The following is a 72,089-nucleotide window of genomic DNA, read 5'->3' as shown; positions in this document are numbered from 1 at the left end:
CTATTTCATAGACAAGCAAAACTCTCACAAAGTACATTGTGTGTTTTCTAATTTAAGATATTAATTCTAGTATTTGGTGAAAGTGAATGGGTTGTTAATATTCCCTATGAAACCAGATTATGAAGTGTACCTCAGATTTTGTGTGCAGTTTTCTCAGGCTGAGCATGAATGACCTCCACAGCCATGGTGACAATGCATTATGGCACAGGTATTTTACGAAGTTAGATTGCCTATGCTATCTGTGCCAAGCTGGGACTCCAGATGAGAAGGTTTTCTTGCTAGAGTTAGAGGAACTACAACCTAGAGACCTCCATGGCTGGTAAAAGTACTGTCCCCAGGAAGGAAACCTGTTATTAAAAACCTTAGCTCTTTCTGGGCCAGTGGAACACATTGACTAAGTCACAGTAGCCTCTTTCCTTCCAGGAACAAGAAGGAAGATGGGTCCTCTCTCATCTGTTCCTCCCTGTGGGGATTGTCTCCTGGGGAAGAGTTACCTATGCCAGCAATATACTAGCAATGTGTGAATGTTTAGCCTATGAATGAGGCTGTGGAAGGTGTGTGTGTGTGTGTGTGTGTGTGTGTGTGTGTGTGTGTGTGTGTGCGTGTGGTGAGTGTTTCTATTTCTTTCAAATTTCCCCATAACTTAAGAGCAACAGTAGAAAAAAATAAACTCAAATCCACAAGTGTTAGAAGAATGACAATCATCTAAGAAGTCAGATAGACAAATACTTCCAGAAGTCTGGTCAGAAAGAAAGAGACACATCAAAAACAAAGATCAGGAACTCATGCTGGCTTTCAGTTTCCTGTGGTAATTTACAGAGCCCAGCATGTGTAAAATCCAAGGACACTCTATTGCCTAGAGCAACCTGGCTTTCTTGTCAGTGATATAATACAGCAGGATTCTTTACTTGTCTACACTGACAGAATTCAACTCCCATAGTTGAAGAACATCAAAAATCACTTGAATTACTAAACTCATATTCTTGTTTAAGAATGTTAATAGGTTAGGTAGGATATGGGTCAGTGCTTAAAAGCACACAAATAGGAAGCCCTGAGGTCAGATTTCCAGAGCTCGTGAATGACTGTGCATGGCAGCATATGTCCACAAACCCGTTTCCTCTAGAGCAGCACTTCTAAATCTGTGGGTCAAGACCATTAGGTGGATGGATCAAAGGGCCCTTTCACAGGAATCCCCTAAGATTATCAGATGTTTCAGATACTTACATCACAGTTCAGAACAGCAGCAAAACTGCAATTATATAGTAACAATGAAAATGATTTTATGGTTGAGGGTGGTCACAACATAGGAAATGTATTAAAGGGTGGCAACATTGGGAAAGTTGAGAACTGATCCAGAGCGAGATGTGAGGTAAAGACAGAATATCCTCCCAGGAAGCACTTGGGAGCACCAAACCTGGAGTGCTGAAGACGAGACCCTGTCTCAAACAAGGTAGAATGTGAAAATATGTAAATATATTTTTATTTATAATATTGTAATATATGATATACTTCAGATTGTCCTCTGACCAACATACATGCACCAAGGCACATGAATGCCTCAGTTACACAGATGAGCATACATAAACACTATACTCAAACATCTCACACACACAATTACACACACACCATACACAGCACTGACACCTATTGAATATATGCCACACACATACATATACATCACAAACATCACACAGACACAAACACATCACATGCACACAAACAAATATTAACATACATATCACACACAACATGGACACCCACACACACAGTGCCACAAGCACACAGAAACAATCTATGTGATAAATATATATTATATATCATTTTAACTTTAAAAGTTTGATGCCTATTTATAATATCCAGTGTCTCTTTAAAAGTACAGTTTTTTTTGTATTTTAATATTATGTTATTTAATTTATTTTGTTCATTATTCTCTTTATTTCCATATCAAATGTTATTCCCTTTCCCAGGTTGCCTTCTGGCAACCACCTACCCCATCCACCCTCCCCCTGCTTCTCTGACAGTGTTCCCTACCCACTCTCTCCTTCTTCCCCGCCCTAGTATTCCCCTACACTGGGGCATCCAGCAGTCACAGGAACAAGGTTCTCTCCTCTCATTGATACCCAACAAGGCCACCCTCTACTACATATGCAGCTGGAGCCATGGGTACCTCTATGCATACACTTTTGTTGGTGGTTTATTCCCTATGAGCTCTGCGGTGTCTGATTGGTTGATTGATTCAAAAGCACAGTTTTTAATTGATGTCTCATATAAAAATTTTATCATTTATAACATATATATAATGTTATTATATAATGTGATATATTTATATTATAATGTCAACACCTATAATATAATATATGATATAAAATAGCATTATATAATATTACTACATTGTTATATATAATATAATGTGTTTAAATTATAATATGTAATGATATATATACACATATAATTTTTATAGGAGCAATTGAAAATTGGATATTGAAAGAGACATTTTAAATAAGGTTGAACTTTTAAAGTTATACTATATTTTAATTGCAGTATTAGCATTACATCTTTGGGAACAAACAAGAAACGGAAGGTTATGGATTTACTACTGGTGTTTATGTGGTGAGAAGTAAAGGGATCAACTTGTACTAGTTTTTGTCAACTTGACACAAACAATAGTCATCTAGAAAGAAGGAACCGATACTGGATAAAATGCATTTCCACTGGCATGTAAGCAAATCTATGGAGCATTTTCTTGGTTAATGATCAAAGTGAAAGTACCAAGCTCACTGTGGGTGATGGGACTCCCATTCTTTTAGTGCTGTGTTGTTTCAAAATAAAAATTCTCCTGAAACCGAGGACCAAAGAGGATCACCTCGGTTAGCAGCATGGGTTCTATTTCAGTTCCTGACTCTGGGTTCTTCCTTGACTTCCTGCCTTGGCTTCCTATGATGATGGTCTGTAACCTGTGAGCCAAATTAACCCTTCACTCTCCAATCTGCTTTTGGTCGGATTTTATTTCAGTAATAGAAAGAAAACTAGGACAGCATGTAAACTCCGCTGTCTAAAGACAGACTTTCAGGAAGGACAGAAGCTTTGGTGTAGTGAGCAGGCTGTGAAAGCCCCAGGCAGGAGGTGGTGAGTGTCCCAGTCCAGATGACAGGATCGAAATGAGCAGGGTCTTAAGAGGCTTGGAGGGAGAACTTTGATTTCACTTTCAAGCTGTCTACTCTTAATCTTTTTCGGTTTGTTATAGCTTTGTATTGTGAATATTCTATTGAACGACCATTCATACACTGTAGTGTAGTCTATGATTATTGTTTTACACACAGAACCATCTCAACATCATCAAATAAATTTTAACAAAGTTCCTCACCACAAAAATCAACTTCATACCTAGCAATAGTTATGCCTATCTTTTTCCCTCTAATTCTGTCACTGATAAAATCTTGTCAATCGGTTAATAGCTATTACATATGTGGTCTGTTGCAGTTGGTTCCTATCATGTGCTTTTTTAAGTATTTCACACTTCATTTTTTAGCAGAGGTCAATATGTCATTTTTTTCCATTGCTGTGACATTGCTTTCCATGGGTTGGCTACATATTTTCTAGTCATCTACTGGCAGCCACTGGGTTATTCCCACTTTGTGAAGTTATGGGTACACAGACATGAGCACTTGTATATATACTACTTCTTATGTAATACACACTCTCACTTCTCTTTAATACATTACTAGGAAATTAATTACTATTTTCCAGAGCAGCTTCAATTTTTTCCTTCCCATAAAGAGTGCATGCTGATTTCAAATTCTCCAGACTTTAGACAAAACTTGTTCTATTGTCTCTGTTTTATATTTTCAGTTTTAGTGGGAGTGAGTGGTGTTGTCTTATGATATTATTGCTGTGAAAAGGCAGTGTGACCAAGACAACTGTTTGTATAAAAACATTTAATTGGGGCTAGCTTATAGTTAATGGACATTACAGATAACAGACAGGTGTAGCTCATTATTATCATGGTGGGAATCCTGGTAATGCTCAGTCATGGTGCTGAAGGAGATGAAAGTTCTGCCTCTTGAACCTCAGGCAATGAACACAGACTGGATGCACCTAAGACCTCAAAGCCCTGTTTCCACAGTGCAATACTTCCACTAACAAGGCCACACTTCCTCCAATAAAGCCATACTTACTAATAGTGCCGCTCCATATTCAAACACAGGAATCTTTTGGGGTGGGTGTACCTATTCAAACCACCACCTGTACAGTATACTCTTAGAATTTTGTCCTTCTCTAAAAATTCACAGTGTTCAACATTCTTCCATGTGTTTATCAAGCATTTCCATAAAATCATTAGAAGACCACCTATGCAACTTTTTGCTCATTTTTAAACCTATGTTATTACTTTGTTTATTGCTAAAGTATGCAGAGGATTATGAATTGTGGTTTGAAGTATGCTATCAGATAAATGAATTGTAAATACTTTGTTCCCATTGTGGGGCCATTCTCATGTTATTGTTAAAGTACTTTGAACCATAAAGATCATTTTATTTGTTTTCATTTTTCCTTCCTATTCCAGTAAAATACTTAAGACTTGCCTCGACCATTCACAAGAATCTACACCATGTTTGTTAACATATGCTTTATAGCTTTGCTCTTTTATTTTTAATCTAGGATCCATTTAGATTTAGGTTTTATGTATTGAATAAAATAGAGGTATCTTCATACTTTCACACAGGAACATCGAAATTTGTTCCCAAATTCTCAGCCTCATATAGAAAAAAGAAACAGGATAGCTTAAACTTACCTTCAAAATGAAAAAAAAAAAACACAAAATTCTGGAGATATAACTATCCCTGACTTCCAGCTGTACTACAGAGAAATAGTAATAAAAACTGCTTGGTTTGGGTATGTAAACAAACAGGTTGATCAATGGAATCAGATAGAACACCCAGAACACCCAGAAACAAACCCCCACATATGTGGTCACTTGATTTTTTGAAATAGAAACCAAACTGATACAATGGAAAACTAGAGCATCTTGAACAAAAAGTGCTTATCTAACTGGATGTTCTCATGTAGAAGAGTGCAAATAATTCCTATTTATCACCCTGCACAAACCTCAAATCACAGTTGATCAAAGACCACAACATAAAATCAGATAAACTAAATCTAATAGAACAGAAAGTAGAGAATAGCCTTAAACCTCTTGGTAAAGAGACAACTTCCTGAACACATCACCAATAGCTCGGGCACTAAGATCAATAACTAAAAAATGGGACCTCATAAATCTGAAAACCTTCAGTAGGTCAAAGGACTCCTTCAATGACACCCTACATATTGGGAAAATACTTTCACCTACCCACATCTGACAAAGGATTAATATCTAAAATATAGAAGGAACTCAAGGAGGTAGACACCAACACAAATAACCCAATTTAAAAAATAAGGTCCAGAGCTAACAGAACAGAGAAATCTCCTACAAATCAAAGCAACCTTGACATTCCACCTTATCCAGTGTCTGGATGTGCATGGATGGGGGGTGTTGGGGAGAGTATATACTCATAGTCTCCTCCTTCTCAGGGGAAAAAGTAAGAAGAGAATGGAGGTAAAATCTGTGTGAAAGGGTATTGTTAGAAGGAGAACTGATATTGGGATGCAAAGTGAATAAGTAAATCCATTAATAATAATAATAATAGCCCAGACCCGGTGAGAGAGAGACCCAACCGCCTGGTCAGGTGGGCACTCCTGAGGCTGCAGAGCGGAAGAGACCACCAACTCTGCTCACCCCTGCCCACATCCCTGGCCCAAGAGGAAACTGTATAAGGCCTCTGGGCTCCCGTGGGGGAGGGCCCAGGAGCGGCAGGACCCCTGTGCCTGAGACACCGCCGGAACCTGAAAGAAACAGACCAGATAAACAGTTCTCTGAACCCAAATCCCGTGGGAGAGAGAGCTAAACCTTCAGAGAGGCAGACAAGCCTGGGAAACCAGAAGTGACTGCTCCCTGCACACACATCTCTGACGCCAGAGGAAAAAGCCAAAGACCATCTGGAACCCTGGTGCACTGAAGCTCCCGGAAGGGGCGGCACAGGTCTTCCTGGTTGCTGCCGCTGCAGAGAGCCCCTGGGCAGCACCCCACGAGCGAACCTGAGCCTCGGGACCACAGGTAAGACCAAATTTTCTGCTGCAAGAAAGCTGCCTCGTGAACTCAAGACACAGGCCCACAGGAACAGCTGAAGACCTGTAGAGAGGAAAAACTACACGCCAGAAAGCAGAACACTCTGTCCCCATAACTGACTGAAAGAGAGGAAAACAGGTCTACAGCACTCCTGACACACAGGCTTATAGGACAGTCTAGCCACTGTCAGAAATAGCAGAACAAAGTAACACTAGAGATAATCTGATGGCGAGAGGCAAGCGCAGGAACCCAAGCAACAGAAACCAAGACTACATGCCATCATCGGAGCCCACTTCTCCCACCAAAACAAACATGGAATATCCAAACACACCAGAAAAGCAAGATCTAGTTTCAAAATCATATTTGATCATGATGCTGGAGGACTTCAAGAAAGACATGAACACACTTAGGGAAACACAGGAAAATATTAATAAACAAGTAGAAGCCTACAGAGAGGAATCGCAAAAATCCCTGAAAGAATTCCAGGAAAACACAATCAAACAGTTGAAGGAATTAAAAATGGAAATAGAAGCAATCAAGAAAGAACACATGGAAACAACCCTGGATATAGAAAACCAAAAGAAGAGACAAGGAGCTGTAGATACAAGCCTCACCAACAGAATTCAAGAGATGGAAGAGAGAATCTCAGGAGCAGAAGATTCCATAGAAATCATTGACTCAACTGTCAAAGATAATGTAAAGCGGAAAAAGCTACTGGTCCAAAACATACAGGAAATCCAGGACTCAATGAGAAGATCAAACCTAAGGATAATAGGTATAGAAGAGAGTGAAGACTCCCAGCTCAAAGGACCAGTAAATATCTTCAACAAAATCATAGAAGAAAACTTCCCTAACCTAAAAAAAGAGATACCCATAGACATACAAGAAGCCTACAGAACTCCAAATAGATTGGACCAGAAAAGAAACACCTCCCGTCACATAATTGTCAAAACACCAAATGCACAAAATAAAGAAAGAATATTAAAAGCAGTAAGGGAAAAAGGTCAAGTAACATATAAAGGGAGACCTATCAGAATCACACCAGACTTCTCACCAGAAACTATGAAGGCCAGAAGATCCTGGACTGATGTCATACAGACCCTAAGAGAACACAAATGCCAGCCCAGGTTACTGTATCCAGAAAAACTCTCAATTAACATTGATGGAGAAACCAAGATATTCCATGACAAAACCAAATTTACACAATATGTTTCTACAAATCCAGCACTACAAAGGATAATAAATGGTAAAGCCCAACATAAGGAGGCAAGCTATACCCTAGAAGAAGCAAGAAACTAATCGTCTTGGCAACAAAACAAAGAGAATGAAAGCACACAAACATAACCTCACATCCAAATATGAATATAAAGGGAAGCAATAATCACTATTCTTTAATATCTCTCAATATCAATGGCCTCAACTCCCCAATAAAAAGACATAGATTAACAAACTGGATACGCAATGAGGACCCTGCATTCTGCTGCCTACAGGAAACACACCTCAGAGACAAAGACAGACACTACCTCAGAGTGAAAGGCTGGAAAACAACTTTCCAAGCAAATGGTCAGAAGAAGCAAGCTGGAGTAGCCATTCTAATATCAAATGAAATCAATTTCCAACTAAAAGTCATCAAAAAAGATAAGGAAGGACACTTCATATTCATCAAAGGAAAAATCCACCAAGATGAACTCTCAATCCTAAATATCTATGCCCCAAATACAAGGGCACCTACATACGTAAAAGAAACCTTACTAAAGCTCAAAACACACATTGCACCTCACACAATAATAGTGGGAGATTTCAACACACCACTCTCATCAATGGACAGATCATGGAAACAGAAATTAAACAGTGATGTCGACAGACTAAGAGAAGTCATGAGCCAAATGGACTTAACGGATATTTATAGAACATTCTATCCTAAAGCAAAAGGATATACCTTCTTCTCAGCTCCTCATGGTACTTTCTCCAAAATTGACCATATAATTGGTCAAAAAACGGGCCTCAACAGGTACAGAAAGATAGAGATAATCCCATGCATGCTATCGGACCACCACGGTCTAAAACTGGTCTTCAATAACAATAAGGGAATAATGCCCACATATACGTGGAAATTGAACAATGCTCTACTCAATGATAACCTGGTCAAGGAAGAAATAAAGAAAGAAATTAAAAACTTTTTAGAATTTAATGAAAATGAAGATACAACATACCGAAACTTATGGGACACAATGAAAGCTGTGCTAAGAGGAAAACTCATAGCGCTGAGTGCCTGCAGAAAGAAACAGGAAAGAGCATATGTCAGCAGCTTGACAGCACACCTAAAAGCTCTAGAACAAAAAGAAGCAAATACACCCAGGAGGAGTAGAAGGCAGGAAATAATCAAACTCAGAGCTGAAATCAACCAAGTAGAAACAAAAAGGACCATAGAAAGAATCAACAGAACCAAAAGTTGGTTCTTTCAGAAAATCAACAAGATAGATAAACCCTTAGCCAGACTAACGAGAGGACACAGAGAGTGCGTCCAAATTAACAAAATCAGAAATGAAAAGGGAGACATAACTACAGATTCAGAGGAAATTCAAAAAATCATCAGATCTTACTATAAAAACCTATATTCAACAAAATTTGAAAATCTTCAGGAAATGGACAATTTCCTAGACAGATACCAGGTATCGAAGTTAAATCAGGAACAGATAAACCAGTTAAACAACCCCATAACTCCTAAGGAAATAGAAGCAGTCATTAAAGGTCTCCCAACCAAAAAGAGCCCAGGTCCAGACGGGTTTAGTGCAGAATTCTATCAAACCTTCATAGAAGACCTCATACCAATATTATCCAAACTATTCCACAAAATTGAAACAGATGGAGCACTACCGAATTCCTTCTACGAAGCCACAATTACTCTTATACCTAAATCACACAAAGACACAACAAAGAAAGAGAACTTCAGACCAATTTCCCTTATGAATATCGACGCAAAAATACCCAATAAAATTCTGGGAAACCGAATTCAAGAGCTCATCAAAACAATCATCCACCATGATCAAGTAGGCTTCATCCCAGGCATGCAGGGATGGTTTAATATACGGAAAACCATCAACGTGATCCATCATATAAACAAACTGAAAGAACAAAACCACATGATCATTTCATTAGATGCTGAGAAAGCATTTGACAAAATTCAACACCCCTTCATGATAAAAGTCCTGGAAAGAATAGGAATTCAAGGCCCATACCTAAACATAGTAAAAGCCATATACAGCAAACCAGTTGCTAACATTAAACTAAATGGAGAGAAACTTGAAGCAATCCCACTAAAATCAGGGACTAGACAAGGCTGCCCACTCTCTCCCTACTTATTCAATATAGTTCTTGAAGTTCTAGCCAGAGCAATCAGACAACAAAAGGAGATCAAGGGGATACAGATCGGAAAAGAAGAGGTCAAAATATCACTATTTGCAGATGACATGATAGTATATTTAAGTGATCCCAAAAGTTCCACCAGAGAACTACTAAAGCTGATAAACAACTTCAGCAAAGTGGCTGGGTATAAAATTAACTCAAATAAATCAGTTGCCTTCCTCTATACAAAAGAGAAACAAGCCGAGAAAGAAATTAGGGAAACGACACCCTTCATAATAGACCCAAATAATATAAAGTACCTCGGTGTGACTTTAACCAAGCAAGTAAAAGATCTGTACAATAAGAACTTCAAGACACTGAGGAAAGAAATTGAAGAAGACCTCAGAAGATGGAAAGATCTCCCATGGCTCATGGATTGGCAGGATTAATATAGTAAAAATGGCCATTTTACCAAAAGCAATCTACAGATTCAATGCAATCCCCATCAAAATACCAATCCAATTCTTCAAAGAGTTAGACAGAACAATTTGCAAATTCATCTGGAATAACAAAAAACCCAGGATAGCTAAAGCTATCCTCAACAATAAAAGGACTTCAGGGGGAATCACTATCCCTGAACTCAAGCAGTATTACAGAGCAATAGTGATAAAAACTGCATGGTATTGGTACAGAGACAGACAGATAGACCAATGGAATAGAATTGAAGACCCAGAAATGAACCCACACACCTATGGTCACTTGATTTTTGACAAAGGAGCCAAAACCATCCAATGGAAAAAAGATAGCATTTTCAGCAAGTGGTGCTGGTTCAACTGGAGGGCAACATGTAGAAGAATGCAGATCGATCCATGCTTATCACCCTGTACAAAACTTAAGTCCAAGTGGATCAAGGACCTCCACATCAAACCAGACACACTCAAACTAATAGAAGAAAAACTAGGGAAGCATCTGGAACACATGGGCACTGGAAAAAATTTCCTGAACAAAACACCAATGGCTTATGCTCTAAGATCAAGAATCGACAAATGGGATCTCATAAAACTGCAAAGCTTCTGTAAGGCAAAGGACACGGTGGCTAGGACAAAACGGCAACCAACAGATTGGGAAAAGATCTTTACCAATCCTACAACAGATAGAGGCCTTATATCCAAAATATACAAAGAACTCAAGAAGTTAGACCGCAGGGAAACAAATAACCCTATTAAAAAATGGGGTTCAGAGCTAAACAAAGAATTCACAGCTGAGGAATGCCGAATGGCTGAGAAACACCTAAAGAAATGTTCAACATCTTTAGTCATAAGGGAAATGCAAATCAAAACAACCCTGAGATTTCACCTCACACCAGTGAGAATGGCTAAGATCAAAAACTCAGGTGACAGCAGATGCTGGCGAGGATGTGGAGAAAGAGGAACACTCCTCCATTGTTGGTGGGATTGCAGACTGGTAAAACCATTCTGGAAATCAGTCTGGAGGTTCCTCAGAAAATTGGACATTGAACTGCCTGAGGATCCAGCTATACCTCTCTTGGGCATATAACCAAAAGATGCCTCAACATATAAAAGAGACACGTGCTCCACTATGTTCATCGCAGCCTTATTTATAATAGCCAGAAACTGGAAAGAACCCAGATGCCCTTCAACAGAGGAATGGATACAGAAAATGTGGTACATCTACACAATGGAATATTACTCAGCTATCAAAAACAACGAGTTTATGAAATTCGTAGGCAAATGGTTGGAACTGGAAAATATCATCCTGAGTGAGCTAACCCAATCACAGAAAGACATACATGGTATGCACTCATTGATAAGTGGCTATTAGCCCAAATGCTTGAATTACCCTAGTTCCCTAGAACAAACGAAACTCAAGACGGATGATCAAAATGTGAATGCTTCACTCCTTCTTTAAATGAAGAAAAAGAATACCCTTGGCAGGGAAGGGAGAGGCAAAGATTAAAACAGAGACTGAAGGAACACCCATTCAGAGCCTGCCCCACATGTGGCCCATACATATACAGCCACCCAATTAGACAAGATGGATGAAGCAAAGAAGTGCAGACCGACAGGAGCCGGATGTAGATCGCTCCTGAGAGACACAGCCAGAATACAGCAAATACAGAGGCGAATGCCAGCAGCAAACCACTGAACTGAGAATAGGTCCCCCGTTGAAGGAATCAGAGAAAGAACTGGAAGAGCTTGAAGGGGCTCGAGACCCCAAAAGTACAACAATGTCAAGCAACCAGAGCTTCCAGGGACTAAGCCACTACCTAAAGACTATACATGGACTGACCCTGGTCTCTGACCCCATAGGTAGCAATGAATATCCTAGTAAGAGCACCAGTGGAAGGGGAAGCCCTGGGTCCTGCTAAGACTGAACCCCCGGTGAACTAGACTATGGGGGGAGGGCGGCAATGGGGGGAGGGTTGGGAGGGGAACACCCATAAGGAAGGGGAGGGGGGAGGGGGATTTTGCCCGGAAACCGGGAAAGGGAATAACACTTGAAATGTATATAAGAAATACTCAAGTTAATTAAAAAAAATACAAAAGAAAAAAAAAATAATAATAATAAAATATTTCTGGTTTTAGTCTTGTTCAGTTCACAAGGCACACTTTGCTCTATTGTTCAGGAAGTTAAAACTGTTTGGGGAAGATCAAATCCTTTATTATCATACCTGGAAATAACTAGCAACACTAGGAACACATTTACACATTTCAGTAGAAATTGCCCACACTTGAATGGGGCTCTGGCCACGGTCATGTGTGTGTGTGTGTGTGTGTGTGTGTGTGTGTGTGTGTGCGCGCGCGCGCGTGCACATGTGTGTATAATCATGCCATAAGGATCACAAAACTAACTCGCCATGGCATATAAAATAATATGATAGTAGCATTAAAAACATGGACCAATGAAATGAAAACAAAGACCCAAACACTAGTGCATAAAAGTTCTGCCATCTCCTATTTTGACTATGGTGCTGAAAACCAGGACCTTCCCCAGACAATGTGGAAAAATTTGATGCCCACTTGTAGAAAAATGAACTTACTTATCTATCACCTTGCACAAAGCCTAAACCCAAGTAGATCAAAGTTCCCATTGTGAATGTGAAACACTGAAACTGATAGAAGAAAACATAGATAGTACCTTAGATCATGTAGATGTAGGGAAAGAGTTTCTTAAGAGGTTTCATTTTGTCCAAAAATTAAGGACAAAATCTGACCTGTAGGATGGGGGGAGCATAATTGATTGCCCAGGGTTATGGAGGAAGGGCTAAGGGAGATTCAATCCTGAATACCTCAAACAGGAGGATGGCAGAAGTTGGCTTCCTCCTTCCTCCCAGTCTGGCACCATCAAGCTGACTCTCCCACCATCCACACTATGAAGAACTTACTTCACTGCTTGTTTCACCTCATGAGTCCCCGCCCTGGTTCAGCCCCTGAGTATGCAGATGAAGTCTCTTCAAACGCCTCTGCCCTAGCCAAGGGTACACAACCACACAAATCTTGTCCCAGAGACCCTGGCCACCTCCCCAGGGGCATAAATGCAACCTTTGCCCTAAAAAATCCAAACCAGTTCTTTGAAGCTGGGCCCAAGTGTGTTCCCAAGTGTGATGCTACACTGCACTCACACACATCCAGTTAAGCTTCCCTCCATCAAGTTCAGCCTGGGGAAAAATGGGCCTGGCTACCAAATGAGGTAAGTGGACGCAGGGAAGCATGTGACTTCATAGAACTATAAAGTTTCTACACAGTAAAGAAACAAGCCAATTAAGAGGAAGCTCACAAAATGAGAGAGAATTATAGCCAGTTAGATACATGACCAAGGACTACTATGTATATAAAAGAATTTTTAAATTGTCAGAACCAAACTACTCAGTTACAAAATGGGCTATGGTTTAGGATAGAGAGCACTTAAAGAAGAAATAAAAGTGGCTAAGAAATATTCAAAGTATATAATATTCTTGACAATTGTCAGATTAAAAATACTTTGAGATTTCATCTTATCCTAATAAGAATAGCTAAGATACACAAGACAATTGACAACAAATCTTGGGAAGGCTGTGGGGACCTGGAGCCCTCACTGACTGTTAATAGGAAGGGAAGCTGGTCCAGTCACTCTGGAAGCCCATGTGGAGAACCCTAAAAATAAATCTACCACATGACCTAGCCGTCCTACTCCTTGTATGTGTTCAAAGACTAGACATTCTTTTCCATTAATACTTGCTTAGCCATGCTCACTGCTCCTATATTCATAATAGCTAGGAAGTAGAAATGAGCTAAATGCCCCCAAACTGAATGCCTTTTCATGAAGAGCTCATGAAAAACTGGTGCATTTCCTATGGAGTACTATTCAGGTATAAAGAAAATAAAGTCGTGACCTGTGCAGGTAAATGGATGGGACTTGGAACTAGAAAATATTACACTGAGTGAGGTAACCCAGACCCACAAAGTCTCTCTTAATTGTGATTTCCAGATTACAGTCTTAAGATGTGAGTAATTGGCCTGAGGAAATGCAGAAACTGGAAAAGTAAAAAAGTATCGTAGTGGGGAGAAAGCATTATAGTGAGAGGCTTAGAATGCCAAGGGTGAGTTTTTTTTTTAAATAAAGAAATAGGAAAAATTGGAGATACTGGATAGAGAACAATATACACAAAAAAAAAAAGGAAGAAGGAAGAGGAATGACTAGCACTACGTGTGTTTTAAAAACCATAGGAAATAGCACATGGCTTTAATCTCAGTATTTGGGAGGCAGAGGCAGGTGAATATCTGAGAGAGTGAGGTCAGCCTTTTATTCACAGTGAGTTCCAAGACATTCAGAGATGCATAGTGAGACCATCTCAATTGAAGAAGAGGAAGGGAAATAGGAGGAGGAGGAGAAGGAGGAGGAGGAGGAGGTGGAGGAGGAGGAGGAGGAGAGGCAGAGTCAGAGGCAGAGGAGGAAGAAGAAGGAGAAGAAGAAGAGGAAGAGGAAGAAGATGATGATGAGGAGAAGCAGCCAACATAGGGGATCATATCTAATGTTTATCTAAAATAATATATGCTATACGTAAATGAAATATATATCACACAAACACACATCAAGTTCTGATACTTGAAAAAATTGCTTTCTATTTTAATGATTTTCTATAGCATCCATTAATATCCTAGTGGACATACTAAGTACCATTATTAAAAGATAAGAACCTTTGTATTATGAGTATTCTCCAGCAGTTGCACTGAGATGTCTTTAGAGTGGGGGCAATCTAAATGGCACCTGTCAATCAACTCTAGAGTGTTGACATCTAATTAGTTATTCTCACTAAGACGTCATTCAATATGCTCATTGTATGTTTTAGAAACAGGATTTTAAGATGTATTAGAACATCTGTTTCCTAAGCATAAAATACAGGAAACTCCTTATCTCAACAGAGGAAAATGCATCTGTCTTTGGCCATGGTCTCAGGTTTATGTACAGACAGGACGTGCCTGAGGAGCACTGTGTACTGACTGCACAGAAGTATGTGGCAGAGTCCCCAATATGGGCAGATGTGATGTTCAGCGAGAGCCGTTTGTCTTTCTTGTTCAGTAGGACAATGATTCCTTGTCCTTCTTTTATTTCTGTACTCCAGAAATCCTGCATAATAAGCAACTGGAGACCTGCTCTAGGCTCGTGCTTGTACCAGTAGAAATACGAGGAAAGGCTGTCTGTGTAGGTGCAGATGATAACGGCACTGTCTCCCTCCCAGACACTCAAGTGAGACAGGTGCTGCTCCACCTGCTCTCCTCTGCTCACACCTGTGCAAAAGAAAAGAGAAGGCGACCATGAGGCTGCCATTCTCCAGACATTTCTTTCCTTACTACAGTGATTTCAGAAAATCTGGAAAAGGCCAGTCTGCTCCACAGACTGATAACGAACACTGACAAACACCTTGTTCCCCCAAAGCTCTCACTCACAATTCAGCTGCAGCCAGAAGAACAGGAACAATGGTTCAGTCAGTGTCTTCATTGCTCTCCCTCCGGACTGTGGCCTTCAGTCAGACAGGATGCTTCTGTGATCAGCTCTGTGTCAAAGCATTGAGGCTTCTTCATCTGTCTGTGCAGAGGGCTGCGGATTGCAGGCTGCTCTTAGGACAGGCAAGCAGAGAGTCTCTTTGTGAGTTTGCAGCCATGGAGATGCTCTGCCACCTTGTGGATAGCTCCTTTCTGCTGCACCAGCTGCTCCAGTCCCCTTTATGATATTACTTTTCTTCATTTAATTTTTTTGCTTTTATTCAAAATTTGTCTTACAGTTATAGAATGCAGAGCTGAGAACTGATTGAATGTTATCTACCTATAGCACACAGTTTTATATATTTCTATAATCTTAGAATAAATATTTCTGACACATTCCTGACAGCTTCATCCAGCATACAGAATAGTTAATGCTAAGTAGAATTAGAAGACATTGAGACAGATACTCCATTAATGGATCTCACTGTTCTCCTGCCAGCCCAACCAGGATACAATGCCTGTTCAGACACTAGCCAACCCAAGATGTACACATTTGGAATTTCTGGAACCAGTGAGAACCTACACAGTGAAAAGATTTTAAAACTGATAGCAATCAAACAACACAACTACACAGAAAATTGGCACACATAAAGTGATTGCAACCCTTTTGAGCAACTGGCCCTTGAAAACAGAGAGAGAGAGAGAGAGAGAGAGAGAGAGAGAGAGAGAGAGAGAGAGAGAGAGAGAGAGAGAGGAAAGGCAGTTTACACACTAAACCATATTCCTGTCTCTATAACTGCTTTTAATGAACCTAAAAGATTTTCTTTTCTTTTCTTTTCTTTTTTTTGGAGCTGGGGACCACCTAAAATATTTTTATAATTTGTGATTTATTTTTCATTTTATTCTAAGAATTTTGGAGTTTTTCCATTGTTGTTTTCAATGTATCATCGGCTCTTTTCCCATGTTATGTAATTGTTCAGTTTCTCTTGCTAATAATTTCTAATCCTATCCCACCACAATCTTATAAGAAACAAGCATTCATTTTAATTCTTTTGTATTTGTTAAGGATTAAATTATTACCAGTAGTGTGATCTACTTTAGAAAATGTCCCATGTGCTATGGAGAGGAGGAATTTGTACTTTGAAGCTTTAGGTGAAGTGTTCTGTGGATGTCTGTTAGATCCATGGCGTCTTTTAATTCTGATATTTCTTTCCTCATTATTATTTAGCATGTTCTATGTAAAGATGAATGGGGCTTGATGGTGTGATGGTGAGCATACTTACCTTCCAAAGACATGTGCATATTTTATCCATCAAATGTTAGTTAGCCACCAGGTTCTCTCTCTCTCTCTCTCTCTCTCTCTCTCTCTCTCTCTCTCTCTCTCTCTCTCTTTCTCCCTCCCTCCCTCTCCTCTCTCTCTCAATAAGAGTTTTAGGTAAAAATGTTTACAGAAATTTTCAGTTTTTAAAGGAATGTTTATAATTATAAATCTTTCATTAGAATAGCAGAGAAACCCTCTTCTGGTAAGACCCACTTATACCACCTGGGAACTAAGCGTCATGATTGTCCATGGGCACATGAACCAGACCCACCAACAGCTTCCAGGAATCCCTTGAGTTTTGCTCCAGAAATCTATCATACTCAGCTTACTACAACAAGAAAGAAACATGGATTCCTATGCTTAGGTGCCTACCTCACCCAGAAACTTAGTAAACAAGAAACACAATCCATGGGCTTCCTCCAGAAAAGGATTTGTTTCCCCTGCTTAGGTGTACACATCTCAGAAACTATCCTCCAGTCCCTGGCCAGCCTGCTGCACTAGATCCATCTAAAACCTCTAGGAACTTCGTTCCAGCAGCCCAGGCCACAGGCTTTTGTAACAAACAGGCTACCTGACTGCTCCAGCTTGGGATAGCACATGCCATTCTGGAACATTCTGTACCAGACCCATGTGGGAAACTTACTCACCCTTAATCTTTTCCTTTACATTGTATGTGCCTCTACTAAGAAGAAAGGCAGATTGAACAAGGATCATGGGATGGAGGAGTAGTAAAGGAAGGAAAAGGAGAAGGAAGAACCATAACCAATGATGTACTGTAGATGTGAAATTTCAACACAGAAGCAAGTGTAAAACCAAGATATAGGTCTACTCCACACATCACTAATCCCATACACATTGCCTGGAAGAAATTCCAGACAAAGAATTCAAAAGAGTGATTATAAGTGTGCTTAAACAACTGAACACAGACACAAATACAGTAAAAAACAAAACAAAACAAATTCAAAGCAAAGCAAACAAACCAAAGAAATGAATGAAATAAGGAATTATATCCCAGTCATGAAAATACAGTTTAACACCAAGATAAAATTGCTGAAGAAAACTGAAACTGAAATGTTGCAGAGAAATAAACTCTCAATGAAATGAGACTTCGGTGAAAAGTCTTACCAATAGAATAGATCACATAGAATATTGAATCCAAGCACTGGAGAATATGCACACTTCTCAATGCTCCATGAAAATGTTTACAGATTGACCATGCATTAGGATAGAAAGCAAGTCTCAACAAATGGAGGACATTTGTCATAAAATCTTGTATTATATCTCATAATAATTCAATAAAGATGGCTGATAAAAGCAGTGGAAACTGCAGCACGAGCACAAGCCATGGAGACTAAGTACCACACTAGTGACTGGTAATGGATCCAAGATGGAAAATATTAAATCCCTAGAATTCAAAGAAAATGAAAACACAACATAACAATATTTATGAGGCACACTGGAGGCATTTATACGAAGGAAGTTTATTTATTTGTTCTTTTTTTTGAGACAGTGTCTCTATTTCTAATCCTGGTTGTCCTGGAATTCACTATGTAGTTCTCACCAGGTTGGCCTCAAAGTCACAAACATCCACCTGCCACTACCTCCTGGGTGCTGGGGTTGAAGGCATGTTTACCACACCCAGCAAAGGAGATGGACCTACTTCAAACAAATTGAGAAATATCCAGTTTGTAGCTAAATATACACTGAAAAGCCTTAGAAAGTTCTTAGAAATGACACTCCTAAAATAATAAATAGAAAGAAATAATCAAATCAGGGATGAATTTAATTAAAAGCAAGAAATGCAATTTATTTATTAAACCCAGGGTCGGTCTTTAAAAAGACTATTATGCTTTTACCCAAATTAACCCAAAGAAAGTGATAAACTCAAAATTAATCAAAAGAAAGTGATAAAGTCAAAATTAAATAAAGTTATAGATGAAAAGGAGATATTATAACAGACACAAAAGAAATTCATAAAATCAGAAGAATGTACTACAAACATTTATGTTTAAGTCCTTTTAGAAAATCTAAAGAGAACAGATCAATTTCCTAAGACTTACCAAAGTTAAATCAAAATGAAGTAAAAACATTGAAGAAGACATTTTACAATCTACAAGATGAAAGCTGTAATTAAAATCCCCTATCTAGGAAGGCAAAAAGACACATGCTGTTAATCCTAGCAGTAGGAAGGCAGAGACAGTTGAATAACTCTGAGTTACAAGCCAGCCTTGTCTACATAGCATGCTCCAGGACAGTGAGTGCTACAACACAGAAAGACTTTGTCAAAACAAAACACAACAAAAACAAAACCAAACAAACAAAATCCTTTCTCCATCCAGAAAAAGACAAGGGCCAAATGAATTCAGCACAGAGTTCTATTAGACCTTCAGAGAACTGACACTGTATTCCTCAAATTATTCCATAAATCCACAAGAAAGGGATATTTCTAAATTCTTTTAATGAATGCAGTATTACCCTGATATCAAATCCAGTAAAAAAAAATTAACAAAAAGAAAAAAATTTGACAAATTTCCGTAATGTACATACAAGCAAAAACTCTCAACAAAGGACTTTCAATCAAACTTAAGAACTCTTCAAAAAAGAACACATCAACTGTGATAGTTAGGCTTTATCCTACAAACTATAATTAGATCCTTATATTTCACTCTGAACAAAGCTCAATTCCAAGTGTATCAAGAGCCTCAGCATAAGACCTGATGTCCTGAACTGTTAGAAGGGAAAGTAGGGAATTTGCTTCAACTTAAAGGCACTTTCTGAACAGGGCTCCAGTAGTACAGGCACCAAGACTGTCAATCAATGATCAGGACTCTGTGAAACTGAAACCTTCTATACCACACAGAAGACCATCATGTGAGTGAAGAGGCAGCCTAGGGAATGGAGACACCTTTCTCAGATACACACTGCTGAAGACAAGTACGAAATAGCAAGACAAAACAACCTAATAAAAAATGGGATTTGAAATAAAGATAGTTTCTAAAGGAAGAAATACAAATATAAATTTTTTTATATATCAAAATCATTACCCATCATGGAAAAGAAAATTAAAGCTAATTTTTTGTTTTTTTTCTTGGATATTTTATGTATTTACATTTCAAATGCCCCTCCTCCTCCCATATTTCCTCCTCCTCCCCCTGCTTCTATGAGGATGTTCCCACTCCGACCTACCCACTTCAACCTCAACACCCTGGAATTCCCCTAAATTGGGGAAACAAGACTTCACAGAACCAAGGGCTTTTCCTCCTATTGATGCTGGACAATGCCATTCTCTGCTACATATGCGGCTGAAGACATGGGTCTCTCTATGTGGACTCGTTTGTTGGTGGTTTAGCCTTGGGAGCTCTGGTGGGGTCTGCCTGGTTTATATTGTTGTTCTTCCTATGGGTTTGCAAACCCCTTCAGCTTCTTTAGTCTTTCCTCTATCTCCTCCACTGGGGTCCCCATGCTTTGTCCAGTGATTAGCTGCAAGCATCCTCATCTATTTCAGTAGGGTTCTGGCAGAGTCTCTCAGGAGACATCCATATTGGGCTCTTGTCAGCAAATACTTTTTGGCAGCAGCAAAAGTGACTTAGTTTGGTGGCTAAATATAGAATGGATTCCCCAGGTGGGGCAGTCTCTGGATGACCTTTTCTTCAGTCCCTACTCCACTTTTTGTCCCTGTATTTCCTCCCGTGAGTATTTTGTTCTCCATTCTAAGAAGGACTGAAGTACCCACATTTTGGCCTTCCTTCTTCTTGACCTTCATGTGATCTGTGTAATTTTTCTTTGGTGTTCCAAGCTTTTGGGCTAATATCTACTCATCGGTGAGTGCATACCATGTGTGTTCTTTTGTACTGGGTTACCTCACTCAGGATGGTATTTAAATTAAAACTGCTTTAAGGTTTAGTTTTATTCCAGTCAGAATGGCAAAGAGAAAAATGACAGATGATGATGTGGAGACAGGGGGATTCTTAATCACTTTTGGTAGTGTAAACTAGTGTCACCACTATGGAAACTAATGTCGGTGTTACTCAGAAAAGTTAAAATAGCCCAACCATATGATCCAGCTATACCACTTTAGGACAGATTCTCAAAGGACACCGTATCCTTACTACAAAGATAACTGTTTATCCCTGTTCATTGCTACACTGGTTGCAATAGCTAGGACGTGGAAACAAAGTAAGGGTCCATTAGTGATTGAATGGATAATTGGCTGTGATACATGCACAAGATTATACAATCAAGCCATCCAAAATTACCACATAGATGGGGAGAAGGCTCATGGAGTCAGTATTCTTCAGTCATGTTGCCATGGACATCTACCGATGATCTAGGACATGGTTCCACATTCATCCACATACTGAAAATTCTAAGTAGACTCAGTAGCTCTAAACAAAGATAGGACTTGAGGTTTATGGGAAGGGTGTTATGAGTTGAATAGGAGAGGGTTTAGAAATTGGGGAATTAGGATTGAATTTGATTAAACATAAGTTATATATTATGACATTCACAAGTCACAACTAAAAGATAGGCAAGATAAAAATAAAGCAGGAGAATAATTAACTAAACAAACTAATGTTAATGATGCACCACAAGGTCCTAGAGAAAGAAAGAAGCAAAACCTCAAAACAGAAGAAGTAATAGAACACAAGTAATATAATGCAGAAAACGAAATGGAAGGTATAGGACAAAAATTTAAAAATAAAACAAAGATAGTTTGTTAAAGGAAAAGACTGAAAATCCTTATCCCCATTAACCAAGAGATGGACTAACACAAATTCATAAAGCTATAGGTAAAATGGGTGGTATAAGAGTTATACATAAATCCTATGGGCTGTTACGGCTGTTTATTTTAAAACTATACTCTAAGAGGATGAAAATAGAAAAGTAGATGAAAATATAAAAGTAGATAATTTCCTGAATATATATATGAATTACTGGATTTACTTCAGGAAGACCTAAACCACATAAATAAATCCATAGCAGGCAATGAAAGCGAAGCAACCAGAGCCTCCACACAGAGAAATGGTCAGGACAGGACACTGAATGCCAGATTCTCCCAGAACTTTAACGAAGTATAACCATGCTTTTCAAAATGTTCCATTTGTAGAAACTGAAGGAAATCTATGAAAATATCCTGTGATATCTGCATTACCTGCTACAAAACTCAAGTCACACACACACACACACACACACACACAAACACACACACACACACACACACACAAACACACCAGTGGAATTGGACTTTAGGACTTAGAAGTAAAACAACACAACTCTAGCACATGCAATGGTGAAAAGACATTTTCTTCAGTAAATGGTGCTGGTGAAAAACAGATTATGAAGAAGAATGAAATGTTGGCTGTCACCCTGTGCAAAATTAAGTACAAATTAACCAAATTTAAGACGAGACCTTCAAATACTAATTACTGAAAAGATAAGACAAGGGAAATCACATTAAGAATATACCAGGTTTTTTTTTTTTTTTACTATGATTGTATCTTATGTACATTCTGGTTTTTGTTAGAATTGCAAGTTTTACAAGATTAATTCATGTAAATCTTAAACAAAATTTAAAAGCCATTTTTCATAGACAAAGAGAGAAAAACGATCTACAAAATTTGTATGGAGGTACAAAAGACCAAAGAGAGCTAAAGCAATCACAAACAACAAAGATGGTGAGGGAGTTACAGATTTCAAATGTACTACAGAACCAAACAATTAAAATGGCAGGATGAAGATGTATAGACATAATTTCACTGGGGATCAAGATTAAAGGAGTCAATGGTGAACAGCATGGAGAGACCTCTAATGAGGGTGCAGCCTCAGCAGAAGTAGACTCTGACATGTTGAAGACATTAGGACGTGGCTGTGGGACAGTCCGTCATCAGGAACAGTGGCAGCTCTAGGGTGGGCACACCTTGAGCCTATGAAAGAAGCCACATGTGCTGTGCATGGCAAAGCTGTTGAAGTGGAGATAGCCAAGCCCCTTGGAGCTCAGAAAATCATGAGTGAGTTCCAGACACCAAACAATGAACATTCACGCTGGTGGGCTTATCTTTAATCTGATTGTAGCTGTTCCCTGGTTTTAATTTGTTCTTATTGTGCAACAATACATCCTTAAGATATTAAGTTGGATTTTAACAGCATTTAAAAGGTCTCTGAAGATGTGAATTGTTTAAAGACTGTGAACATTTTAAAGTCATACTCTGTTATATATTGTAACAGTAACATGAAATCCTAGGAATCACCAAGAAAGGAAAGGTTATGACTTAGTACTGGTATGCTTATGTCAAATACACAAGTGTTCCACTGTGGCATTTATATTAGGCAACTCAATACAATCTACAGTCATTTGGGAAGAAAAAAAACTTTAACTGAGCAATCTCTTCACTCAGAATGGTGTCTAACCATATCTGTGTAGTGTTATCTTGATTAATAATGTCTGTGAGCAGGCCCAGTCCACTACAGATATCCTCCTTGGACAGGTGGTCCTGTCTTCTCTAAGAAAGCTGAGTGGGCCAGAAATCCAGAAAGCCAGAAAGCAAAATTTTTCTATTATCTCTGCTTCAGTTCTGGCCTCCTGCCTTGAGTTTCTGCCTTAGATTCCTTGTAGGACAGGTTAGAATTGGCAAGGTGGAATAATCCCCTGTTGATGTTATTTTTATCACAGCAACAGAGACACAAGCTAGGACAAAATGTTTATGTTTATACCCCTAGGCTGCCAGTGGTGTCAAAAAGCTTCTTTTTGCATTGGGCACCATTCAATGCAGAAATCAAAGAACTAAAAATAAACAACTGAGAGTGTTCAACCCTAAGTGGGACATTTTTATTAGCCTCTCTGATAAAGGCTCACGGAACATTCAAGAAAAGGAGGTAGAACAAATATCAAAGCTGGGTGGTGGTGGCATGCACCTGTGATTCCAGTACTTAAGTCAGGTTAATCTCTGAGTTTGAGGCCAACTTGATCTACAAAGCAAGTTCCAAAACATCTGGGGCAACAGAGAAAAACCCGTCTCAAAATATTGTGAAAAAATAGATAGATTAGGTAGATAGACAGACAGACAGGGAGGCGGGGAAGTAGATATACAGACAGAGATCTGAGAGCCTGAAGATAGGAAGGATTGCTGGGGATTGCTGTTTTCCCAGCATGACATGGCTGTCATAGTTATGAATTCCTAGCATATGTGATTTCTGACATGACCTCTCCTTACATGAGACTAAGCCAGCCAAATATGCCACATGAATAGGGAACTGCTTCGTGGGCCTCACTCCATGCAAAGGACTATTGTCAGCTGATAACTTCTGGAGAATGGCAAATAACTCTTCTTTGAAGATGTAGGCATTTGTAGGTTTCCCATGCACACACCAATATAAATATTGACCAGACTTAGTGGAATTGGTATCTGTTGCTATGACCACAACAAACAAACAAAGCAACAACTTGGGAAAGAAAAAAGCTTTATCTTAGCTTATAATTCCAGATGATAGTCTATCCCTGAGAGAAGTCAGTGCAGAAACTTGAAAGCAGCCCTGCCTGCTATTTTATCCAGTATTACCTCTGGCCACTTTCCAGCCAAAAGGATAGAGCATGAACAAAGATGCTGTTTACTATCTGTCCTGCAGGTCACCTTGTACACAGAGATTTCTTAGACAATGTAGGACCATCTGGCTAGGATGATCTGGCCCATAATGGGCTGGACCTCCCAGCAGTTATTAACAAACAAGACAATTTCCCAAGACAAATCTCTGAAGGTCCCCATTCAAATAGGACAAATATTCACGGTTCACCAAAATACAAAGAATAAGGTGATAAAAGCTGCAAACAGAGGTAGAATCAGTTTCCTCCAGCAACAAACTCCCACATAGGTTTTCCAATCCTGTCTCATCAGGTCTAAACACATGTATATATGGACAATACCAAATGGAGTCAGTAGGTTGCATGTACTATACACGTATACGTGTATATGTATATGATGTGTCTATATGATGCATATGTACATGTATATCATTTGTATATATTATGCATATATGTAGAGAGAAAAAGGGAGAGACAAATGCAGACTGGGAACATTTGTAGGAAGATAACACTAGCAGGAGTAGGGATGGTACAAGGGATGGTGTTGAGGTAAATATGAGCAAACGATGATATATTTGGATGAAAATGTCATAAGAACACATTATTGTGCACATTGACTAAAAATAATTAAGATTCTCTTAGTGACTGTAATTTCTTCCCCTGTGAGAACTCTAACAAATACTTAATTGCAAAGGAATGCAGCGAAGCACAGATGTGTCGTTCATTAAGACAACATCACAACAAGAGCACAGGAAAGCCAGGCTGTGATGGGCATTTTGTGGCACTTGACAAGCATTCATTTCCTGATACACACAATTTCCTTTTGTGTAATTGACTTTTTACACTTTTTGACATGGGTTACTAAGAATTGGCAGCCATCATAGCGAAATTTGCAGTAGATATTAAGAATAATCATATCCAGGAATGAGGAAATCAAGCACAAAATTCGTGAAGCAGTCTGCTCAAGTTCCCTCAGCTACTAAGTCCAGAACTTGAACCCAAGCCCTATTCTCCTGAACATTGCTATGCTGTCCCACGACAGAAGATTCAACATCTTTGGCATGTCTGCTAAGTACTGAACAAGAAAGCACATGGAAACCACACAGCTCAGAAGTGCCCCTACTTCAAAAGCTTAACTGGATTTGCTTATCATGCACTCCATACAGACTAACAGGCATGCTCTGAAGTTCCAGTGTCTCTCATAAGACAAACTCATAGAGTCTTCTGAGTTCTGTTTGACAGTGCAACTTAATGACAGCTTTCATGGCTTCTCATAGATATCTGTGATCAGTCTCCCATCCTACTGCCAACGGGGAAACTGTTCATTAAGTTGGAAGGGTAGATGCACGATAGAAGGCAACAAGAGCTCACTATGATACACTACCTACAGCAGCTTCTTCTCTATCAGTGCATTGTTCCTAGATCTCAGGATATTTCTGTAGTACGAAGAAGGTCAACATATAGCATGAATTTCACTTAGCAAGAAAAATGCCCCACCTTGGACAACAAGGCAAGTCCCATACCTTAAGTAGTCTTCTGCTAACCAGTGCAGAACGTAGATGAAGCATACTTGGCACTGCTACATGAATCAGCATTGTATCTGACAGCTGTAGATAAAATATAACCTTCTTCCTGGATCCTCCCCTGCCATGATTGTCAAAAACTTCTAACTGCAAATCAGCAATGATAGCTACTGCTACCACGAGGTGTTCTTCCAATTTAATTCATGAGCACTAGAGGTCAGCCAGGAGCTCAGCTCAAATATCAAATTCTTCAGTTAGACCTCTGGTGGTAGATTTGGTCAAAAACATTTTTTTCTTTGTCAGAACAAACACTGTGTGATAATTTTTTGGATATTTTTTATTTACATTTCAAATGTTATCTCCTTTCTCCCACCCAACCACCCAACACTTCCCACCTCCCCTCCATGTTCTGATATTCCCCTACACTGGGGGGTCTAGCCTTGGCAGGACCAAGGGCTCCTACCTTTGGTGCCCAACAAGGCCATCCTCTGAATTTGCAGAGGAGACATGGGTCTGTCCATGTGTACTCTTTGGATGGTGATTTAGTCCCTGGGGGCTCTGGTTGGTTGGTATTGTTGTTCTGGGGTTGCAAGCCCCTTCAGCTCCTTCAATCCTTTTTTCTAACTCCTCTAATGGGGACCCCATTCTCAGTTCAATGATTGACTGTGAGCATTCGCCTCTGTATTTGTTATGCTCTCACAGAGACTCTCAGGGGACAGCTATATCAGGCTACTGTCAGCATGCACTTCTTGGCATCAGCAATATTGTGTGGGTTTGGTGGCTGTATGGACATGGACTGGATTCCCAGGTGGGACAGTCTCTGGATGGCCTTTCCTTCAGCCTTTGCTCCAAACTTTGCCTCCGTATCTCTTCCTGTGAATATGTTTGTTCCCCCTAAGGATGGATGTATCCGCACTTTGGTCATCCTTCTTCTTGAACGTCATGTGTTCTGTGCATTGCATTTTGGGTAATTCAAACTTTTGGGCTAATATCTACTTACCAGTAAGTGTATACCGTGTGTGTGTGTGTGTGTGTGTGTGTGTGTGTGTGTGTGTGTGTGTGTGTGTGTGTTTCTTTTTTTGTGTGTGATTGGGTTACCTCACTCAGGATATTTTCTAGTTCCATCCATTTGCATATGAATTTCATGGTCATTGTTTTTAATAGCTGAGTAATACTCCATTGTGTAGATGTACCACATTGTCTGTATCCATTCCTCTGTTGAGGGGCATCTGGGTTGCTTCCAGCTTCTGGCTATTAAACGTAAGGCTGTTATGAACATAGTGAAACATCTGTACTTGTTATATGTTGGAGCATCTTTTGGGAATATGCCCAGGAATGGTATAGCTGAGTCCTTAGGTAGTACTGTGTCCAATTTCCTGGGATATTGAATCACTGAGAGGCACCCAAAGAAATGTTCAACATTCTTAGTCATCAGGGAAATGCAAATCAAAACAACCCTGAGATTCTCCCTCACCCCAGTCAAAATGGCTAAGATAAAAGTCTCAGGTGACAACAGATGCTGGCGAGGATGTAGAGAAAGAGGAACACTTCTCCATTTCTGGTGGGATTTCAAGCTGGTACAACCACTCTGGAAATCAATCTGGACGTTCCTCAGAAAATTTGGAATACTACCACCTGAGGACCCAGCTATACCACTCCTGAGGAACCGTTAAAAAGGACAACTACTAACAAATTCATAGGATATTACACTTATTTATTCATTAAAACGTTCTTTAAATTTGTGTCCTTGTTGACTTCTCAGGCTTTTGCTTCTTACAGTAAAGAATATAAATTTTGCGTCTGCTAAGATTCTGTCGCTTGCATTCAGTGAGTTCTCTGAGTGCACATTGGCTTCCCTTCCCTGCCTGGGATTCTCCTGCCAAATTCAGAGAGGTGGACTTGCAGAATCCTTCTGCTCTGAAGTTTCCTTGTTGGTTTTTAATTTAGGAAGACTTGCTAAAGTCACAGTGAAACATTGAAGTCTAAGATCATTAGTGATTAGGGACCCATGTGACATTTTCTGTCAATTAGAGTTTATTTTGTTGAACCGGGAGCCATGCTCCGTGTACTCACATGCACAAGACTTACCCTCTGTGGCTATGCAGTGGCTCTCCTCAGCTCTCTGACTAGCTGTGGCCTGAAGTCTCCTTTGTCAAATATGAGACGTGCAGTGCCATGTTTACAGCTGTCAATTACTTCCGATGCTGATCTCTATGGTTGGACTTTCAGTGTTTGATGTCCTTAGCTACGGGAAGTGTTTCCTGGAGACACAGATAGTATTCTTTGTCAATGCCCCCAGGTAGCCTATGGTTTTTAATTGGTGAATTGAAGTTATTTACCTTCTTTATCATGTACAGTTTATGCAAATTACCTAGAAACAGGACCTGGATCATACACTCCCTAATTAAAAGCAGTCACTGCTTTTGCAGAGGACTTAGATTCAGTGCCTGACCTCCACGTGGTAAATCCTTTCCTCTAATAACGCCAATTTCCAGAATCTAATATCCCTTTCTGGCCTCCATGAGCACCAGACTTCACCCAGTACACACATATACATGCTGACAAAAAGGTTACACACATGATATAAAAATAATCTTTAAAAACATATCTGGAAACACATTTCTCAGAATTTCCTTCTCCATGTTGCTGTGTTTTGGGGGTGGACATGGAAAAGGCAGCTGTAGAAGACTTAAGAAACAGGTGTGATGTATTTAATTATTTTTATATAGCCCTGCAGATTCAGGCCCCATAAATATTTGATGTCCATTAGATTCCAGCTCACTTTACCATTAACTCTCTACTCCTCACTTCTACAGCTTTTCTTTATTCAGGTCGAGTCTGTGTGCATCACATTGGCAAATGGCGTGACTTCTGATGCTCCCCCAAACCAGAGGGACTGAGGAGGTGAGGGAGGTTTATCCTTCTAGATTCCATTGGCTTTCTGGGTCTCACTGAATTCTCACAAATCTCAGGACAGCCAGGTGCTATGCTCATGTACCTGTCCTCCCCAACTGCTGGTTAAGCTGAACTTCAGTACCTCAGGCTCAGCATTAGATACAAAGGTAAAGATTGGTGGAGTCACCACCAGTATTTCATGGAGAGAAATCCTTATAGTCTGTCTCTGACTACCACATTCATGCTGGATCTCCTTCTGAGTGTAGCTTTCTCCAGGAAATTATGCTCTTTGCTATTCCAGATGCCTCCTCTGAGGTATGTTCTGTTAACAAATTAAAGAGAAACTTCAAATTATTGTGGTGCAAGATTCCCAAGTGAAGAAAATATTACACATATTCTCAGCAGTCTATTTTTAACTCTGTTTTAAGTCAGTGTAGTATACAAAGCCGCTCACGATAATTATTTCTAAATTGCATGCCCTGAGGTTTTACTTAGAAACACAGTTCTCATGCAGACCACAGACGGGGCATCCACAGTTGAGATCTTCTTGTTCAGGATGTGCAGGTGTGCATCTCAGCTGGGCTCCCTCTCTCAGGGAGCCTCTGCTTAAGGAGCCCCAGTTTTTGTTCAGCTTGTGCTATCACTTCAAACACTGTGTCAGTTTCCCAGAGAGCACAGAAATACTTCCCCGAATCCTCTGGCTGAGAGGCTGAAATGACAAGGCTGATGGACTTGAGTGATTGCTGGAAGATTACAGAATAGCGGCCGCTCCTCTGGTTCTGAGAATCAAAAGAAGGTTGGAGAATAAGGAAAACCATCTCTCCACTAAGAAGCTGCTTGTACCAAAAAAGATAATATGTGCCATAACTTGTCTCATATGAACACTCCAGGGTGACTTCTTCCCCCTCCTGCCTGCTTGCTGATGAGTGAGCTTGAGTCACTTTCTGGGCCATATTACATCCTGCAAAACAACCAGAAGAACGAATTAAAAGCTTATCCTGTGGAAGTGTGAACCAAACATTGTTGGAATTGGGCCCCTTAGGACCCAAAGAGAAAGGCGACTGAATACAAATTTCTCTGGCTTCCCTCAACTCCTTCTTGCCCCTCGTATCTATAGGAACCGTCATTTGCCTGGGGCAATGCTTCCTGTTAGATACACTTAGTTATACGTGATGCATCATACCAGACAAAGCCAAGGCCACCAGCACACAAAGCAGGCTCTGAGGAGGAATGTGGCACATGTCCCTCTGCAGGAGTGTGTCTGTTCCACCTCAGCTCAGCTCAGCTCTCAGTCTGAGCAACAGGCAGTGTGCACATGAACTGCCTGTGTGTCTTTCATTACCTCAAGCAGGAAATGGGGTTTTGTGTGATCATAGGCCACAAGTTCCGTACACAGTGATCAAATGTGTAGCTCACCACAGACCTTTACTTGCTTCCTTGTTTTTCTTAGTAGTCAAAAGAGGCAGCACTTAGAAAAGGGAGCTTCAGAAAACTCGTGCCTGCTGAGGGTGTAGCTGCTTTAAACACGTGGGTGCTATTCTGTTGCCTTATTAAACTTAATAAAGAAAAAAAGTTCTCAAGGATCTCATAAATTACCCCATGAACCTTTGGGATCTGAAATAATCTTCCTTTCTTAGTGAGTGTGTTGGTTTATCTAAATTCCACAATGAACAAAGTTAGTTTTAAATCACATGGTGAAGGATAGTAGATCAGAATTATTAAAGATCCATGTTTGTTTCTAGTCTGTAAAATAGTAAGAGGAATGACATAATAATCTTTAAAGGCTAAGTAGATGCTCAGTGTGTCAGGGGTCACTTATGAATCATGAGTCATCTCCAGCAGTCACACATGAATTCAGTTGCTGTGGGTGCACCTGAAGTCTGAGCACTAAGAAGCAGAGACGAGAGAATCCTGGAATCTCACTGGTCAGTCAGTCGGTGGGCTTCAGTCTCAGTGAAAGCCTCAACCAAAGACACCAATCAATCAATCAAATAAACAATTATTCAATCAATAAATGTACAAAGCAATAGAGGAAGATACACAATTTGACCACTGGTTTACACACACACACAGACACACACACACACACACACACACACACACACAGAAACACAAATATACACAGACAGGGAGAAAGATGAACAGAGAGACAGAGATACATACACACAAACACACACACATATACAAACACACATATGCACACAGAGAGACAGATGAACAGACAGAGAAACATACATACAGAGATGGGGAGGGGAAGATTGACAGGCAGACATTACACCAATTAAAAAACCCACTGTTACAAAAAATGATTAGGTTTTTAAAGTCTAACATCAAGTTTTATTCAGAAGGTATGTTCATTTCTCTCCAAACAGAGAACTATACTTATTACATGTCCTTGAAGTTTCTGTCCCACTGACATGAAGGATTCAGTCTTGCTTGTTAAATTCTGTGTATTTTTAATTTACAAAACAGTCTCATAATAAACTTGCCAGGTCTCTCTGTGACTCAAACCTATTACATGTCCATGCTACACATAAACCGTCTGTACTTAGAAACATGCTAATTCCAGGTGACTTGGTGGTGGAATTTCTGTGTCCTGCTGTATCCTATTCTGAATGTAGCTCTTCATCTTCCAGGTGTAGTTGTTAATCCAACGGATGAATTAAAATAACCCAGGAAGCAATCAAAACAGAAAATACAAACATTGTCCCTGAAAGAGTTCCAGGCCTCTCTGAGATCAAGTGACCCATAAGCAAGTACATCAGAGACTACTGAGGACTCTGAGGTATCCTCCTCTGTTCACTTCACTGCTGAGAGCTGAGATCACATGCCCTGGACTGCAGTCTCTGTACTTAGCAGGAGACCATGGGAGCCACAGCAGCCTGAGGAGCTCAGGATGGCAGGGCTCTGCCCCTGCTCTAGTTCTCCACAGAGCAGGTGGATGTTCTCCTGCATAGCCACAGACTCTGAGATGTGGCTTTGGAGTACACTGGGTTTGAGTCCTGGGCTGAACAATTGGTCTTATTCTAAATGATCCTGTGTCTTTCCTTGTGATTTATTGATAGACAATACTTCCTAGTGAAGACAAAGTTTAAGATTGGTAGAGAGACAGCTCATCAGTGAACAGCACTTGCTGCTAATAATAAAGGTAGAAGCTCAGCTCCCAGAACATTTGACAAGCTAAGTGTCCTGCAAAAACTCAGACTCCAGCCTTGAGGGATTGGACACCATCTTTTGTCCTTCACATGCACACAGGAGTGATCAACCATGTATATACACAAGTCTTTGTGTACTCACACAGATGTGTGTGCTAGCATACACACACATACACAAACACAAAACCAACCAACCAACCAACCTATCAATCAATCAATATAATCTTTTAAAAAGAAAGGAGCTGGGGCTGGGGATTTAGCTCAGTGGTAGAGCGCTTACCTAGGAAGCGCAAGGCCCTGGGTTCGGTCCCCAACTCCGAAAAGAAGAACCAAAAAAAAAAAAAAAAGAAAGGAGCTTAATATTCAAAAATAAGAAAAAGAAATTAGTAATTCAGGAAAATTGGGATAATGGTGTGCTTAGCTAAGAAGTTGGGAGGAAGTTCAATACAGAGAGAGAGAGACAGAGAGAGAGAGACAGAGAGAGAGAGACAGAGAGAGAGAGAGAGAGAGAGAGAGAGAGAGAGAGAGAGAGAGAACCCTGCAAGGTACTTACAAAGGTGCAATGGTAGCACTAATAAATTGGTTATAAACAATGCCTCTCTAATGGGACTCATGGCCCACTCAGCAAGAGGGAAATAAAGCTTGGCATTAAAATGTAGCTAACTACTCAGACCTCATGACATAATGGGTCTTAGAGGAGAATCTACTATTGCCTCTTACTAAACCAGAAACCTTTTATACTGTAATCTAAATACTCCTCCTTATGCCCATGAGTAAGTGTAGATCTCCTACTTCTCAAGGAAGCTTTCCTTTGCGGCAGATGGAGACTATTATAGGAAACCACCACGGGTCAAAATATAGACAACAAGCCATGGGATAGTCAGCCCCTTCTATACATCTACAACAAGGTGCTGAATCTCTCTCTACATCTACATCTATGTTGAATGCTCAGAAAACACTGGAGAAAAGAAGGTAGCAAGAAAGTCTAAGAGTGAGAAGGCCAGGAAGTCTGCTGTAAGACTGTCTGTTAGAAATGACAGGGAAGCAATGCTCTTGGGTGATACCACAACAGACTGCATAACTAGTCCTGAACAATGATGGCGCCCATAGACATAGTAAATGTCATGGGGCTCCATCCCTAGACAAAGAACTACAGACAACTGAGTACAGAGACAAATGGACATCCCCAGGGAGGAGCATTTGATGAATGCTACAGCATCAAGTGGTCAGCACAGAAATCATATGGACACAAACAACACCAGACTCAACAGGTTTATTTATATAGTCATGTACACACACTAGAGGGGTGTGTGTGTGTGTGTGTGTGTGTGTGTGTGTGTGTGTGTAAAAGGGTAACCATAGAAACAGTGGCCACGGATTTGAAGTTACTATTGGAGAGCTTAGGTAAAGCTGGAGGTGGAGGACACAGAAGATGTTTCAGGGAGGGAAGAGGAGGGGAAAATGAGATAAATATGTTTTAATCAAAATAAAAATAATAACCTAAAATATCAAAGTTAATAAATCAATCTGTGATCTGTGATAAGGTCTGAGGGGCCATCTCAGAACTAATTTTTTTAATTTTTATTACAGCATCATAAAACAAGTTTTTCATGCAATATTTTTGATCATATTCTTTCCCCTTACCCCAACCCCTCCCAAATCCTTCCCCCTACCTTCTACCTAACCCAACTCCATGATCTCTCTCTCTCTCTCTCAATCTCTCTATCTCTCTCTCTCTCTCAAAGCCATTATTTTTTAAAAAATGTAATAGATTAAAAAAACAGTGAAAAGACAAAAACAAACCAAAACAAAGAGAATGTGGAAACCATTATGTGTTAGGGGTCCTGCCCTGTAGTGTAGGTGGAATGCAGACTACCATGCTAATTAGGGTAATCAAGATTATAAGAGCCCTTTAATTTTTGGCCAGTGACCAATAAAATGGTAATGCCTTAGAGTCTCTTGGTGTCAAAGGTGTCAAAGGTCAGGCATACAGCATTTTTATAAAATCTGTGAAAGACAAAGTTATATCAAAATTCAGCTAGTGTTTTAGTAACTTTGTAACTTCTATTTTGACAGAACATAGTAGGAATTTCAGGCACAACACAACATTTATTTTGACTCTATCTTCAATTATTTTATTTTATATTTAGTTGGTATGAATATAATTTTGGTTAATATATCTGGACCAAGGTCAGGGTTACAGAGATTCCCAGTGTGTGTGTGGTCAAGGCAGATGTGACTGAGAAATGTGAAAACGGACATAAAATGGAGTTAGGAGACAGAGCTGCCTCACTGATGTCGTGGTTGACATGGAAGAAAAGTGGTTTCATTTAGCACCAGGAACCAACTGCAATAGCTTCTTCCTTTTTACAATCAACACTTTTGTTCATATAGCATATTTATTCAGGTTTTCCCCTCCCATTACGCCTGTCATTTCAGTTTTGCTTTGTTTTGGCACGTTTAAATATATTGGCCTGTTTGTTGTTTTGATTATTATTTTGTGGGTTTTGATTTTGTTGTTTGGGGTGGGTGATACTTTTGTTTTATTTTGTTTTTTGAAGCTGAGAGAGGGAGAACGAACATGAAGTTGGTAGACTGGAAAGGGGAGTTGGGAAGATAAGCATGAGTCCCCACTCTATTGCCTATACTCACTCAACTTTCAACTGTTCTGACTCCAGTCTGATTAAAGGTGAAACATGATCACCAACCCTGGCTTTTTGCAGAGACAAACCAGAAATCCTTACCCTTCCTTCCTCCTTACCCAAAACCACTGGGAATTCACATCTCCAAAACATCACAGAAAATTAAAATCAAAACAGATTTGTGAGACTGAACTGTTGTGTTGGGTCCTCAAGAGACAATGGCCCCGACAAAGGCTTATCCGATGACATAGCTCTGGGAATCTTGGCAGGAGTTGGAGAAGGAGAAGAATGAGAGTGAGGAGCTTCAGTATCTAGATGTTCAGTGATGCCATTCACTGTCACAGGAGCCTATACTTGGTGTTGTTCTTCAGTTATTGTTAGAGTTTTCAGAAAAAGAAAACCCTTCTGTAAATCATCTTTCTCTCACAAAACCATGACTACATCAGCAATGGCCAAAATATTTATTTCTTCAGACACTGAAGCATGGAGACCCACACACACAATTGACTGCAGGCTGAAAATGCATCTGGCAAAGGAATTTATGTCAAACCTCAAACTCCAAAAGCAGACGTTTGCTTGCCCACCACAGGAAGACACCGAACTGGTTATTGTTATGTTATACTACATCAATCTGTCAAAACTCTCTCTCAGCTCTCTTTAAATAATTTCCCGCCTTCCATTCCAGAGGAAGCTCAGGGTTCGGCCTCAAGGTACCCAGAGTTTCCAAATTCTCTGTGGTACATCCTTAAGTATGCATTCCCTCTCCTGCTGATGTCCAGCTCAGTGTTTGCATTCTGTGAATCCTACCCCAATCAGATGCAAATACTGTTTCCAATTTCTGACTCTAGTTTAAAATGTGACAAGGATAGAAGACTTTGAAGGACATGGGAAGGTCACTTACTGGTATTTTGAGATATATCTCCTATGCTTAATGCCAACTGGCTTTATTTTCCTTTGTAACTTTCCCTTTGTGATACTGAAAATCTATTCACTGTGGATGAGAAAGAGAATTTATAGCATTCACATTCTTAAATTAAATATCTTCCACAGTGTTTTTGTTCATTTTGTTCTCCTGAGACAGAGTTCCACTGTGTTGCTAAGGCTAGATTCCCAATCCTAGGCTCACATTCCTTCTCACTTGGCTTCCATCTTGTCACATCAACTCTGTGACAAGAAACTATTTAAACGTATAAGACAATGAAAGTTTTTCCATTAGAAATCTGGTTGGCATTTCTACAGCACCAAATGAGTAAACCTTGCAAAGTGTTATGCAATAAGAGGTCCTTTTTCAATTCTGTGCATTGCAGATGGCCGTACAGATGGGAGCTGATTTTATATGATAGGAGTTTTACATCCACTTTATATTTTGTTCATCTATGAAATATACATGTGAAATCATTTCTTTAGTGAAGGTTATGCATTTTCATTATATGAGGAAATTGAATTCTTCATTCCCCACTGATGTCTTCTGTCTATTGTAGACATGACTGCATCCTTGTGAAAACCTCCTGCTTTGCATACTTGAATTTGTTGGAGGTAGATGATATGAGAGGCAAAACAAGAGGAAGTGGTCATGTGAATCACCACTACTCTGGTCATCAGAGGAAATTAAGGTAAAAGAAAGCTCTATGTGATTCCTATCCCAGGATCAAAGTCATTGCCTCCTGACACTGCACTGTAACACCACACATTCAGAACATTGTTGACAAGAGTGCAGGGAGACAGGGACTCTGTAATTTATAGTTGCCACAAACCAATCACACAAAGAACTATTTATACAACTACGCAGCAAAGTGGTTCATCTAAACTAGCTAAGGGAATGGATGGAAGACGCCAGCTGCTCTTGAGGGAGACAGGAGAAAACAAGCCATGACTCCAGCTTGGTCTGTCTCTGGACCAATGGTCTAATCCTCACACTCACTGAGTGACCCCTTCACCTGCTCCTGCAAATGACAACTCCTGTGCATCTCTGCCAGGCTCAGCCCGCAGCAGGGCTTTGCTGGAGCCTCAGCTGCAGGTTTGGGTCTGGGCTGCAGGTGTGTGGAGAGCACTGTGTACTTGCTGCACAGAAGTAGGTGGCTGAGTCTCCAGGCTGAGAGTCTTCGATGTGCAAGGAGAGCTGTTTCTCACTTTTCCTGAGGAAGACTGTGAATCGTCCATCTTTCTTTTTATTGGACACTGATCGTATGGCTATCAGGGGTACAGGGCCTTCCCCAGGGAACTGCTGATACCATGGGAAGTAGTCAAAAGCGCTGTCCTCATAACTGCAGCTCAGAAATGTGGGTCCTCCTTCCCAGACTGTCAGAGATATGGGACTTTGTTTCACCTGCTGCTGGTCACGTCTCTCCTGCTGGCCACTCACCCCTGTGTAGAGAAATAACAACTGTTGTTAGCTTTCCAGGAATTACTTCCTGCTTATGATATCATGACTTCCTGGTGCCTCAATTCTCTTGTGCCTCCACATTAATCCATTAATCCACATTATCTTTGGGTTTCTCCTCCATGACTCACCAGCCAGGTGAAGGCCTAGGAGTAAAAACAATGCTGTCAGGATCTTGTCCATTCCTCCTAGACTGAAGCATGTGGGGAACTCAGGTGGCCTTTTATCTCCCCACAGAACAGACTCCAACTTCACAGGCACCTCAGTCCTTTCAGCAGGCTCCACCCTTCACAAACACTTTGTCTGAAGCTCTTTCTGACATAGAAAGTACTTCCCATTTTGCTCAAGAGATACCTGCATATGCACATTTATTTTAGCACTAAAACCATTGCCAAAATGGAGGTGCAGCTCATGCACCCCCTGTCTACTGATGAATGGAGAAAATCTTGTACCTAAAACAACAGAGTGATATTCATCTATGAGGAAATAGCAACTCACAAAATATGTAGGAACATGCATGGTATTGAAGGACGTGATATTATAAGTAAAGCAGACATGTAGGGACACACATCACATAAGTATTCTTCTATATGAAAGCACACACACAGTCACAAATAAATAAAGATGGGGGAAAGTAAAGATGACCTAAAACTGTAAGTTAGACAAATGCGTAAGGGGAGGGGGACAGGGGCAGAGAAAACAAGAGGACAATGAAGAGTGAAGGCAAGATGAATATGAAAAACCTCACCACATATGTGTATATTAATATTTCACAAGTCAGTAATTTGTACAATTAATGTGTGCTGATAGCTTTGATGATGTGATGAAAGAAAAGATAAATTTAAAGGTTCTCAATCCTAGAAGCATAGACACACACACATGGGCTAAGGGGAATGCTCCTACAAGACACCACAGGCTAGCAAATAAAAAAGCCAGCGCAAAGAATGGGCTGCCTCTTTTGGTGTGTGAATTAGCTATTTTTTTCTACTGCCAAGATAAATATAATGACCAGAAGCAACTTGGAGAGGAAATGATTTCTGCGGTTTACATTTCAGATTATTGTGTATCCCTAAACAAGTCAAGTCAGGATTTCAGGCTGAAATCGTGTCAGGAAACATAAACAAAAAGCGCTCACTGGCTTGCTCTCCTGGCTTGCACATCTTGATTTTTATACAATCAAGGACCTCTTGCCCAAGAGTGACAGTGCTAACAGTGAGCTGGGCACTTCCGAATCAATTATTTTTATTTATTCTTCCTTCATATATAACATCCCACGTACAGTTTCCCCTCTACCCTCTCTTCTCAGACCCTCCTCCCAGTTTCTTGTTCTCCAGATTCTCTCCTCCTACATCTAACTTTGGAAAAGGCAAGCTTCCCAGGGATATCTACCAAAATGGATGTCAAACATGGATGTCAAGCTCATATCAATTGTCAATGAAGAAAATGTTCACATACATGCCTCCGAACCGTTAGTAAGTCAAATACAAGTTTTGGATTGTGGTTCCTTTTTCCTGGGTATCTACTTTGTGTCAAGTTGACAAAAAATTATCCATCACAACTTACCACTTGTCAACCTGATACATAAAAATCATTATTAAACGACAATCTTTCTTTTCAAGTTGACAAAAAATTATCCATCACAACTTACCACTTGTCAACCTGATACATAAAAATCATTATTAAACGACAATGAGCTACAAGTTCTCATTTTAGTATCACAATATAAAACAAAATATAACTTTTAAATAACCAGTCTTTTAAAATATTTTAAGTACTTTAAAGGTTCAAAACCTTTTTAATATCTAAACTTCTCTAACACTCTGTTCCTGTAAAATCCAAAACAAGTTACAAACTTCTTACTCCAAGTGGTAAGAACCAGAGTCCACTTGGAGCAGACAAAGTAAATTCCTGGTGCTAAGCCTTAGCTTCTCCCATGTTCCCTTCTGTCCTGCAGCTTCTGCTCTGCAAACGGTGTCATATGTGAGACTCTTACACTTTGATTGCTATGTTGTTTTTACAGTTGAAGCCCTGATCTCCCCAGACCACAGTTTCTGTGTGTGGAACCTTAGGAGAGAATTCCAAGAAGATTTGCTTCAGTTAATCCCATGTTCATTACAACTGACTCTTCAGGCCTAGCTCCTCAGAACAAATTGTCCCCAAAAAGCAGAGGATTCATTTGCACAGATTTTAATTCAAATCATCTAATCAACTGTCCTGGTAGGGTTTTTCTTCTCTTTTAAATCTTCTAAGCCAGGCCTACACTGTCTGTACATCTCACATGATTCTTATGTCCTAACACCCCAGCAGTAGAGCTCATTACATTCTGAGCACTTATGGCCTTTCTCTTCCAAAATTCCAAAAGACTCCCACAATCTTCCCAAAAGGCAGCATGGTCAGGTTCGACATAGCAACACCCTCATGCTCCTGGGATTAATTTCTGTATTAATTACTTCCTGCTATGATGAAACTCTGACCCAAAACAACAAAGGGTTATTCCGTTTTACCAGTTCTACATTACAGTCCTGCACCGAGGGTAGTTAGGACAGGATCTGAAGCAGAGAAAATGGAGCCACACAGCACAGTGACACCTGAACAGTCCTTATAGTGACACATGGCTGCTTGGTAAAAAAGTCCTGTAACATGCACAGCAGGGAGACGTTGGCCAAAGCTGCTCCATATCAATGGTGAGGGTCTCTGATACTGCCAGAGAGGATGGGTGATTTCAACTATCTCTAAGATTCTCATTGAATATTTATTTTAAGACTGTGACTGAATACAGAGACTTGAAAACTGAAAAAGTCAAAGAAGGATGAGGAAGAAGTGCTATCATTCGCTGAGTGCCTAACTTCCAACTCTCTGGGTTGTGTTTCCGTGTCTTTCCATGACAGGCACAGTTCTAGTCTTTGAACTAGCCTCAGCACTCAGGAACAGAAAACTGAAGACGACCACAGATACCTGTGTGTCTAGAGAAGATGATGAAGGAAAGAGTGTGGATATCGCCTCCCCATCCAGTCAGAGAAGATCTTGATGGAGAAGATTGAACTGGCTTCAAATGAAACACAGATTTCCCAGTGGAAAGCACTGGGTTATATCAGTGTGGCTTGAGAAGAACCACATGTGGGTGACAACCTTAGAGATGGACAATAGAGAAGTTAATGTGCCCTTGTCCTTGAAGGATAACGTGCATCTTCCTAGTGTTCACTTGCAAATTCCTGTTTGTTGACAAGAAGGGCCCAGGATTAACAGATATACTATAGGTAAATGACTGGATAGATCCATGGATTTGATCTCTAAGTAAACTTAGGCAACATAGGAGATAAGGCTTTACTTATTTTAAACAATTTAAATTCCATCTTACTGAGGGGTGCAGAAGAGCCAGCGCCCTCCGCTGCTCTGAAGCAGCACTGCCCCCCTGTGGCCACATAGGAAGGTCTTCCCTCAGCAGATTTTTGAGCTTAAGGTTCAGGCCTTGAGGAAATTCATGGACACTCTGGGGGACAATATTTCTGACCTATGTTGAGGTCAACTACAGGATGGCTTTCTTTCCTTCCCTTCCAGACATTTCTCCAAGTCCCCATCTTCCTATCTTGCCTAAAACTACTTCCTTCTGGAAAACGAGAAGCCACTCATAAGAAATGAGGAAATGAAAATGCACATTACTTATATTAAACCATCATAAAATAAGTAAATGGCTGAATTTGACATGAGTTATGTTTTATTTACCCCGAATACAAACTACTTGTACAAATTATTATTAAACCATAAACATAACTTTTCCACTAATTTTATGTTTCTCTTAGTATTGGGAATTACATATAATCACATCAACCCCTCCTTCCCTTTCCTCTTCCCCAAACTGGCCATCTATTTCTCCTTGCTCTTCAAATCTATGTCCTCTGTTTTCATTAAATATTGTTACATATGTATGTGCATACACATTTATTCATGCATACAGAAATACAATTTCTTCAGTCTCTATGTTAATTGTGTGTATGTCTTCAGTACTGACCAATCAGTATTGGATAACCAATTGGTGTGCTCCTCTCAGGGAAAGACCATTTCCCCATCATCGGCATTCTTGGTTTCCAGTAGTTCATTGTCTAGAATGGAGACTGTGTGTGCTTTCCCTGTCCATTTTAGCTGCTGTGTTTCAGCTCCTGTTGAGGCAGTTATGTTGGTGAGATCTCATCTGTGCAGCTTCCAACATTCCTAGGAGACACAGTTAGTTACACAGCATCACCTGACCCTCTGGCTTCCACCATCTTTCCTGCTGACTTCTCCAGGGTTTCTTGAGTCTCAGCAGGAACAGGGGTTGTACTGTAGACACACCCACCATCACTAGGATCCACAGCTCCTCACTTTGAATTGCTGTGGTTTTCTGTAATGGCCTCCATCACCTACTAAAGTCATGGAGACCCCACAACCTCCGCTGTACTAAACCAGACAATCCCTAGCTGAATTCTAAGTATTTGTCCTTATCCCATGCATGCTCATTAAGAGAGTCATTATATTGTTCATTATAGAATGAGTCAGTCATTCTCTTTTATCAAGTTGTAAAAGCTTTGAAAACATTCTATTTAAAGTTATTTAAACTATGTGTAATAGTGTTATATATACTGTTTAATAATAATACATGGTTGAGTTCTTTTTTCATATTTTATAGTTATTTTCTTGAAGATCTTCAGATGTCTGTCTAGAAAATCTCAAAGCAGTGACAAGTAAAGTTAAATGAATGAAAAGATAACTCAAAAGAATGAACTGGAAGATTCAATAGCTTCAATATACCCTAAAGTTTTCTGTAAATTTAATAAAATTACACTATAATGCTAAGGAGCATTTTTTGATGTATTGGAGACCAGCCCACTGTGGGTGCCACCATTTTGTGGGAAAGTGACCAGGTCTATGTAAGGAAGCTAATGAAGAATGAGTCTGTGAGTGAGTTAGCAACAGACTTTCTCCACGGTTTCTATTTGAATCTCCTGTTTGAGTTCCTGCCTTGATTACCACCAACGATGAACTATGACCTGGAAGCAAAAGCACAATACATTCTTTCACCCTCTAGGTTGCATTTTTTCATAGCAGCGATAAGAATGCTGGAGCATCCACCTTTCTGTGCCTCCTATAGCTTACATGGCTTGATCTTCTGGCTGTTGCTGCAGTTTGATTTCTCTTCACTAACCCTGACCCCATCCACAGCAGTACTACCTGGATGCCTGCCTTTGATTTCCACTCCGTTTCTCCTTACAATTTCTTGCCCTTTCACCACTGATTAGAAACAGAGAAATAGCTGTTTCACAGATGGTTGTCATTGCAGCATCCAGGAGCCCTGTAAACACTCCCATGACCTCTGAGAAGATGGGTGCTCTGCAGAACAATGGAGCAGCTTTCCCTCACCTCTTCATTTCCTGAGCCAGATCCTTAGGTGCCCTGAATGCTGACAGCCAGACTCACAGCAAACCTGGGTGCACAGAAGCCCCAGCAGAGAGCACAGCAGCTGTCTTTGCAGTGTGGCTTAAATGATCACATTGATTCAAACCTCCTGTCAGCCTCTCTATTAGTTCTAGAATGGACATCTATGCCTCAGAACAAAGCATGTATTGAACAATAAAGATAAAAACCAAAGTCCTTAACCTCATAGGCCAAAGCTTACATGAAGTTAAAATTCTACAAATATAAATAAAAAAATGATATTAACCCTGGCAGACATTCTGTGGTGGCTTCCTGATGTCTTGTGACTGGTTAGGCACTCACCCACCCAGCTGAAGTTTTGTGTACAGGCTGCAGGTGTGTGGGGAGCACTGTGGATTCATAGCACAGAAATAAGTGCCTGAGTCTGTGGTCTGGGAGGAAGAAATGTGCAAAGAGCTGCTTCGTTCCTTAACCACTGTCGTGGATGTCAGTCTTCCACTCTGCTTTGTCCCAGAAGGATTGTTCAACAGGCTGACCAGGCTTCCCCCAGGACGTTGGAAAAACCACTGCAGCTCAGTTGCTGTGGTGGAAAATTTGCACTGCAGCTCTGCGTTCTCTCCCTCCTGCAGAACCAAGGACACAGGACTCTGCTGCACTTGCTGCCCTTTCACCCCTGATTAGAAACAGAGAAAGAGACACTGATGACTGTCATTGCAGTGCCCACAGAGCCTTGAACATGTCCTCTGAGAAGGTGGGAGCTCTGCAGGACTCCTAAGCTTCACCCCCACCCCTCCATGTGCTGAGCCAGATCCTCTCAGGTGCCCTGAATGCTGACAGCCAGACTCACAGCAAACCTGGGTGCACAGAAGCCCCAGCAGAGAGCGCAGCAGCCTCTTCATGGTGCTTGTGTGGCTGCTGGAGACAGAAGCAAGTAACCAACCCCTGGGCTGTGGTGACAGTGGGGATGGTGAAGTGACCCCTCCTCCTGAGACTCATCAGCTCCACCCAGGAACCCTAAGAGGCCATACCCTGTGTTGTTTCCTCCCTGACTTCAGAGTCTGAAGCTCCTCACAAGCCAGACCTGCCTAGAATCTGGGTGGAGAACAGTGAGGGAAGGGTACATTTTGAGATGACCCTGGGGTTCTATGTACTTAGGAAACCAGGAGCAGGGGAGGACCGGCACATCAAAGAGAACATGCTTCAGCCGCACAGTAGCCTGGAAACTCAGAGAAACAACAACCAGGGAACAGGTGCGTGCTCTCCCGAAAGACCATGAACTGCTGCCTGAAAGATGGGTCAGCAGATAATGGTGCCTGCTGTCCTGGTAGGACCTTAGTTCCCTTCCTAACATCTGCACCAGGTGCCTCACAGCTGCCTGTAACTCCAGCTCCAGGGATTCTGATGCTCTCATCTGTCTTCCTCAGAACCTCTGCATGGGTTGACATTGGCATAGACTCACTAACAAACCTTACAAAAACCAGTCTTCACTGTGAAATAATTTAAATGAAATCACTGCAGTAGGGAGAGAGAGAGAGAGAGAGAGAGAGAGAGAGAGAGAGAGAGAGAGAGAGAGGGGGGGGGGGAGGAAGAAAGAAAGGAAGGAAGAAAGGAAGAAAAAAAAGAAAGAAAGAAAATAGAGATATAGCATAAGTGTAATGGTTTCCTAGCTTTGGAATGCATTTTAAAATGTGGGACACTCCTGTAATAGTCAAGATGTGTTCTAAATGCTGCAGAAAATGGTGACTGTGTATGAAGGAAGAACACTGGGGAAACTAATGCAGGAGTGTGCAGTCTAGAGTGACAGGGGCAGGGTGGGGCAGCAGCCCTGGTGTGCTGGTGCACATGGTGACTGCAGGAAACCATGGGCTTGCATTCATAACAACACAGGAGTGCATTTTAAAGTTTCACCATAATGACGGTTACTTGAGAAATGAAACCAGTAAGAACACACATACACACACACACACACACACACACACACACACACACACACACACAATCTCCTCAAAACTAGCTCACAGTAAACATTATGACATCTAAGCCTGTAGTTGTCTCATACAGTATTAAAACAATTAATTACCTCTAGTTTGATCAGAATTCATTAATGTAATTTTGTACAATTTTTACTCTTCGGTGAAAATGTTCCTCAAGAATCAGATATCTTTTTCTAACAAAACACAAGTAAATGGCAGCTCAGATTTATCCCATAGGAATGAAGCACTTCCCAAGATTGCACTTTCTCTGCTTGTTGCTTTCAGGGACCATGCCAACCCCCCTGAAAGTGCCTGAGGCTGGGACCCTGGTCTCCTACTCCGCAAGGCTCAGGTTGTGTCCACCTCAGCACTTGTGACTCAGGGCAGAGGAGCACCCAGCTCCCTTGGTCCCATTCTCAGGGGATCCTCATTTGGTGAGATGTTCACCCTTCCTGCACTGAACCTGAAAGCTCCCCATGCCTGAGACAAACAGAATTCCTGTGTGAGCTTCAGGTGACCCAGATGAGAGTGTCACACATGCAGGGAAGGACCCTGAGGGACAAGGGATGAGCAGCTGCTGAACATTCACGGGTGCAGCCATCATGGTGGGGCGCCCCTGGGCTCTGCCCCCTCCTACAGCATCAGTGCTGTGTGGGGAACTCAGCCACAGGAGGGTCTCTGTTCAGACTAAAGCCACACACTGTTCTTTCTGTGAAGAACACCTACTGAGGCAGTGACACTCACAGGGTTCTCTGAGCTTTCGTGTACACAACAAGGTCACCAAGGTGAGCAGAAAGCAGCTCACTCCTTCCTGAGAGATTTCCAGGAAGTAAATAGAGTTCGATGAGGTACACAGAGGTTGCTCTGAGCTGAAGGAGCTTTAGAAACCTTCATCCTAATAACACTGAAGAAACAACTAAGAAGAGACATTTTCTTTTCCTTGGCCTGCCTCTACCCTCTGTGTAAGGTAGAGCAAATGTTCTGTCGGAACATTTACTGAAAGTGGAAGAGGTTTTAAAAAATAATTATTCAGTAATTTCATACACGAACATAATACACTCATGACCACCACCTCCCAACACCTCCTACAACTCGTTCCAGAACCCACTATTATCCCATTCACCCTCCCAAAGCCAGGAAACTAAAATGGGGTAGTAAGACAAGAATGAGTTGGTAAGAAAATAGGGTAGTAAGCACAGGTAGTATAAAGCTAAATATGCCATGGGGAGAGGTGAGTTAAGATGAGAGGGGATGGCAGGGCAGGGCAGAGATGGGAGGTTTCCTTGAGTTGACTGTAATCTATGGCAAAACCGTTCATTTTGCAGAGAGGAGTGTCCTCAAGAGGCTCAACTGAGAACTGAGAAGTTCCCAACTGCTGTGGACTTTCCTCTGTTCCTGCTGCCTTCCCAGGGTGAATAAGGAGGATTGGTAATCATCCACATGGAAAGGGTAATGTGTGTCTAACTGTAAGGCTTATAGGTTTTAAAAAGAAGAATATAAAGTTATGAAATGAAATGGGAGAAAAATATTATACAGTGATAAAATCACAGCTTCTTTACTCATTTCAAACAAAAGCCAGGAACACAGAATTCAGACACTGAGGAGTTACTAGATTTCTAGAATATGTCATCAAAATGCGGAGAAAGATGTGTGATTTATGCAGCTAGGAATATTGCACATGTGTTTCCATATGAATAAGTGAATTTAGAAGTATATATTCAAATAAACATTGTGAAAGTACATTTAAAATAACAAGTCCAGCACAGACAATCTTCAGTTTGGTGAACTCTAAGTCCCATCAACAAATGGTAAAGTGATGAGAGCCTTAGTTACCTGTGTAGTGCCTTCCTTTCTTATGAATTCAACATAACTTAGGATTGCCACCTGCCATACTGTAAGTCCTGCCTACAGGAGGAAACTATGCAGAGCATGGACACCAGTGGGCAGTGGTTATGAGAATCGACTTCCTGTTCCAGTACCACAATTCTCAGTCTAGCAAGGGTTAATCTCCCTCTCCCTCCCCCTCTTCTTCTCCTGCCTGCCTCCCCCAGTGTGTGTGTGTGTGTGCGCGCGTGTGTGCGTGATCAATCAAAATGAGGGCATTGAGAACCTTAACAGGTCCATTCTGTGAGGCAATTTTTGCAAAGGCAGCTCACTAAGGACAAATCCTCCTTAGACAGGTCAGAGAGCACAAAGTGTCGAAGCAGTGAACAGTGAGAGCAGAAAAGCATATTAGAAGCAGTTAGGGAGGGGGGAGAGATACAGGTTCCAACACCAGACACTGTCTGGAAATAAACCACTTTGATTTGAGTTAAGGAACCAGGAAGCAAATACTCATAATGTAAAACAGCATTGGCTAAAAGCTGAGAAATGATGTTGGCAGCATCTACAATGGAGAGACTGTGGACTCAGCCATGCAACCGAGCCAGATCCAAAATATGTTTATGGCCACTTCCTCATCACCTGGTGGGTGAAATTGTAATTGAGGGGCATTTGGTGAAGAACAGTCTTCAAATTGTTGTACTTTTTAAACACAGTTTAAAACTCAAGACTATGCCACGTGACCACCCCACTGGCACTTCTTATACCTGGAGTCTATCTGGATAAGGGACTCTGGAGCACAACTGGGACTGGACATCTCATAGTCATTTACTCTGCATTCGGGTCAGTTGTCATCGCTGTAGTGGCCTCATCTGCTTCAAAATGAAAGTTCTTTGATGAGGGCTGAAAACTACATTTGTCTCTGTGTGTAATTATAAATATTTTGAATACAGTTAGGAGCTACACTGATTTAGGAAAGCGGCTGGAGTGGGTTCTCCTTTAGCGTCTATGACATTCTCAGCCATGGGGACTTTACTAGGTTTAGAGTTTTAGGCTGAAGTTCCCTCCTACTGAACGTGCCTTAAGTTCAGTAAGGCATATGTTAGCTTCTCCCAATGTAGAAGTGCTGCTATTACACCCCTGTGGATATCCTGACACGTTGGTCATTGTTTTCTTTCAGAGACTTTACATTTTGGTATGATTATTCATTGCTTTTCTCCAGTGGAGTCTTACAGAACATCTCTGCACACTGTGAGAACTCACCTCAGGGAGGAGTCTTCAGGGCAGTTCTAGTTATATATTCCTCCAAGCCCTATGTCTGAAGTACATGGTGCCCTAAACAAAATGGTCTTACCTTCATGTTCTATGAGGCAATCAATGGCAGTGGTAATAGTCAATTTTATTTGGAAGAAACTCTAGAAATCCTCTGACCAACAACTTTAAAGGAGGGTTCCCTTGCCTGACACTGGGATTTTTTATTACACTTAGCACTCATTCCAGTCTTGACAAGCTCTCACCTGAGAGACTCTGTTCTATGCTGGGCCATTAGTAAGAGTTTTTGGAGTAGAAACACAATTTGACATTCCATTTTTCTCCATAAACTGTAAGATAACATTCACTTCTTTATGTACAGAAAACTGAGTCTTTCTTTTTTTTTTTTATTATTAACTTGAGTATTTCTTATATACATTTCGAGTGTTATTCCCTTTCCCAGTTTCCGGGCAAACATCCCCCTCCCCCCTCCCCTTTCTTATCGGTGTTCCCCTCCCCACCCTCCCCCCATTGTCCCCCTCCCCCCAACAGTCTAGTTCACTGGGGGTTCAGTGTTAGCAGGACCCAGGGCTTCCCCTTCCACTGGTGCTCTTACTAGGATATTCATTGCTACCTATGAGGTCAGAGTCCAGGGTCAGTCCATGTATAGTCTTTAGGTAGTGGCTTAGTCCCTGGAAGCTCTAGTTGCTTGGCATTGTTGTACATATGGGGTCTCGAGCCCCTTCAAGCTCTTCCAGTTCTTTCTCTGATTCCTTCAACGGGGGTCCTATTCTCAGTTCAGTGGTTTGCTGCTGGTATTCGCCTCTGTATTTGCTGTATTCTGGCTGTGTCTCTCAGGAGCGATCTACATCCGGCTCCTGTCGGTCTGCACTTCTTTGCTTCATCAATCTTGTCTAATTGGGTGGCTGTACATGTATGGGCCACATGTGGGGCAGGCTCTGAATGGGTGTTCCTTCAGTCTCTGTTTTAATCTTTGCCTCTCTCCTCTCTGCCAAGGGTATTCTTGTTCCCCTTTTAAAGAAGGAGTGAACCATTCACATTTTGATCATCTGTCTTGAGTTTCATTTGTTCTAGGCATTTAGGGTAATTCAAGCATTTGGGCTAATAGCCACTTATCAGTGAGTGCATACCATGTATGTCTTTCTGTGTTTGGGTTAGCTCACTCAGGATGATATTTTCCAGTTCCAGCCATTTGCCTACGAATTTCATAAAGTCGTTGTTTTTGATAGCTGAGTAATATTCCATTGTGTAGATGTACCACATTTTCTGTATCCATTCCTCTGTTTAAGGGCATCTGGGTTCTTTCCAGCTTCTGGCTATTATAAATAAGGCTGCAATGAACATAGTGGAGCACATGTCTTTTTTATATTTTGGGGCATCTTTTGGGTATATGCCCAAGAGAGGTATAGCTGGATCCTCAGGCAGTTCAATGTCCAATTTTCTGAGGATCCTCCAGACTGATTTCCAGAATGGTTGTACCAGTTAGCAATCCCACCAACAATGGAGGAGTGTTCCTCTTTCTCCACATCCTCGCCAGCATCTGTTGTCCCCTGAGTTTTTGATCTTAGCCATTCTCACTGGTGTGAGGTGAAATCTCAGGGTTGAAACTGAGTCTTTCTTAACACACATTACAGTTTGTTTTTTTATTTTTTAAATTTCAGGTCTTTCTTTCTTTAGAAAGAGATAAACATGAATACCAGAGCATTTGAGTTTAAACTAATATTTTGTTTAGAGAATTGAGAAGATTCAAAACCTTTCTCTCCTTTCCCATATTATCAAAGAACCCAAATCCCAGGTGAGTGGCTACACCACATTATCAGGATTTAGTCAAAGTGCAATGGAGGAAGAGAGTGGTCATTAATGGGGAGAGTTTTCTCGATACACAAGCTCCCTCCTTCACAAGATGTAGAACTGGGAAGGGAGGGAAGGAGCTCCCTCTCCGGGCATCATCTTGAAAGCTCCACCAGCTGTATTTCATGAGCACATTCACTAAGTGAAGACTGTCACGGAGTATGGTGGTTTGAATGAGAATGGCCCCAATAGGCTCAAATATCTGAATGTTTTGTTCTTAGCTGGTAGACTGTTTAGGAAGGATCATGAGGTGAGATCTTGTCAGGAGAAACATGTCATTGGTGGTGATCTTAGAAATCTCAAAGCCAAAACCAGGCCCAGTTCTCCCTCTCTCTGCCCCTTGCTTGTAATATGATGTAAGCCCTTAGCTACTGCTCCAGGGCCATGACTGCCTGCCTGCCTGCCTGCCTGACTGACTGATTGACTGCTACACTCCCCATCATAATGGTCACCCTCTGATACTGTGATTAAACCCTCAATTAAATGCCCTTTTTGTAAATTGTCTTGATTGTGGTGTCTCTTCACAACAAAAGACAAGAACTGAGACAGGAATAAGGAGGGAATCTTTGAAAGATGTACCTAGGAGAGGAAAAATGTACATAACTTATGGAGTGAGACTGAAGCAGATTTTGAAAGCTAGAGTTTATGTTCTTCATTTGTCATAAATTCATGGGGTAATAACAGACGATCGTTGGAAAACTTAAATCACTCAATTTTGTAAGACAGCCAGGTAGAGCTAAGTTCCATGGTAGGGTGTCCCTGGAGGTATTTTCTGGGAGAGGGCTGGCGCTATTTCTGGGGATCAAAACCTGGGTTCTTACTAGCACTGACATCCATCCTATCTTGTCAAAATAACCACAAATACCTACATTTCTAGCAATTTGACCTGTGATTTGTAGGTATTTTTTAAGCAGCTAGGAAAACAATCACTTAGCCAAAGCACATAGCCTCCCTCCCCCGGCCTTCCCTCTCCTCAGCCTTCCTGCACCGTTGGTTCATGTGCAGCTTCCCCTGCCGTCTCCCTCACTGTGTCTCCACAGCACAGTAGTACAGGGCAGAGTCTGACAGCTGTGCTGAGGGCTTCTGCAGACGGAAGGAGGGGCTGCTCTTATGGAGAGCGGCGTGGAACCCTTCGTGCTCGGTCCTCTTGCTGTCTGTGGAGCTCCTCAGGAGTAGCCGAGGGGCTTCATTGAGATATTGCACATACCAGAACAGGGAAATATCTGAATAAGCAGTCTGAAAGGTACAGTTCAGCACCACAGGTGACCCCTCTGTGAGACTGACCAGGCCTTCTGTCTGAGTCACTGAGTCTCCATTGCTCCTCCCTGAAAATAAATAATAAAAAAATGAATGAATAAGTACATAAATGCATAAATACAGAGGAATTACTTTTTTATCTGAGAAGGAACACTAAAGACTTCTAGAGTTGTAAGAAACGGACATTATTAACCCTTAGAGTTAAATATAACTTACGGAGCATTAGGAGGAGCACGAGAACAGAGCAGGTGTCAGGAAGCATGTTCATAGAAGAAATGACACTTGGTCCTTGAGGGCACCAAAGTCACAGGGCAAGTCCTCTGCAGGATCTCCTCAAACTCCTCATTCAGAGACAAGGACCTCTGTCTGCACAGTGAGTCTGTCCTTTTAAACAACCATGTGAATGAGATGTTAACCACATCTGAAGCGGCAGCGCCCTCTGCTGATTTCCCTTCAACCTGTGCCACAGAGGTCTACACAGCACATTGTAAAGAAACTTGGAAGCTCCACAAAGGAGGCAGGTCTCCAGTCCCCAGTGGATGCCTGAAATCACTAGTGCTACTGAACTATTTGTATCCTACGGTATTTAGTGTGGTGAGCATATATAAAAGAATATACACATTCAAATGCACCTCTGATAAAATTTATCTACCTTTTCTCATTTTATTCGTTCTTAGAGAATGTTATGCAATGAAGCTTGATTGTATTTATCTGTTCTTTCCAGTCTAACCCAGTTCTGTGTCCCCACCCCCTTTCTTTTTTTAAATTTTATATTTCTTGAATATTTTATTATTTACATTTCAAATGTTATCCCCCTTTCCCCTTCTCCATACTTCCCCCTGGCCCCGCTTCTGTGAAGATGCTCCCACGCTTCCAGGACTAGACTGAGGCTAGTATACACAGGCAGTAAGCTCCAGAGACTACAATTACATCTGGCGAATAAGAGATACTTTTATAAACATGACTTCATAATAGAAGTCCTGAAGAGACTAGACACAAGGGACATGGCTCAACAAAATAAAGAATCAATATACAGCAAACTCACAACCAAGAATCAACCTAAATGGAGCAAATTTTAAAGCATTTCCACCAAAATCAGGAACCATACAAAGTTGTCCATTTAATCAATTTAGTGATTGAAATCTTAGCTAGAGTTATAAGACAATTAAAGATCAAGAAGACACAAATAAGGAAGGAAGAAGTCAAGTATCTTTACTTGACAATTATATGATTTTTATATGTTAAAGACTCCCCTAGGAACTCCTACAGCTGATAACACTTTCAGCAAAGCAGCAAGAGAGAAAAGAAACATGTATAACTCAGTAGTCTTCCATATAGTAAAAACAAACACATTAAGAAAGAAATCATGGAAACAACACAATAGTCTCAAAAATATAGAAATATCTTGTATAAACTCTACCAATGTAAATGAAAAATGTATATAGTAGCAATTTTAAACACAGAAGAAACAGAAGAAATCAGAGAGGATACCCCATGCTTATTGGTTGGCAGGATTAATATAGTGAAAGTGGCCATCCTAACAAAAAGCAATAGACAGATACAATGCAATCTGCATCAAAATTCCAACAGAAGTCTTCACACAAGTAGAAAAATACTTCAGCTTCATATGACACACCAAAAACACAGATGGCTAAAACAATCAAGAACAATAAAAGAACTGCTTGTGATATCACAATCCTGGATTTTGAGTTGTTCTACAAAATTATTGTCAGAAAAAGAGCATGGTATTGGCATTAAAACAGACATGTTGATCAAGGGAATATAATTAAAGACCAGACATAAGTCCATAAAACTCAAGTATAAATAGAACAAGGACATGAATAGATGTAAAGATCTTCTGAATCTAACAGAGAAATGTGGAATAGTCTTGAAATCATTGGTACAGGAAAAAACTTCTGATCAGGACATCAATAGCACAGTTGCTAAAAACAATAATTGATAAGTGGAACTTCATGAAACTGAAAAGATTGTGTATAGGCCATGATTTGAACAATATGGGACTTTATGGAAGGAGAAATTATCACTATCAATTATGCATATGATATAGGACTGTCATAGTCAGAGTTTCTATTCCTGCAAACACATTATGCACAAGAAGCAAATTGGGGAGGAAAGGGTTTATTCAGCTTACACTTCCACATTGCTGTTCATCACCAAAGGAAGTCAGGACAGAACTCAAGCAGGTCAGGAAGCAGGAGCTGATGCAGAGGCCATGGATGAATGCTGCTTACTGGCTTGTTCCCTTGGCTTGCTCAGCCTGCTTTCTTATACAACACAGCCCAGGGATGGCACCACCCAGAATGGGCCCTCCCACCCTTGATCACTAATTGAGAAAATGCTTTACAGCTAGATCTCATGGAGGCATTTCCTCATTTCCTCAAGGGAGGCTCCTTTCTCTGTGATAACTCCAGCTTGTGTCAAGTTGACACACAAAACCAGCTAGTACAAGGAATTATATCTAATATAATTAAATAAAAAATAAAAAGACTGCTCATCAGGAAAAGAAACAACCTAAGTAAAACTGGGAATGATCTAAACAGAATGTTCTCAAAATATAAAACACAAATGGCTGAAAAATATTCAAAGAAAATTTCAACATCTTTAGACCTCAGGAAAAATGTGAATTAAAACCTCTATGAGATTTCACCTTACATCAGTAATAAGGACCAAAATCAATAAAATAAATACCTTATGTGAGTGAAAATGTAGTGTAAAGGGAACACTTATCCACTGCTGGAGAGAGTGCTAACTTTGACAGCCACTATGGAACCAAGTGCGATGTTCTTCAGGAAGACAGAACTAGATGCATTTCAATACTCAACTACCCCACATTGGGCACATCCTCATAGGACTCTGTCCTACTACAGAAACACTTGTTTTCTGCTCTTCAATTCATAATAACTAGAAATTGGGAGCAGCCTAGATCCCAGGATAGGTAATGAAGATGTGGTACATATACACAATGAAATATCACTCAGTATTGAGCTATGAAATTTACAAGTAAATGGTTGAAACTAGAAAAAAATCATCCTGAGTCATGTTACCCAGACCCCCAAAACAAATATAGTGTGTATTTGCTTAAATGTGGATATTAGCTTTTAAGTCTTCAATAGACTTCCTACAATCTTTACTCCTACAGAAGTTCAGAATAAGATAGTGATTAGGGTAGAGGGATTATTTTTCCTGAGTAGAGGAAAAATAGAATAGATAGTAAAAGAGACAGAGTGAGTATGGAACAGGAGGACTAAACAGGAAGTAGGAGGGGTGAGAGGATAAGGGAGGGGACAGAGGAAGAGAAACTAAGCTCCAACTGAGACGTCATATGGAACCTGCTACAGAGGAAGCTTCTTAATAAATACATTCATCTGTGTGTGCGTGTGCATGTGTAAATGGAATCTAAATGAAATTATCAAATAACAGGGAGACAAAGAACCAAGTAGACATCACTTACCAACAAGTGAATCCACCAGTTCCAAGAATGGGTATCATCTGAGTTGTTAGCCAAAGGTGCCCCATGGAAATATTTAAAAAAACTCAAGCGATTTCCTAGTTTTCAAGGCTATTGGTTTCTCTCCACAAACTGATGGTAACACAGTGTTGTTGAAGACAATACATACATATCCCATTAAAAATGGCAATGTCAGGCTGTTGCCTAACTAGAGTTTTCAGCCCTGTGGATTAATAATGTTCATGGTATAGGAAAGGACTCTGAACACTGTCAGAGGAGAGAGGTAAACACAAACACAGCTCTAAACACTTTGACCTACAATGTTGACCTGCCTAAATGGTACACTAGTGCAATAATGGCACAAATGATACTGGACTACCTCTGAATGGAACTAAGGCCCACTCCATGAGGAGGAACCTGTGCCTCATTCTTCTGTGGTGGACAAAAACCTCAAACTAGATAGGGCATAGACCCTGGGAAAACCACATATTGTTCTCCTAAAGCATGTATCAATATACTGACTTCTAATGACTTCTGCTATAGCCTGAGATCATTGTCTTGTTTGGAAATAAGTAGGGAAGCATCCTCTGTAGTAGATGGAAACAAACAGAGAAACCTACTAGTCCATGACTGGAAAATGCACAGAAATGAGAGATTCTGAAACTTCCAGTGCTAAATAGAATGTTTTCATTGAACTTCTTCCCTCAAGTAATTTTATAGAAGAAAAGCAGAAAGATTGTAAGATCCAGTGGACATGGAAGGCAATAAGGAAATAATGCCTTTTAGAACCATTAAGAGTGATTTACATGTGAACTCAGTAATAACGGCAACCTACACAAGGCCTGCACAGATCAAATACAGATAGAGTTTCGTTTACAACAGGAGGAAATGGGCATGATGCTCAGGCCTAAACAAGAAGTCTCCAATTGACAATGTCAGAAAAACAAAAAACAAAAAAACTTAGTTTTCTCCAACAGAGTTCGACTGTGTACATAAACCACACTTGAAGGCAACCTCATGTCCAGAAGTAGATGGCAAACTCATATAAATTCAAAGTATTTTCAGAAATATTTTCTCCTCTCAGGATGTTCTGTCTGGGCATTGTTTACCATATTTGTCATTTTCTTGTACATGATGGTTTTGAAATTTGTGTTTTTATGGATTTTTGTGCACATGTCTCTGCATGTGTTTGTGCTTCTCATGCATCTTATTTGGTTGTGTTTTTTTCTGGTTGTTTCTTTTGTTCCATTCTGATATGTTTATTTGCTTGCTTGTTTTCTAAGAATAGAGGGAGGGTGTAGAGTTCTATATGTGGGGAGGTGAGGAGGTACTGGTAGGAGATGACGGAAGCAAAGCTCTGGTCAGGATAGATTACATGAAAACCATATATCTTCAATAAAAAACAGAATAACAGTTGTTCAGTCTGTGTCTTGCTTGCTCCAAGTACCCATGTTACACAGATTGGAGCTCTTGTTTCTTGTTGGTAGACAGATTGGACCATGTCCTTTCCAGACCCAACATACATAACTGAAAATGGTGGATTTAACAAGAGGTGATGGTTCCTGCAGGAGTGAGGTGGAGACAGAAGCCTAATCCCTGGCTGGAGGATACCTCCTGGTTCTAGGCAATGTCAGAGGCCCAAGATGAGGAAGGGTTCACTTTTTGGATTGAGCCCCCTTGAATAACCACTGTGGTCTGTGATTCCACAGGACTCCATGCTGCTGTTGGAGGTTCATGCTGCTGTCCGAGGCTGCAAAAAAGCCTGAGAAACATGAGGACTTATACAGTCTGTACTACTGTCTGATGCCTTGGTGAAGTTCTCGGGCTTTGCTCCCTCGTGGAGCCATGTTGAGGTGAGCAGTATATGTAAACCACCGGAGACCACGCTGAGGTTCCTCGACTATGCAGTCACTGAGGGCCATGAGCTGGTCACTGGTCCTGATATACCCAAGGTCAGTGCTATGTCTTCACCTATGTTACCACCTAAGCCGGTGCTGCCTGAAGCCATGTTATTGCCCAAGACTACGGGAGGAGTTGGCCCCTCCCCTTAGTGGCAGTCACACAGAGGCACTAGCTATGGATGATGGAGAGCTGGCCCACAGCACTGCAGTATGGGAGGGTAAGGAATGGGAAAACTAACTCCAGACACCTCATAGTTCTCTTCAGATGATGGTTTTTGGCATGGATGCAGGAGGAGGAAGATTCTTTCTCTTTTTGGGGTATTGCCACTAGGAATTTGTCGATGCTTTGGTGATGATATGGACCATACAAAAGGGACATTTCCCCCCTTTTATGTGGGAGGAGGTCAAGAGGAGAAGGCATGGCTATGAGAAGATTGAGAGGTGAGCATGGTCAGGGCACATTCTGTGAGATTCCCAAAGAATAAACTAAAATTAATAATAATAATAAAAGTTCATTTTATATCTTGTCTAGAAAACATCTAAAATGGCTATCTGTAGTCCTCTAGCTCATTTGTTTATGAGACAAACTCTTTCAAGTCAAGGCTAATCAGGAATGGAACTAGGACAAAGCTCTATTGGATCAGTTAGGAAGCCTGTTCTGGGTACCACATTTCTGGACCATGATTCCATGTTTAGATCTAACCTAATTCAATAGCCATATCCTACCAAGAATCTATGGTTACGGTGGTTGCTAATTGTGAACTCTCTGAGATGACTGAATCAATAATTCTTACTGCAAAGGCTATTACTCTAGTAACACCACTTGTAGCTATGCTCACAGAAATCTTACTGGCAATTAGGAATTGTTTATTGTCTAGGAAGCTCAGAAAAGTCTGTATTTTAAAGGCATGTAGTTGCAATAGGGATGGAAGCTGTCTGAATCACAAGGGGGTCAGTCAATCTGTGAAGCTCCAGAAAAAAAAGGTTTCAGCCAATCCATCGCCATTGTAGCCACTCAGCTGCAGTTGTAAAGGGAAAACAGCAATGGACAGACAATACGTGAATGCCTAAGGCTGGATGGTTTCCAGTTCCTTACAGAAAGTGGCAAGGCAGGAGTTGTCAACTGTGCAATATAATCTGCCAACCCTTGGGGAAAATCAGTTGTTAAGATTACATTTAATTATTTAATTAAATAATTTGTCCAATATTGTATGTTATTGGGGAGGTTTTCACTTTTTATTTTGAAAGCACTGTTTTAATGAGGTTTTGCATGTGTATACTTAAATATATATATAGATATACTACTTATAGATATATAATATATTATATGAAAATATATTATTATATGACATATAAACATTTTGGTAGATCCATTGCTAAAAGCAGGACTGTGATAAAAGTTGCAAATAAGGTCTCTGTAATTTATAATTTAACTTTTGGCTTTGATTCTTTCTAAAGCAAAATATTTTTTATAATACATAATTAAATGTATTATATTTTTAAAATGTAAAAACAATAGAAATGATGTCTTGATTTAATAATAAGATTTGTTTGTCTTGCCTTTTGATGACTTAATTTATTATATCTTCAGGAATTAGTACTCTTATTAACTTCATGTTGAGCAGATTAGCTGGAAGAGTTGTTGGTGCTCTCTAAACAGAGGATGGAAACAGTTGCTCTCAGTTCTCATTTTGGGAAATGACCCAAATGACTCAGGACTACTTAAGAGGGGTTTATATTTTATTTTATGACAGTAGCACAAGAATTTGATAAAATGCAGTGTATATTTTAGTCACTGATGTTTTTGAGCATTTAATATTCTACAAATCATTATCATTCAGTCTGAATTTAACTATGCTCTTCTGAAGTGAGATTTTTATTTTTCCTAATGCATTCTCTATAATTGGTGGAGATCTGATGAAGCCACAGCTGTGCAAAGCCTCCTGCAGAGTCTTCCCCTGGCAGGGGTTGCAGTCTCACACACAGCTGCAGTTTGTGGCAAGGCTGCAGGCTCACTGGGAGCACTGTGCCTGCCCTGCACAGAGGTAGGTGCCTGAGTCCTCCACCTGGGCATTGCTGATGTACAGGGTGCTGTAGCGCTCCTTAGAACTGAATGTTGAGTTTAACCTCCCACTCTCCTTTGTTCCTGGAACCAGGTAAAACAGATTGATGAGGCTGCCCCTAGGATTCTGTCGGAACCACTGCACAGTTGTAGTGGTGATAGAAAAATTGCATCTCAGAACAGAACTGCTTCCCTCATGAAGACTCAAGGCTGAAGGACTCTGCTCAACCCCATCTCCTCTCACCCCTGTTGGAAACAGAAAAAGAAATCAGAATTAAAGAGAGGTATCCACCCATATCAATCAAATACCCCATGAAACACCCATGAGGAAGAATGCACAGGAGATTTTCATCTACTTTCTCCCCCTCCACCACCGACATTTCTGGAGAATCCCTAATAGGAACTTAGCACAACTCACAGCAAATCTGCACCCACAGGATCCCCAGCACAGCTCCCAGGTTCCTCTCCATGGCCCCTGTCCACTTGCTGGGATGTCTTCTCTCCAGCTCTGAGGGGGTCAGTCTTGTGCCCAGACAACTTGTGCTCACAGACTACAGGTTCTCTCTGAGTCACTGAGCTCCCTCATTCATCTGAACAAGGAGCTCCACCCACCTGCACCTCATGACTCTGCACTGTTATTGCTCCAGGACTGTGGAGGACATTGATGTAGAGCCCAGGACACTAGATTTCGAATGTAAGGTGTAATATAAGGAGTTTGGGGGAAATGCATGAGGAAGGGGAATGCATTAATGAAGAATGCCAGTGGGGAACCTAATGGCTCAGTGTGTAAAGCGGAGCCTTGCAGAACCCAGCGAGACTGTTTGACCTTTTGTTGTCTGAGTTTTTTCCAGACACTATGATCTGGCCATTGTCTCCTCCATCACGCCCACGATCTTTCCCCCATCCTCAGCCACCTAACTCTATGGCCTTCCTTTTTCTCTCTTTAGAAAGCAAACAAACAGGGGACCAAGTAAAAACCCCTTAAAACAGAATTAAAATAAAAACAGCAAGAAAGACAAACACACACACACACACACACACACACACACACAAACATAAAAACACAAGGCATGTAACCCTAAAATAGAGATGAAAGACCAGTATGACAAGAAAAAGAAAAGAAGGAAGGAAGGAAGGAAGGAAGGAAGGAAGGAAGGAAGGAAGGAAGGAAAGAAGGAAGGAGGGGAGGGAGGGAGGGAGGAAGGAAGGAAGGAAGGAAGGAGAGCGCAAATTAAGAAATGTGACACAAGGACACCACTGGATTCATTCCATATTGGTCTTCTAATGCTGAGCGTAGGGCCCACCCTTAAGTGTGATTATTGTACCCAATTAGAGAAGCCCTGATCGGACTCTTAAATTACACAATGTAACAAATCAGCGTGCAATGTGCTACACAAAATGAAAATAATTTCTTGCGATTAAAATATTCTTATGCGTAGAAAATGTTTCCAACACAGTTTTAAGAAAAACAAGGCATGTCTGTGTTTTCACCCTGATTTGTTTTCTAGCTCTTGGCTTCTTTTGCTGTGCTCATTAGGAAAACACAACTGATTCAGAACAGGCTACAGACGACTGGTCAGATTAAGTAAGGCCCACTCCCTTCTAGTTTTTCATACATTAAATTGACCAACTTTCTGTTCTAGAAGTAGCTATTTTTCGTTCTAATTTAGAATGTACATTAAATTTATTACATATGATATAAAAGATATTGCACTAATGTCTCGTTCTTTGATTTTATGAAATTTTAGGTGTAAAACTAAAAAACAGAAAGCAGTGGAGATTTTTTTCTCTTGTGCGCCCAACCTCATAATAGAGGAGTTTCTATTTTGTTTAAATCTGTTCAGAGATTTGTCCTTTAAACAGGCTCTAGTTATCTCTGCTTTCATACAGAATGACCCAGTGCTAATGGCTGTAGTGCTAGGTAGCTACACTTCATCATCCCCACTACTTGCTTTCTGAGTGGATGTCCTTATGTCCTTATGTCACTTCTCAGTGCTTCAAACCTCAGGGAAACTTAAGAAAAAGTAATTTCTAGGAACCCTGCAGTGCCCCCTAGTGAACTCACACAACCAACAAAGTCACTTCAGGCCATCCTCACAAGCCTCATTACATCAGCCCTTTGCTTCCTGGTGAAGGAAATGCAGAAGTCAGAGGACAAGGGTGTCTAGATGGAGAACTCAATAGAAGATATAAAAATGGCTAAAAGATATCTGAAATTTTTTCATCAGCCTTAGCAACCAGGGCAATGCAATTTAAACAACTTTGAACTTTCACCTCACTCAAGTAAAAACATACAAAGTAAAACAACTGACAGGAATTTCTAGTGGTAGCTATGGGGAAAGGAACCCACATTCATTGCTGGAGGAGATGAAGCTGCTCTGGATATTAGTGTGAAAAATCTTCAAAAATTTAAAGATAACTATACCACACGACCTACCAATGCCACCTTTTGGTTAATGTCCAAAGAATGCTACCTCCCACTCCAGATACGTGCTTAGCTATGTTCAATTCTGTTCTATTCACAGTATGTTGGGAATGGAAACACCCTAATGTGCTTCAACTACTGAGCATAATGAAAATGTGGTATCTATATGTAATGGGATGTTCTTCAAAGTAAAGAAAAATGGCATCATACACTTTGCAGGAAGATCGATGGAATTAGAAATGATTATAATGAATGACTTGACCAAGACTTGGAAAGACAATGGCCACATATTCTGCCACTGAATTCCTAACTCCATAGGAAATGGTAGAGGTTCCTAGCTCCAAATTTTCAAATAAAGTATATAACCTGGTGTAACCACAGAGACCAGAAAGGTACAAGGGAGCATGTGTTTGGGGAGAAGCACTAGAGTAAGGAAGACCAGGACAAGCAAAATTTAATGGGAGAAATAGGAAAAACAAAGTCAGGGTAGGGTAGTTGGGAAAGAAAAGGATGTCAACACAGAAGGAGAAGGAGAAAGATGAAATAACAATAACCATGCCTTTAAAAAGAAACATAAGGATCTCGGGACTGAACTGAACTGATCCAACATCTCCCTGCACTCAAATCCCTTGGGGGAGATTGCTGAACACCCAGAAGTGCAGACAATCCTGAGACCGCACGACAGACCGCCACTTCTGCCCACATCTGCACACATCTCTGGCCCAAGATGAAACTGCATAGCGCCTCTGAATACAGGAGTATAGGATCAGTCAGCAGCAGAAACCTGCTGGTGTTGGGAGCGATGCCCTTGAAGCCTTCCATTATTGATGTTATTATTATGGTTAGATTTAAGTATGACTGGGTTTATGGAAAATCCCCAGCCAGCTGCTGAAGACTAATACAGATCTGGAGGTCAAGATGAATAATAATATGATAAAATTCTCTTGCTGACAAGTACATCTGACGTCAAGACGCCCAATGTGATGACCTGTAACCTTTCTGAAAAACCAACATCCTGCTGACTAATATGACAAACCTGTGAACTTTCTGACATTCTATCAACATCAGCCCATTCCCTGACCATACGAATATTGTGTCCTTGGCCTGTGTAAATGTGTCACACTTCCCCTGTCCCTCTGTTACCCTTGTTATGGTATAAATTCAGCCTTGCGATAAATAAAATTGTCACCTTGATCAGACTCTTGTCTTGGCGTCCTTCTTTGTGTCTCTTGTCCCCTATTCTCTTCCGGGTACCCAGCACCCTCATTGATAGGCTGGGTCGAGCCTGCGCCCAGAACTGAACTGAACTGGTCACACAGCTCCCCTCACCCAAACCCTGTGGGGGGGGAGCTGGACCCTAAGAAGTGCAGACACTCCTGAGAATTCAGAGTAGGCTACTCTCTGCCCACATTCCCGATCCAAGAGGAAATCATCTAGTCTGTTCCCAGGTACCATTGAAAGAAAACAGGTCTACAGGAGTGCTGACACACAGGACTACAGGAAGGTCAAGCCACTGTCAGAGACAGCAAGACAAGCTAACACCAGAGACAACCTGATGGCGAGAGGCAAGCCCAGGAACCTAAGCAACAGAAACCAAGACTACTTGGCAACGTCAGAGTACATTTCTCCCATCAAAGCAAATACTGGATATCCAAACAAACTGGAAAAGCAAGATTTAGGTATAAAATCACATTTTATGATGATGATGGAGGACTTTAAGAAGGATATAAATAACTCCCTTAAAGAAATACAAGACAACACAAGTAAACAAGTAGAAGCCCTTAAAGAGGAAACAGAAAGATCTCTTAAAGAATTACAGGAAAAAAACAACCAAACAGGAGAAGGAAATGAACAAAACCACCCAGGATTTAAAAATGGAAATAGAAACAATAAAGAAGCACAAAGGGAGACAACCCTGGAGATAGAAAACCTAAAGAAGGGATCAGGAGTCCTAGATGCAAGCATCACACACAAAATACAAGAGATAAGAGAGAGAATCTCAGGGGCAGAAGATACCATACAAAACATTGACATAACCGTCAAAGATAATGTAAAACATAAAAAGCTCCTAGCCTAAAACATCCAGAAAATACAGGACACAAAGACTAATAGGGATACAAGAGAGTGAAGATTCCCAATTTAAAGGTCCAGTAAATATAATTTGGTAACTAAGTAAAATTATCCATCCTATATAGATATACTTAGAGTTCTTTATCTAAATATATTTTTATCCTAAATAGCATTACCATGCTAAGACCTTCTTAGACCTAAATAATCATCTTAAATCCTAAACAACTTAAGCTTATAGTAAGACTATAACTATATAGTCTTCAGTCTCATCAGAGACATGAGGAATAAATTTTACCTGGGTAGGCAGGAACTCAGCTTCCAAATATTATACAAGTGGCTGAGACAAGCAGACTGGCTGGACAGTCCCTAGAATCGTCTCTACAATGTTGGAGTACCCATTTTCTGTCCCAGTATGTCTGACAGATGTTTTATGAAGCAGGGATTATGAAAGAGTTGCCTTCCCTGTAATGGCAGAGCTCGACAAGCCACTTCCCTGCATCCATTTTTTTTGGACAGATTTTAGTCTGTAGATAAGATTAGAACATTTTCTTTGTCCAGTGGCGAGCTTGCCACAAATTAAGTGTGCAGGGTATATGCAATCACATGTGTGTGTATGTATGTATGCATTTGCATGCTCATGTGTACATGTAGAGACTGGTGAAAAACCTTGTATATTGTTTCTCATATTCTGAAGAGGTAGGTGTGTGTGTGTGTGTGTGTGTGTGTGTGTGTGTCTGTGTCTGTGTCTGTGTCTGTGTCTGTGTCTGTGTCTGTGTAGCTTGTATTCCAATTGGGTCCACCAAAATTGTTTTGATGAGAGGGTCTGCCTGTAGCTTCTGGGAGTACACCCCCAGTTAATTCTGATTGGTAAATAAAGATGCCTGTAGCCAATAGCTGGGAAGGAGAGACATTGGTGTGGTTTAGGCTTCCTGGGCTTGGAACTACCAGGAGGAGGAAGGAGGATGACATGGAAGTTGCTATGGAGGGGTAATAATGTGAGGAGGGAGAAGCAGTGCCACCATATAAGGGACCAGGAGAACATGACCCAGAGGGCTGGTCAATTTGGTCAAAAGCAGTCAACATGGAACATAGAAATTAGTAAGTTGTAACTCAGAGTTATTGTTGGGAGGTAGATTCTAACAGCGTAGAGGATAGACAGTCATCCAGCTATTGTACTGCTTAAGGCATATTACAATCTAAAGGCTGTTTGTGTGACTTTCATTCGGGAACATAAACCACTGAGGTAGGTATTAACTCTGTGCTGGGATTAATATAATATAATATAATGTAATATAATATAATACTATGTATGTGCAGGAATATGTTTGTTTAGCTATCCATATGTGCATATTCGTGAGGAGCTCAGATGTCAATCTTGGATGTCATTTTTCTGAAGCTATCTACCTTGTATATTTTAGACAAGCTCTCTCACTGATACCTGCAGTTCATTATTGATGGTTGAGTATCAGGCTATAGGGATCTGTCTGTTCTTACCTCTCAGTACGGCCACCGTGCCCAACATTTATGTGTGCGCTGCAAATCATACTCAGGTGCTCATGGATACATGGCGTCTACTCACTTGCATTTCTCAAGCCAAGCAACAGCTTCAGAATTCTCTCTCACTTTTCATTTTTGCATTTTATTTACTCCTGAGTATTCACCCTCCAAGGCTGTGTTCATAGAAGTAAAATATCTTCTTGTACAATCATCACCGATAGAAGGAGAGGAAACTAAGGTTCTGTCCTGGAGCCAGCGAGCACTACTGTGCTAGCACTGCGACTCCTGTCTGCATTTCAGCAAGACATGGAGATGTTAGGATGAAAGAATCGATTTCTGATGTTCCCATGGTGAAATCATACACACCAGGGAGAAGACAGTGCATATAAAATATGCAAATGTATGCAAAATAAAGTCGCAGAAGGAATCATACTACAATTTTTCAAGTGGATTTGAAGAATTTAAGGTGACAACAAAAATAGAAGAACACATTTATAACTGTGAAGATTGCTTTGGAAAAAATACCAATGAGCTGGAATTCATTATTCTTCTCTTTTATTTTTAGTGGTTGTGAGAAATGACATAATTATGACAGATTTCTAAGAATTCCTGGTTCTGGTAAATTTTTATATTAACTAACAATGCAACAAATTCTTTCCGAAATGGAAGTACTTAAATATTATGACCAATTCTCATCAGTACATTTAGCATTGAGAGAAGAATATGCAAGGAATTCAGCATGAAAGACTGAGTAGAGAAGGCAAATTTCAGGACAAAAATTGAGGAGCGTTCCTTTCATTTCTGTATAGGCAAACACATAAAATGACAAATTAATGTCCACATTCTGGTATTTCACTATCAGCCATTTAGTCTAGTCACTCTCGAAATAATGTCCACTCAGAAAATAGTTCTCATGGACAATAACACTTGTCTCCTTTATTCTAAAGAATTATCATTGAACATTAGAAAATTTTGAAAATACACAAAGGACTTCTAAGACAAAGTCAGACAGTGGATATTTTAGGTAGAAATTAGTTGAGCAAAGACAGCTGGGACTGCTCAACTTCTCTCCTCACCAAGTCCAAAGAAATGCTTCCAAAATCTCAAGACTAGAAATCGTGAGTCTGAGAATCCCCTGAAATGGGTGTTTGTGTTCAGCTCCCCCTACAGATTCAGACACTGTGCGCTCAGAGCACAGAAGTACACAGCCGAGTCGCTCCAGTGCACAGAGGCTTTCCGCAGGTGGAAGGAAGAGTCACTCTTGTTGAATTCAGCCTCAAAGCCATTCACTCCTTGAACCACGGGGTCTCCTGAATAGTACTTGAGGAGCATCTTCAGCCCCTGCTGTGGGTACTGGACATACCAGAACAGTGAAGTTGTCCAAGGGTAGGAATAGTTGCATCTCAGCTGCAAAGGAGATTCTTCAGAGACAGTGACATGAGCATCAGGTTGAGTCACTGACTGAGCCTGGGCATCTCCTGGAAAGGAATATTAGATCAGTAAGTTCAGTGCAGTCTTCAGTGAGGACAGTCAGAATGCAGAGATGCAGAGACCACAAGGAAGCTGTACTCACTCAGGAGAAAGTTTATCCCCAGCACAGGGAGGAGCACCAGGAGCATGGTTGAGCCTTGGAACTCTCAGGAACAGGATAGGTAGGAATATAGCTGAGGAAAGCGAGGGCTTGAAAGCTCTTGTGAAGAAGGGTCTGCTGGAGAGGTCTCCCGATCAGACAAAAACTAATGCTGCAAACAGGAGCCTGGAAAGTTTTGAATATCTGATTCTTGTCCCTTTCCTTTGCTAAATACTCAGCCAGCTGCAAGAAGGATGAGGTGAGCAGGTGGAGATCTTCAAAGGAAGAAGGAACACTAGTGAGTGCAGCAGCGCCCTCTGGAGGCCACATGAGGAACCAAATGTCTTGAGGGTCCATAGCCTTCCTCCTGCTCTGCTCCTGTTTTAACGAAGCAAAACTTTCACAAAGCACACTGCTCCTTTCCTAATGTATGATGAGGCATTAGTTATAGCATCTCTTGGACCTGGATGTCTTGTTAATATTCCTTATGAAACCAGGTTATGAAATAAACTCCAGACTTCAGATGCAACTGTCTCAGACTGAGTGTGGATGACTAGCACAGCGATGATGGTGAGGCTTTATGGTAGAGCTATGGCCCTTGGTGGATGACCTGCAGCACAGAGACAATGAAAAACACTCGGAGTTAGATTGCCTCTGCTGTCAATGACAAGACAGGACTCTAGATGGGAAAGGCTGACCCCTAAAGCTAGAGGAAGTGCAACTGTGAGACCTCCATGACTGGTTAAAGTACTGTCCTCTGGGAAAGAAACAGGATTAAAAACGTTAGGTTTTTTTCTGGGCCAATGGAATGCAATGGCTCAGTGTTAATACATATGTTTTTGGACTTCAGGAACAAATGGAAATTCTTTCCAAGGGTCTTCTCTCATCTGTTCTTTCCTGTAGTGATTGCCTTTCCTGGGGAAAAGGGAGCTTTGTCAATGCCAGCAATTTGTGAGTGTTTAGTCTATAAACGAGTCTGTGTGGGGTGTGTGTGTGTGTGTGTGTGTGTGTGTGTGTGTGTGTGTGTGTTTCAGGTTTTTTTTTCAAATTCCCCCCAAACAAGGCAAAATCCACAAGAGTTAGACTGTTATCTAACAGTCATCTAAGAATTCAGACTTACAAATACTTGAAGAAGATGGAAGGAGATAGAGTCACATTGAAACGTGGTCAGAAAGAAGGAAACTCATCAAAAACAAAGGCCAGCAATTCATGCTGGCTTTCAGTTTACTTTGGCAATTTGCACAACCCAGCATGTATGTGTGCATGAGTATGATTGTGGTAGTTTGAATATGCTTGGCCCAGAGAGTGCCACCTTGCTGGAGTAGGTGTGGCCTTTTTGGAGGAAGTGTGCCTTCTAGCTACCTGGAAGCCAGTTTTCTCCTAGCAGCCTACAGACGAATATGTAGAACTCTAAGCTCCTTCATTGCCAAGCCTGCCTGGATGCTGCCATGCTCCCACCTCGATGATAATGAATTGAACCTGTGAACCTGTAAGCCAGCCCCAATTAAATATTCTTATAAGACTTGCCTTGGTCTTGGTGTCTCTTCACAGCGATGGAAACCCTAAATAAGACAGAAGTTGATCAACCAAAATGATTTAATTGAGACTTTAACAGGCCCATTCAGTGAGGCAATTTTGTGCTAAATACAGCACAAGAAGGACAGAATCCTCTCCAAACATATCATACTGCATATGTAAGGAGTTGAGATACCCATTCCAACACCAGACACTGTCTGGAAATAAACATGTGATTTTGAATTCAGGAGCCAAGGAGAAAATACTCAAAATGTAAACCAGCATTAGCTAAAGGCCATGGGTCACTTACATAAGTCCAACTCAATCACGCATCCTAGCCAGATCCAAAATACATTTATGGACACTTTATCATCACCTGGTAAACAAAATTTGTAATTGAGGAGTATTTGGTGAGTAACAGTCTTCAGAATCTTTTACTTTTAGAATACAATTTAAAATTCAAGACCATGGCCTTCACCCTTTCTCATAGTTCTCTGTACCCAGATCCCTTGGGAAAAGAGTTGGACTCTCAGAAGTGTGGACAATCCTGACAGCTCAAGTAACACCACCACTTCTGCGCATATTCCTGGCACTGGAAGAACCCGCCTGGAGCTGTCTGGGCACAGGAAGCCTGGAGCAGTCTGGGACAGGATCCTTCCAATTTCTGCCTGCTCCCTGAGCTGACCCTGTGACCCATCTCTCTGTACCCAGACCTGGAGTGCTGAGACACAGAATTACAGGAGGGTCAATCCACTGTCAGAGACAGCAAGACAAGCTAACACCAGAGAAACCTAGATGGCAAGAGGCAAGCACAGGAACCTAAGCAACAGAAACCAAGACTACTTTGTAACATCAGAACACAGTTCTCCCACCAAAGCAAATCCTGGATATCCCAACACACAGAAAAATAAGATTTGGATTTAAAATAGCATTTCATGATGATGATAGAGTACTTTGAGAAAGACATAAATAAGTCCCTTAAAGAAATATAGGACAACACAAGTAAACAAATAGAAGCCCTTAAAGAGGAAACACAAAAATCCCTTAAAGAATCACAGAAAAACACAACCAAACAGTTGAAGTAATTGAACAAAACAATTCAGGATCAAAAACTGTAAATAAAAACAATAAAGAAATAATAAAGGGAGACAATCCTGGAGATAGAAAAATTAGAAAAGAGATCAGGAGTCATAAACATAAGCATCACCAACAGATTACAAAATATAGAAGAGAGAATCTCAGGGGCAGGAGATACCATAGAAAACATTAACACAATTGTCAAAGAAAATGTGAAACGAAAAAGCTCCTAACCCAAAACATCCAGAAAATGGAGGACATAATGAGAAGATCAAACCTAAGGGTAACAGGTATAGAAGAGAGTGAAGATTCACAACTTAAGGGCCAGTAAATATCTTCAACTAAATTATAGAAAAAAACTTCCTTAACCCAAAGAAAGAGATGCCCATAAACATACAAGAAGCCTACAGAAATCCAAATAGATTGGACCAGAGAAGAAATTCCTCCTGTCACATAGTAGTCAAAACACCCAATGAACAAAACAACAACAAAAAGAATATTAAAAGCAGTAAAGGAAAAAGGTCAAGTAACATATAAAGGAAGACCTATCAAAATTACACAAGACTTCTCACCAGAGACTACAAAAGCCAGAAGATACTGGGCAGATGTCACACAGACACTAAAAGAACACAAATGCAGAGGTGGATGCTCGCAGCCAACCATTGAACTGAGAACGGGGTACCCATTGGAGGAGTTAGAAAAAGGATTGAGGGAACTGAAGGGGTTTGCAATCCCATAAGAACAACACCAACCAACCAGAGCTTCCAGGGACTAAACCACCATCCAAAGTGTACACATGGACAGAGCCATGGCTCCAGCTGCATATGTAGCAGACGATGGCCTTGTTGGACACCAATGAGAGGAGAAGCCCTTGGTCCTTCCAAGGATGGACCCCCCAGTGTAAGGGAATTTCAGGGCAGGGAGGTGGGAAGGGGTTGGTGGTTGGGTAGGGAGTACCCTCATGGAAGATCAGAGAAGCTGGATGGGATAGGAGGTTCATGGATGGGAACCAGGAAAGGGGATGCTTCCCAGGTTCTTGCTTGTACCAAGGGAAAGAGAGCAGGGCACTGTCTACACAAGTGTAGTTGATGCGAGTACTGGTCCTCTCCTCAACTTTCAGGATGGAATGGAGCTGCTCTCCACCTACTCACCTTAGCTCATCCCTATGCAGAGAGATGGAAATGATGGAGAAAGACTGTGAGGCCATTACTTTACAGACGTCTTCTTTTCTACAGTAGCTAGAGAAAACCTGAGTAAGATAGCATACCCCTAGATGTGTCATTGATTACTCTGTGGCCCTAGAATATTAATTCATCATACAATATAGCCACAGAAATATCAATAACTTAGGAAATATGTCTCCATTGTTCTTCCCAATTAACGTAAAAGCCAATGTAGATCGTGATGACTAGCGGGTATGATATAGCTATCAGAGTGTGGTTCATTGTTTTTTATTTAGTTTAGTTTTGTTTTTTAGTTTTTTATTCATTTTTATTGGATATTTTCTTTATCTACATTTCAAATATTATCTCCCTTTCGGTTTCCCCTCCAGAACCCTCCCATTCTATCCCCCATCCCCTGCATCTATGTGGATGCTCCCCATACATCCACCCACTCCCTCCCACCCTTCCGCCTGCCCTGGCTTTCCCCTACAATGGGGCATCCAGCCTTGACAGGCCTCTCCTCCAATTGATGCAGCAAGACCATCCTCTGCTCCACATGTGCCTGGAGCCATAGGTTCATCCCTGTGTACTCTCAGGATGGTGGTTTATTCCCTGGGAATTCTGGGGGATCTGGTGGTTGATAATGTTGTTTTTCTTATGGGATTGCAAACCCCTTCAGCTCCTTCAGTCCTTCCCCTAACTCCTCCATTGGGGACACCATTCTCAGTCCAGTGGTTGGCTGTTGAGTGTTGCCCTCTGTATTTGTCTTGCTCTGGCTGAGCCTCCCAGGAGACAGTTATATCAGGATCCTGTCAGCATGCACCTCTTGGCATCCCCAGTAGTGACTGGGCTTGGTGACTGCATGTAGGATGGATCCCCATGTATGGCAGTCTCTAGATGGCCTGTCCTTCAGTCTCTGCTCCAAATTGGTTGTTCATTCTTAGTAATAATTCTAGCTCTAGAGTCAACCCCTCAGCCACTGACAAAACAGCTTTGCTTCTTCCCCAAGCCTGAACCATCCACATACACCAAAGAGAATTCTCTGCATTCTCCCAATACTTGAGATCTAATAGCACCTTGTGGTTGCATCCCTAACAACAAGGACTAGTGCTGTTATCCTATGAAATATTCAGACTCACAACACACAATATGTCATGTTAAATGGGTTCCTGGACTTGGAAATCCAGAAAAGTATATTTACACAATAATGTGGATAATATTTATATTTAAATCTCACATATCATAACTATTCTGTTTCACATGCAAGGTATATATGTGATGTTTTCATATGTAAATGTATATATGTGACAGATGGTTGATCTGATCCTGATTTAACATTGGTATCTGATCTTGGTCTAGAAAACTGTCCATTTCATCCAGATTTTTCAGCTTTGTTGAATATAGGCTTTTGTACTATAATCTGATGATTTTTTGATTTTCCTCAGTTTCTTTTGTTATGTCTCCCTTTCCATTTCTGATTTTGTTAATTTGGACACAGTCTCTATGCCCTCTGGTTAGTCTGGCTAAGTGTTTATCTCTCTTTGATTTTTTCACTGAACCATCTCCTGGTTTTGTTGATTCTTTATATACTCCATTTGTTTCTACTTGGTTGGTTTCAGCCCTGAGTTTGGTTATTTCCTGCCTTTTACTCCTCTTGTGTGCATTTGCTTCTTTTTGTTCTAGAGCTTTGAAGTATGCTGTCAAGCTGCTAATGAATGCTCTCTCCAGTTTCTTTTTGGAGGCAGTCAGCGCTATGAGTTTTCCTTTTAACGCTGCTTTTCTTGTGTCTCATAAGTTTGGGTTTGTTGTGCCTTCATTTTGATTAAGTTCTAAAAAGTCTTTAATTTCTCTCTTTATTTCTTCCTCGACTGAGTTATCATTGAACAGAGCATTGTTCAGCTTCCATGTATACGTGGGCTTTCTGTCGTTTCTGTTGTTACTGAAGAGCGGTGGGGATGGAAGGCAAGCAGTGTACACAGGGTCTCTAGAGCTCCACTAAAGACAGCGTCCCAGTGTCAATCATAGGAGGTCAACATGATGCCCTCTCAAATCAAGAAACCATCCCCAATTAACAACTGCTCACAAAATAATTAGTTTTGTCGAGAGTCTCACTTAAGACTCACTTACACAAACCACACTGAAGAGCAAGCGCAGTGGCAGATGGGCAAATTTTCAAGATGTTTTATCATAATGCTTTATCTGGTCATTGTCTAAGGGAGGCGTCATATGCTTGTACATTATATTTTCCAAGTTTGGTTTTTATGGATTCTTTATGGAGGCATGGGTCTCACATGTGTGTGTGCTTCGTGTGATTTTCTTGTTATCTAATCTCTATTCTGGTTTGTTTGTTTGCCTGTTTATTTTCTAAACAGAGAGAACTAAGGCATGGAATTGTTTGTGTGGGGAAGTGGGGAGGATCTGGAAGGAGATGAGGGAGGGGAAACACTGAGCAGAAAGCATTGCATGAAAAAATCCACTTCCAATTAAAAACAAAAAGAGCAGTAGCGTGCAGCCTGATTCTTGCTTGCTCAAAATTCGCATGTTACACAGATTTGAGCTGTTGATCCTTGTGGTCAGACAGATTATACAGTTCCTTTCCAGATTCTGCATTCAGAGCTGAAAATGGTGGATTTTCTATGGGGTGATTCTTCCTGCAGGAATGAAGTGGAGACATAATGCTAATGAGGAAATCTGGAATAATTTTCTCATAATTTCTGTTTTGTAATGGAATTGGGTAAGGGACTTCTATGAATTTTTCAGGCTCTGAAATGCTTTT

At 40.8% G+C, this 72,089-nt stretch overlaps 2 long non-coding RNA genes across 6 annotated transcripts; one reads left to right on the top strand and one right to left on the bottom strand.

Annotated features, from left to right (window-relative positions):
- Positions 1 to 26,990: 26,990 nt before the first annotated feature.
- Positions 26,991 to 29,222, bottom strand: LOC148000939 (uncharacterized). Its single transcript, XR_015638765.1, has 3 exons — positions 28,908 to 29,222; positions 27,566 to 28,170; positions 26,991 to 27,253 (listed from the first exon to the last, which is right to left on the bottom strand). It is a non-coding gene; the product is annotated as an uncharacterized LOC148000939 (long non-coding RNA).
- A 14,221-nt stretch (positions 29,223 to 43,443) lies between these two features.
- Positions 43,444 to 68,237, top strand: LOC148000938 (uncharacterized). 5 transcript variants are annotated; one of them, XR_015638755.1, is made up of 6 exons: positions 43,444 to 43,640; positions 45,689 to 45,812; positions 55,743 to 55,886; positions 56,190 to 56,375; positions 57,847 to 57,979; positions 58,091 to 59,149. It is a non-coding gene; the product is annotated as an uncharacterized LOC148000938 (long non-coding RNA). The 5 variants fall into 5 exon arrangements; XR_015638757.1 differs by having other exon boundaries at positions 56,266 to 56,375; positions 58,091 to 59,103; XR_015638756.1 differs by lacking the exon at positions 56,190 to 56,375 and having other exon boundaries at positions 58,091 to 59,103.
- Positions 68,238 to 72,089: the final 3,852 nt, after the last annotated feature.

Source organism: Rattus norvegicus, chromosome 15, assembly GCF_021556685.1.
Source record: "Rattus norvegicus strain SHRSP/BbbUtx chromosome 15, alternate assembly SHRSP_T2T, whole genome shotgun sequence".
Taxonomy (NCBI): Eukaryota; Metazoa; Chordata; class Mammalia; order Rodentia; family Muridae; genus Rattus; species Rattus norvegicus.
This window is presented reverse-complemented; position numbering and strand designations above follow the sequence as displayed.